Source organism: Mauremys reevesii, linkage group 3 (genome assembly GCF_016161935.1).
Source record: "Mauremys reevesii isolate NIE-2019 linkage group 3, ASM1616193v1, whole genome shotgun sequence".
NCBI lineage: Eukaryota > Metazoa > Chordata > Testudines > Geoemydidae > Mauremys > Mauremys reevesii.
In genome coordinates, this window is record NC_052625.1 from 109,368,964 (window position 1) to 109,441,052 (window position 72,089).

Genomic DNA, 72,089 nt, shown 5'->3' on the forward strand with positions numbered 1-72,089 from the left:
ATAAAATAGGAAGAGGATTTATTGTAATAAAAAGGTTGCTATGGAGCACAATGGCAAATAAATATGTGAAACTAACTTAAGGTAAAGTAAGTGGAGAGGAATCTAGCTGTGGGAGGATAAAAAATGAGTTCACAGCATCAAACTGAGAAGAACATTTTCAGGCATGAATTGTACTTGTTTACATACTCTAACTGGTCATGTAGTTACTTGTTATTATTAATCATGTTTATTCAGTGAAGTGCCTAGGGACTAAGGGCGTGCTCTGGAATTTAAATTTGACCGTTAGAGCAGCGGTCAGGGGCTGGGTCCAGGGCCAGAGCAGTGGCTGGGGGCTGGAGCAGCAGCTGGGGCTCAGGCAGGAAACAGCCGTCAGTCGCTGGGGTTGGGGCAGCAGCTGGGGCTGGAGCAGCAGCTGGAGCCTGGGTCCAGGGCTGGCGCAGCAGCTGGGGCTAGGTCTGGGGCTGGTCCTGCCAGGGACTAACCAAGAATGGGCTCCATTGTGCTAGACACTGCACAAGCACAGAATAGTAGCTGGTTCCTGCCCCTGAAGAGCTTACAATCTAAATAGACAAGACAGAAGAAAGGTAAGGAAAAGCGATGTAACAGAGTGATCGACATGATGGCAGAAAATTTCATGTTAGTTCCACAGTTAAATTGTTTGGGCTGGATTTAGCAGAGGGTGGGATAAATTAAACAGAAAGATGAAGGGAGGGGATCGGGGGCGGAGGGGGGGACAAAGCAGGGGTAAGAGGGAGGGGAAGGAGAGGGGAAGGAATTTCGGAGCGGTAGTGATGCTGAGATGAAGGGACTGTGAGCAAAGTGATGGGAGGCGGTTGTAGCAAACAGCCAATCAGCACAGACAAGTCGAAACTGTAGAAAATATTATCAGTATCCATGGGTCCCTGCTGAAATTGTTTTGCAGCTGCTATGCCAGGTTCAGTGTCTGTCTGGCTCCTCCCTGTAATTTCTTTCCAAAGGTCACATTTCTGGCAGGAGGGGCACCACCACCTGGTCCTAGTGCTCTCGATAGCTGAGTGTGGGGAGCGCTGGGCAGAATCAGAGGCCACTGAGATTCTCAGGTGACTGGAGGAACAGTGTGGAAGGTTTGCAGTTTTGTTAAGCACAGGGATCAGAGTTTACACTATGTGATACCCCCATGTATTTACTGTACTTTATTTAATTTATTTGTTTGTTTGTTTTCTTTTGTAGCACGATCTAAACACCGGTACAACAAATATAAACATACATTCCAAAAATTACAGATTTGATCCATATAACCATTAAATCCTCTCCTCTCATCCAACCCAACATAACAGTAACTTTACTTACCTCAGCCCACTTCCACCCTCCTCAGCCACCTGCACACCCTTCCTCAATAGCCTGGGGAAACAGAGAATGACACAAAGGTCAACAAATTCAAGCTCTGTGAAACCAAGGGGAGAAGTGTGCTCCAGTTGAGGGTCTCACTGAGAGCTCCTTCCTAGAAATACTCTTTCCATATAAAACCGAGGGCTCCTAGCTACAAGTAGCTCAATTGACCTCTACAGCTGTAGTACCACATAAAGAGATGGGCAGGCTCTAAACCATTCATGTGCAGCCTTTGGGATTTAAAGGTCAAAAGCAACACCTTGAATTGCGCCCAGGAATGAAGTGGAAGCCAATGCAGCTCATGGAGCACTGCAGTAATATATGCCCTGGGAATAGCCCCAGTCAACAAGCCAAAAACTATGCTTTGCTCCAGTTATAGCTTCCAAAGAGTCTTAGAGTGTAGCCAAATTTTACAGTGTTCAAATTGTGCAAGGCACTTGGCAGAATAAATGAAGAGACAAATTTCCTGTCCTGAATAATTTACAATCTAAATTTAGACATGACATTACAAATGAGGTGACACAGCAGAAGTGATTAGAAGCTATGAGGAGAGGATATCTTTCCTTCCATATAGGACAGTGTGAGAAGATGCATGAAGTCAGGTATGGGAGAAGTGAATGAAGAGCTCATCAAAGCTTGTGTTATTGATGGGGTGGAGAAGCAGAATGGGGAACCAAATAGGAAAGAAGCTCAAAGATGCAGACCAGGCAGAGTCACATGAAGCCAGGAAAGCCAGAATAAGTAGCTTGAACTTGTTGTGCTGGGCAATGACAAGCCAGTGGAGGGAGGAAGATGATTTTAGCAGCACCATTTTTGGACAGTCTGAAGAGGAATAACGTATCAGGATGGCAAGAGAGGAGAATGTTGCAATATTAGCCATGCCTTGCACATGGCCATTTCAAATACAAGACCTCCCCAGAGATCATTGCTGCCAAGTGGCCTTCTACAAGCATGGAGTGGGGACCAAGGTTTGCTGTTTCCATGGATTTATTGATGGGCAGCAACAGCACCCAGAACAGGAAAGCAATTATGCTATACAATGAGGCTTTTGACAGGAAACACATAGGGACTGATGTTTTACAGAAACATATCCACATTAATAGCAGAGCCTTATAAAGTGGCTAAAAGCATGAGAAGATCTGATGCCAGACAGCAGAGATCCAGGTTAGACACACATACATTCACACACCTACTCAGAGATTGTGGATTTTCTTGTAAATTAAGTGAGGAATGTTTACATCTTTCTCATATATATATATATATATATATATAAATATATATATATATTTTCATGCTTCTCCCATAATCACCATCAAAATACAGGTATGCAAATCAGTGCAAAAGTGGGTGAAGCATGATATATAGATATCTATCTATCTATATATAGATATATATAGATAGATAGATATATATATATTTCATGCTTCAGCCACTTTTGCACTGATTTGCATACCTGTATTTTGATGGTGATTATGGGAGAAGCATGAATATATATATATGCAGTATATATATTCATGCTTCTCCCATAATCACCATCAAAATACAGGTATGCAAATCAGTGCAAAAGTGGGTGAGGAGGGTGGAGAACATGAATAAATCAAGCCTGGGAAAACACATATTGCCTAATTTTGAACCCGCTCACACTGTGGGTTTAAAAATTCAGCCTGAATTCAAATGCAGTTGGGTTTGTGCTCCACTAGAAGAGACTGTAAAAAAGGCAGCAGAGAGTGGAGTGATAAACATTCTCCTGGGAAAAATAGATACAGTATGCAGCCCATACACCCCCCACCCATTTGTGGCGGCCTAACTTCTTGGGGATTTTCTTCTGTCCTAATACATAACATAGGCTTCCCTCCAGATAACAAACATGGGCCAGATCCTCAGCTAGTGTAAATTGGTCTGGCACCACTGATTTCTGGCGTGATATATTTTTAAAAGGTGAATCATCCCTGGTGAAAATGGGTTTAAATTACAGATGGGAAGTTTTGGAGACTAGAAACTAGATAAATTCATGGAGGTTAAGTCCATTAATGGCTATTAGCCAGGATGGGTAAGGAATGGTGTCCCTAGCCTCTGTTTGCCGGAGGGTGGAGATGGATGGCAGGAGAGAGATCACTTGATCATTACCTGTTAGATTCACTCCCTCTGGGGCATTGGCAACTGTCGACAGACAGGATACTGGGCTGGATGGACCTTTGGTCTGACCCAGTACGGCAATTCTTATGTTTAAACAGTTTTACAAACCCAAAATATTTTGTGAGGTTCTCAAAAGCTCAGAGTCTATAAGGCTCACCCACCACTAGTAAGCAATAGAAACAAATGAGCAAAACCATTGTATTCTTCCCTCTTGCTTGATAACCTAAGAAACAGTCACTGCAAGTTAAACCTGCCAAAGTTGCAGTTTTACTTCATGTAAGTCCACCTCTTTTCCTTGTTTCCAGTTCTACAGACTGTCCTCTTGACTATTATGGATGGACTAGTATGCTCTTCACAATCAAGGGCTAGTCACAACTGTAGCCTTTGAGCACAAGGACTGTGTGGGGCTAACAAGGATGCGAAAAGTCCAGATGGAATAGATGTTCAACCAGAGAGAAGACCATGTAGGGATGCATGCTTTGAACCCTGTAGCAAGGACTGTGATCCCCCCTCAACTCCAGAGAGTTCCTCAATGAGTCACACAAGGTCTCCCATAGCTTTCAGTGAGTTAGGGCTTGCAATAACCCTAGTGTGATTCAGTGTCTTAAAGGCAAGATAGTGTCTAGAGCTGGTTGAAGGAAAACGATGACCAGATCTACTAGAGACTTTTAAAGGATGGGGGTGGGGAGGTATAAACCATTGATGAAAAAATTCTTCCTTTTTCAAAATGGAAATGTTGTGTCCCTGATATTTGATTGCTATCCTCCTTACTTTTGTATGCCCATAATCTCAAAAGTCAGATCCTTTCCCTCTTCTCAAGGAGACCACCTTTGCCTCCCGCAGTGTTTCATGTGGGAGCGGAACAGATGACATCAGTTCTGAGCAAATCCATGGAAAACAGGTGTTTCCCAACATAGCGCTGGCCTGAAGAGAAGAGCACCTCCTCTAAAGCACGCTGAATGACAACTGAGTCCACATCTGGAGCATTTACATTTGTGTATCTGCTAGGTACAGAAAGAAAAACACAACTGAGGCAAAACCCAACTCCCATTAAAATTGAAGGATTCTTTTTCATTTACTTCAGTGGAAATTGGATGAGGTTTATTAGAACAGCATCTAGTTACTGGGAGAAACTCAATGCAAGTGTACATACAGCTAATAACAGTAGAGCCTTATGCCTCTCATTCCTCAGTCTTCTTTCCAGCTTCAGGATCCCAATACCAATTCTATAAATATAACAACAACAATTTCCCTATCATGTTCCTATTGTGCTACAATAAATGCCAAAAGATACATACAGTCCGGTGAGCACAGAATAGCCCTTCTATTTACTAATTAAGAATCAGATCAGAAATGACTTTCAGCATATGTATGTATGTACTTTGTGCGTGTTGATCAACCATCTTAATGCATTTATTAAATGCAAGGTCCTTGTGGTATTTAAAAATGTGATGCACTATGAGGCCACTCTGAACAATACCCCTGGCATGTGGAGAACAGGAAATAATCTCCTTGTTATCAGAGCTGGGATTCTTGCCCTGGCAGATAGAGACAGAAAAGTAAACTCCTGCCATCTTTTCTCAAATGCATTCCAACATGGAGGCCTATTGCCCTGTGACTAACAGCTTTTACTTTGAAAAATACCCACCTGCATTCAAATAAGCCCTGGTGTGTCATCATGGCAATATGTATTTTAATCAGACTCCCTGAATGCAGCTTTCAGTGAAGGGTTGTTCTGGAGGCATTCCAATAATATATGGAAATAAAGAGGAAACATATAGGAGCACAATGACTCACAACACTTGGGGTGTAACTGTGGGGGCAGAGGGTGTCTCCTAGCAGGAAATGGAAGAGCAGATGAGCTTTTGAAATGAGTTTGGAGGAGTGATGTGGGAACATACAGTAACTCTACAAAATAAACATTCTTGGTCATTATATTGCTCTTCATTTACTCTCTCCAATTATAATATTGTGGTCAATCCACAATGATGTATTTAAACACCCCATCTAGCGAGTGCATATGATATGTTAGGCAATAGAACTGCTGATTCAATACACATTTCTTTTCAAATAATGCCCACTCTAGTCATGTTCATGGCAGGCTGACCCCAATGCATTGGGGGGAAAACTCACTGTCAGAAAGCTGCCACCTCCTCCTCTTTTAAATCCTTCTTTGAAAACTTCCTTTGGACTGGCAGTCACCTACTGCTACTATGACCACCGAGACAATTAATTTATGCAAATGTACCCAATCTTTATGTTACCTTGTCTCCCTCTCCCCACTTCACCACTTTTTGTTCTGTTTATTCGCCTGTTTCATCTTGTCATAATTTTAGCTCTCTGGAAGGGGAAATATCTTTGTTTCATTCACATGTACAACACCTTCCTAATCCCTGACTGAGACCTCCAGGCACCATCACAATAACAATAATCATCATCACCATCACCACCACAAAGGAATTTTCAGGTGTCAAGGTGAGTTTGTTTCCTTCCTCCTGACAATATCCATTTAGGACCATCATTTTTGGACTCTAAGGCAAATGATCTTCAAAATCTCTAGAACTGTATAAGCAGTGAGGGTACAATCTCTGGATGTGTGAGGTGTTGCCTAGTAATCTGAGGGTCTGTATTATTAGCCTGTAGTTTTCTGAGAGTGCAGTATATCAGTTTTTTTGTTTTGTTTTGGCAAAGGTAGAGCTTACTGAAGAGGGATAACATCTAGTTTCATGACCTTAGAAGACATATAGTTCCATTCTATACTTTCAAACTTCTCTGGAAAAACATCTGCTTCCAGTTACTCAGAGGCAGCTCCCACTTTTCTGGCTGAGTAATACGTATGGATGTGGATATACCAAAGAAGTGGGGTTCAGATCGGGATCCTGATCAAAATTACTTTTAGGATAGACTTTGAGGCTTGGGTTTTAGACCCAATTGGGGCTTCTTTTGCCTTTGGACTCAATGGCTCCAAAATCTCAATGATTTTTGGCCTCAGCTGATCTTGAAAGATTTCTGTCATTTGCATGGTGGGAAAAGCATCTTACAAAATCAGCTGTTCTTTTCAGATTCTTACCACCATGGGTTGAAACCTTGCTAAAACAGCTATTCCTGTGAAATTTTTGCTGCAACTGGAAAACAAACCTGTTTGGACAGGTTTTTAGTGTTTTATAATGCCACCCCTCATTGTAGCTGCCAAAAATTCAAAGGATTTTGGTTTTGAGGGTCCTTAAAAATTCATTGAAAAGAAAAAGTCACTGAGAAGGTTTTTCTCTTTCTCTCTTTCTCACCATCTCAATGACTGAATGTTAAGGACTCTCAAAACCAAAGCCCTTTGAAAGTATATATATATATATATATATATATATATATATATATATATATGCACATGCATGCACTGTTTTTTACAAAACACAAGCTAACCAGGAAGGGGAGAGAGGCCATCGGGCCTTTTTGCCCAGGATATGAATCACCTTATTAACCAGTCTTTATCTGCTCTATTTTTCTAAACAGTTTATATCTGGAGCACAGCTGTTTTGAAGATGAAATCAAAGGGAGGATCTGGGTCTGAGTGTTTATCCTTACTGGTGTTCTCAGCAGAAAGGCAAAAGACTAAATGATCATGGAGAATGAACTACTCTTCCATCCCCAGAAGTTATCGCTCCAGCTCATAGTTGAGCCACATTGATGGGAAAGCTTGTACTGCTGGAGCTTTTGCTAAAACATTTCTACGGATAAACTGTGGGTTTCACTCCTAACATTGACAGGCTGCCACGTTTCACTAAATTATCTACAGAAAATAACCTTTGGTCTCAGCATGTTCTGCATTTTAGAAGACCAGGGCCTCATTCTTTCAACCAAAATTATCTGTTTGTATTTCTACCCCAGGGTTTCTGATAAATCACAATTACATTTGTTAGTGAGTGAACAGGTAAAACAAGAACATAAAGACACACCTGAGGCACTTGGTCCAGAAACCTCCCTTCCTTCTCTCTACATGGAGAACACAGATGCAGCTGGGAGAGAAGACTTTGCAGCCTCCTGCCATTATCTAATCTATCTATCCAGTTACCTACTTACCTGCCTTCATGGCCCTTATCATAATCTGACCTCCTCCCAAGAATTTTAAAGAAACAAGCAATATTAAGGTCCACATAAAGACATAGGGAGATTGAGAAATAGAGAGTTAGGTAATGGCAGGAGGCAGTCAGATACTATGATAATTAAGAAGGGAGATAATGGGTATTAGCTTCTCCATATTAAAGTTGCAAGCAACCTCCATTATCAAACCTTGTATTTGTCCCATTTGTAACCTTACCCTTGGCAAATCTGTTAGACTTGAAAATTGCAAGGTTTTTCTGAAACGGTTTATTAAATTGACTAAGTAGTTTTAAAGATTTTAAAAAGGCTTCTTTCTGAAAAATGTGCAGCTTTGAATTTTTTCTGCACCTCTTGGTCTGCCCAGCAAAATCAATTACACCACAAAAATTGAAATGCACTTTGTACAGATTTTTATATTGAGGCATGTGTACAGTGGCAGAGTTTTAAACTCTTTCATGCGAAAACTGGGCACGATTCTGTTAATGACACTGACAGGGAAAATAACATAGTCATGGAAAATATTTTCCACCAATGATCTCTAAACCAGCCAGAGCTATTTATTTAAAAATAAAAGGAAATTCAAGTAAGTATTTAGCCTTAAGTCAATAAGCATGTTCTGTTATTCTTTTGAAATCTTCAAAATGTAGACAAAATTACTATACAAATCATTGCAATTCTCTTTTAACAGTGTTGAAGCAGGGGGCAGGGCCACTATCCAGGCACTGGTGCCCCCCACTCCCCATACACACACACTTCTAGGCATAGGAGACAATGTCTCCTGGTGCCGGTGGGTGCTCAACTCCCACAGCCCCAACTCCACTCCACTCCTGGCTCTGCTCCATCCCCATTTCAACCCCTTCCCCAAAGTCCCCGTCCCAACTCCGCCCCCTCTCTGCCCCTATTGGCCCCCTTCCCCAAATCCCCACCTCCTCCCCTGAGCATGCCAGGTTCCCGCTCCTCCCCACTCCCACTCACAGCTTGTTACGCTGCAAAACAGCTGTTTTGCGGCACCAAGCACTTGGAGGAGAAGTGGGGACGCGGCACACTCAGGGGAGGAGGCGGAGGTGGAGGTGAGCTGGGGCAGTCTAGGGAGCATTTTTCCCCGTGGGTGCTCCAGCCCCAGAGCACCCACGGAGTCAGCGCCTATGCTTCTAGGGAGCTTTTGACACTCAGGCCCTGTATCTCTGGATGCTGGAGTCACATGCCACCCATGGGGGAAGGAATTGCCATATGCCCAGACTGTAACCATCTTACTCACTGGTGAGCAGATAATCACAGTGAAGTCAATGGGGCTGCTTGTGTGAGTACCTAGTCACCAGTGGGAGTATGGAGGTCCCCATCTGGCCCAAAGTGAGGAAGATACTTTCCTGAGGAAAAGTTTCAGAGTGGTAGCCGTGTTAGTCTGTATCAGCAAAAACAAGGAGGAGTACTTGTGGCACCTTAGAGACTAACACATTTATTTGGGCATAAGCTTTCATGAAGTGGGTTTTAGCCCACGAAAGCTTATGCCCAAATAAATTTGTTAGTCTCTAAGGTGCCACAAGTACTCCTTGTTGTTTTTTCTGAGGAAAGTTATTCTCATGGTGATTTCAGCACCAACTCACACACTCAAATTCTGGAAGGACACTCAATTGTGATGATATGGCACAAAGCATTTGCAGCATCTTCACCAGCTCCCCCATAATGCAATAAAATGGGAGTCCTGCAGAATTCAATGAATTCACCTAATAAAACCCAACAAAGAAAATAATTAAATAAATTGTCTGAGGTCTTTTCAGAATATCATTCCATGCACCTTCCTCTCAAAAGCTGGATTTTAACTGATTTTTGGTGCTTCAGTCATTGATCAATCTAAGTCACAATTGATGAGCATGCAGGTAGAAAGGAGAGTTCCCCCCAGGAAACTCATACTACTGTAACTGTGAAATCTTGCCACTTATGCTCACATTCCTTTAAGAGTGACAAAGCAGATGAAAATTCTTCTGTGTATCACTGTGCAAATTATATGATTGAGAAAATGGATGCTCCTTGCTGCTTTCTTTTGATTAAATGATCCCAAGCAGGTTGTATTGGGGGCGTTATTGGCACCCTGCTAAATCAGCACAGGAAAACAATGAGAGCCCATTCTTCCTAATGGCTTGTATCTCTCACTTCCTTTTGAAGTGTTGAGAGTTCCGTGAATTGGATTGCTCTCCTCTGATGTACTGTCCGTGAAAGTTAGCAAGGCTGATGTTATGCATTCCAATATAGTCATTTATCACTCATGCTATGAAAACTAAAGGGATGATACAATGCTCATTGCTGCCTTGCTGGACATGCTGATATATCACATGCAGGTAGCAAGAAAGATTTTATATATTTAATATTCTGACATAGCTTCATATCCATATGTATATTTAGGTCCTGTCTCTACTCCAAATAAAGCTGTACAAATAATTTGCAATGAGTGCTTTATTCAGTGAATGTAGGTCTCTTTTTTTGTTCATAGAACATCCATGAACAGATTTTAATTTGCTTTGTTTTATTCATGATTTGAATATAATCAACTTTTTTTTAAAATTCTTTAGTCTAGGGACAAATAGAGACTATTCAACACCTGAGCTGTGCTGCTTAGTTGTGACTGGTCAAAACAAGCTACATGTCCCTCCTCCTTGATTGGATGCAGTCAAGGAGTCAGCCATGAACTCCAGCCAGTAGGAGTAGCCTGCAGAAGCAGCCGAAGCCAGGACCTTCAGACATTCAGAGAACTTAGATAATTTTTTTTTTTACTTCAAGGTTCCCAAGACACAGACAAAGTTTTCATCTCGAGGCCAAAAGACCAAAAACATCAAGACACTTGATCGTGGCCCTGGATAAACCAAGAGACTACTCAGTTTAGACAGGACTTTCTGTACCCTGTGCTGATTGGCTGTTTGCTCCAGGCCTCCCATTCCCTCACAGTCTCTTCACCTTAGCTTCATCCACACCTACCCCTCTTCCTCCCTGCCCTGACCCCCTCACTCTCCCTCCCTTCGATGTCCCCTCTCCCTTCACTTTTACTTCCATGTATCTTATTCTCTCTTAACTAAACGCACCCCACAATAAATAAATAAATACAAATTATGGAACTAACATGACAATTGCTGCCATCAGTAATTCACTCTGTGTGTTCTACCCCTCCCACAACCTGTGTCTGTCTTGTCTATTTAGATTACATGCTATTCGGGGCAGGTACTGTCTACTACTCTGTGATTGTACCGTGCCTAGCACAATGGGGTCCCATTCTTGTTAGTCCTTAGGCACTGCCATAATAAACATGATTATTATTATTATTAATAATAATAATTAATAATTCCAGCATGAATACTTGTATGTGCAAATTAAAAATGTTTGCTCCTTGAGTATTCAAGCAAGGAACTTTTCAATTTCCTTTCTGTGAACAATTTTACTTATAAAACCCAAGTGACAGACTAGTGTTTGTAGAACAAGAATCCAAAAGGTGTGTGAGCAGAACCAAAGTGAATTCATAATAAAATGCTCAAGTAAATATTATTGGGAAAAAAATCACTTCTGTTATTTTCTCAACTCTAACTACAAACATGGCACATACATAAGTGACTCCTAACAGAGTTAGGTCACTACCTTATAGGGTGACCAGCTCACAAGAGTGAAATATCAGGACACATTGGGCCAGCGGGGGTGGGGTGGGAGGATGATGACAAGACACAGGTGCACAGCCCCGACCGGAGCCAGAGGCGCACTGGTCCGCCTGGCCCTGTGCTACCAGCGTGCCCCTTCCTGTTGGGGGTGGGCCATGCTGCGCCACACAGCTCCCCTGCCCAGTGCCGCCTGGATCCATTATGCCCAGAGCCCCCCCTACAACCCTTCCACCACAAATGCACAGTGCTGTGCACACACACCCCGCCCAGTGCCCCCCTGCCCACAGCCCCACCACAGCTGCCCAGCACCCCACACAGAACCCTTCACTCGCTAGTTTCCCAATACAGACACATTTCCCCTCCCTCCCTTTCTTCTTCCCTCCCACTGCCCTTCCCCACAGCCCCACCACCACAACTACACAATGCCCCACACAGACCCGCACTGCCCACTGCCCTGACACACACAGATCTCCCTCACTGTCTAGCACCCCAAAACACACAAACCTCCCTCACAGCCCAGCGCCCCCCACACACCTCCCCGACACTCACTCCATCACATCCTGCATCCTTCCCTGGCCAACTCACCAGCCCTGCTGGGAGGTCTCTGGCTCCTAGGGTGAGAGTAGTGAGGGGAGTCTCCAGACTCTCCAAGTGCTGCACCCGCCACAAGCGCGAGCTCCGTGGCTCCCATTGGCCAGGAAAAGCACCAATGGGAGCTGCTGGAGCTGCAGAGCAGGGCTTGCAGGTGCCAGCAGCACACAGAGCCCCCCCACCCTAAGAGCCAGAGGGACCTGCCAGGGGGTGTGGTGGGGGGTGCTTACCTGGGGCGGCTCCTGTCCCGGGAAGCATCCGGCAGGCTGGTCCCTCTGGTTCCTAGGGTCATGAGTCAGGTGGGGTCAGGTGTGTGTGGGGGGGTGGAGGGCTTTCTGTTCGCTCCCAGCACCTGCAAGCCCTGCCCTTGCAGCACATGGCACTCCTGCCAGCATGCAGGTGCTGGGAGCTGCCCCAGGAAGTGGTGAGTGGTGGCACCGTGGCTGTGGTCTGGACGGTCCACGATATTGGGACAAAGGGCGTCCTGACTGATGTAAGGTCAGGACGCTGGACAAGTCCCCTAAAATCAGGACTGTCCCAATAATATCAGGATGTCTGGTCACCCTACTGCCTTACAGAACCATACTTTGGCTTCTGCCAAGTTCAGAGGCAACTCTCAGGTCCCCCCACAACTCTATTGCGTTTATGAAGCAGAAGGGACCTTAGAAACTGCCTTCCTGTAGGGCTTGCATGATTTATCTGTGATAATTACATAGTCCCCATTATTGTAGTATCTGAGCACCTCACAATATTTAATGTACTTAGCCTCACAACACCCCGGTGAGGTAGGGAGTTACTAGTATCCCCATTTACAGGCAGAGCCCAGAGAATCTAAGTGGCTTGTACAGGATCTCACAAGAAGTCTGTTGCAGAACATGGACTTGAACTCACTCACCTTGAACCCACACCAGGCATAGGCTTGTACCATAACTGTGGCACCTCCCCTAGTAATGAGCAAGCTGATGTTGAGCCAACAAAGTATTTAGAAATGTGCTTAACTTAAAGCACATGAATAATCCCAATGGAGTGGATGGGACTGTTCATGTGCTCTAAATTAAGTGTGTGCCTAAATGTTTTGCTGGATTAAAGCCAGGTGTTGAACATCTTGCAGGTGAAGCTCTTAGTGTCTGAATCTTTATCATGCACTTTTTAAATAGAAGCTGTCCTCCTTTAGAAGCTGGATCTTTACTAGGCCAGCCACAGGGAAAGTAATTACATATGATAGAAGTCATGTCTTCTAAAGAAAGATATAAGGTATTTGATTCACTTTTTAGATGAGTGTTTTAGATCATCTTAATTTTAATTAGATTTTACATTTTTAATTATCTTATGGTCTGTAGATGTGAGTAAATGCAAAACTTGTGAAACTCCATTTAAGGTAAGAAGGGGAAAATGGATCAGCTTAACTAAAGATTTCCAACCCCCACCAGACCACTTCAACCACATAACTTTAATCAGTCAGAAGCAACTCTTAGGCCTGGTCTACACTAGGAGTTTATGTCGAATTTAGCACTGTTAATTCGACTTAACCGTGCACCCGTCCACACCAGGAAGCTAATTAGTTCGACCTAGAGGGCTCTTTAGTTCGAATTCTGTACTCCTCCCCGACGAGGGGAGTAGTGCTAAATTCGACATGGCTATGTCGAATTAGGCTATGTGTGGACGGAAATCGACCTTAGTAGCTCCGGGAGCTATCCCACAGTGCACCACTCTGTTGACGCTCTGGACAGCAGTCCGAGCTTGGATGTTCTGACCAGCCACACAGGAAATGCCCAGGGAAAATTTGACACACTCCGGCACCTTGTGGATGTTCTGCAGAACCACAGGCAGGAGGACAGAGCCCCCCTGCACTGTATCTGCAACCGCCCTCCCCCGCCACAAAGTCCCAAACCCTCCTCACCCAAAGTAACAAGAAGGAGGGGCGACAGGGGCCGTGAAAACTGTCACTGCACCCCTGCAGAGTGCACAAATACAAGAAGGCTCTCATTCCCTAAATGTTGAGAAGTCCTTCCCTTCCGGCTCACCGAAGCCCCAATCCCAGTTTCATCCCCTAACTGTGTAGTTGATTATTAAAAGTAGTTTGCTGTTAATTACTATTTCCGTCAAGTTTTTCTACAGAAGACTGTCTGTGAAGGGGGGGGGGGGGGAAGGGGGTTGTTAATTGCATAGGACAGTCACCTTTACCAGGGTACAGACACGGGGGCAGGATCAACAGCAGGTCACACACACAGTGCAGTCAGTAGGCACCCTGGTCGGTCTGGAAGGTGTTTTCCATGTTCTGTGTGGGTGGGGGGTACGTGACTTTGTGTCATGGGAGAGCGGTTACAGAACTTATGCAGCGGTCCTTGTCCCGGACCACAGAGCCACACAGCAGGGGAATCTGTAACCGTCCTCCCCCGCCACAAGGTCACGTAGCCCCCGCACACAGAGTCCCAAAAAGGAGGGATGGCAGGCTCCGTTGAAACAACCAGTCCGGCACTGCAGACCACTCTAGGAGCAGGAGCCTGTCATTCCTCGAGTGTAGAAGCGGTGTTAACATCACTGCACACCCTACCCAGGGGCGGCTCTAGAGCCCAGCGGGGCAAGCAGCCGCCTGGGGCGGCCCTTTCCCAGGGGGGCGGCAGGCTGGGCCGGTGGACCTGCCGCAGTCATGCCTGCGGGAGGTCCACCAGAGCCCGGGGACGACCGGACCTGCCGCAGGCATGACTGCGGACGGTCCGCTGGTCCCGCGGCTCGGCTGGACCTCCCGCAGGCATGACTGCGGACGGTTCGCTGGTCCCGCGGCTCGGCTGGACCTCCCGCAGGCATGACTGCGGCAGCTCAACCGGAGCCGCCGGACCAGCGTACCGCCCGCAGCTGCGGGAGGTCCAGCTGAGCCGTGCGACCAGCGGACCCTCCGCAGTCATGCCCGCGGCAGGTCCGCTGCTCCCGCGGCTCGGGGGCGCCTCCCGGGCATCATTGCTTGGGGCGGCCAAATTTGTAGAGCCGCCCCTGACCCTACCCACCACAGTTTGCGTCCCTGTTTCAACCCTTTAACGCGAATTCATTAATAAAGAAAACGTTGTTAATTAACAATGTTCCATTAACTTTATTTTTAAACGTGTGTTGGAAGGGGGGAAACGTGGTGAATGGGGTATGTAACCACAGAAGAAAGTCAACAGTAACTGAAGCAGGGGCAGGTTCAGCTTCTCTGTAAAGAAACTGAACAGTCACAGGTTACCCTGCTCCCTGAGGAACCTAGCTTTCAAAGCCTCCCGGATATACAGCGCTTCCCGCTGGGCTCTTCTAATCGCACGGGTGTCTGGCTGAGCGTAATCAGCAGCCAGGCGATTTGCCTCAACCTCCCATCCCACTATAAAGGTCTCCCCCTTGTTCTCACAGAGATTGTGGAGCACACAGCAAGCTGCAATAACAATGGGGATATTGGTTTCGCTGAGATCCGAGCGAGTCAGTAAGCTCCTCCATCTCCCCTTGAGACGTCCGAAAGCACGTTGAATGATGACAGTTACCAAGACCACCCTCGACACATTTTTCCCTCCAGCATGCATTGTAGGGAAATCCCAGAATTCAAATGGGCAGCGGGGACTGCGGGAACTGTGGGATAGCTTCCCACAGTGCACCGCTTCCAAAGTCGACGCTTGCCCCGTTAGTGTGGACTCACAAAGTCGAATTAGTGTCCTTAGTGTGGACACACAAATTCGACTTTGTAAGGTCGAGTCCACAAATTCGAATTAAGTTAAATCGAACTAATCTGGTAGTGTAGACATACCCTTAGTGAATCAAGGAAATATGTTCTGAGAGAGAGATAAATCTCACCTGTAACCCTCATAATGCTTGTATCCTTAAGTTCAGCATCTTCATAATCATGTTTCTTTAATGCTTGTCTGCTTTCCCCACTGAATTTCTCACCTTCTTAATTTAGGGCCCAATCCTGCCATGTGGGGCATGCACATTGACTACTGCATCCACAGGGATTCCACACAGGCACAGAAATTCACTTGCACACTACAATTTGCAGGATCGGGGCCCTAAGGTCTTTGGGATAGTGACTTTGGGTCCAATTGTCTTATCACCCTAGTATGAATTAGGCATAAAGTCAGTGGGCTTACACCAGCGTAAAAGCAGTGTAAGCAAGGTGAAGATCAGACTAAAGACTGGTCTTCACTACAAAATTAGGTTGTCTTAACTACATTACTCAAGGTTGTGAAAAATGTCATGCTCTACAGCAGTGAAAGAACCCCTTTTATCATAACAGTAAGTATCTACACTATAGCACTACAGCCAGTGGCTATATATGCAGTGCATGCATCGCATGTCCCAGAATTCAAAAAAATTTGACCCATCTGGTGACCTGCAGGCTGGATCTGGCCCATGTGACAATTCCATCCAGCCCCCGAATGCACACTGTAGAACAAAGTAGCATCTTCTACACAATGTGACCTCTCACAAATCTCATGTTCCAGGTCATACTAGCTGGAAGACACCATCTTGTGGAATGTCATTAGAAAGTTTGGACCACCTAGAACAGCCAAGAGTAGAACTGAATCTTCTATGATAGAACAGAGCTAGCAGGACAAATAATTCTTTGTCAGGACGCAAAGTTTAGTGCAAAATTTGTTCACTAAAAAGTTGCTCCGTGCCTGACTAAAAATGTCACGGCATGCCACAGGATACAACCGCACAGCTTCAGCACTGTAGCTGTGCTGCTGTAGCATTCTAGCATAGACATACCTTCATTGTCTTTTATTTCTGTGCCATATGCATTTTGTGGAGCTGTATAAACAAACAACAATATAGTAATCATTAATCATAATAACAATGCCACATCAGAAGCCCACCATGGTTGATACTAGAAATAGGATTTCCAAAAGTGTAAAAATTTAGGAGCACTAGTGCCATTAGTTTTCAGTTAGATGTGTCCTCCTAAGTCCCTTAGATGTTATTGAAAATTTTAGCCTACGGTCCTGCCCACACTTCAAAAATAGCTGTTTACTTTTAACAAAAACGTGCCCCCAAATTTTTTTTTAAAGAAAATTTCAGGTGCTCAATATTTCTAAATATTTAGGTTTTTTTTAATTCAATTTTAATTGACTAGATGCCAAATTCAGATGAGATGTGAAAGACCGTGAAGGTCAGTGGAAGTGCGCCAAATTCAGTGGTGACATAAACACTGATGTGAATAGGAAAGAGGTGCAGGGTGTAGAGTAGAAAAGTAGTGTAACTTATACCAAATTAGGTATGCAAGGGAGTGTAAAATTAGTGTAGAATATGTATTAAGGGGCAGGGAAGTGTAAGCAAGATGCCACAGGAAAAGCATCTAGCAGGAGAGTAAAGCAGACTCCTCTACACGCTTTAATTTACCGTGCACCATCCCAAAAACTCCTGGTGGCAAATTCAGTATATTTAACAAAATATAAAGACATTTGATTATGTATTATGTAGAATAATTCCTGGGCAAGGGCCTCCCACACTCTTGCCTAGATTGTATACTGAGTTATAGGTCAAAAGTCTCTAACAATACGCAAAGCCAGGAACTTAAATGAATCTGGCCTATTTTTAGAAGTGCTGACCAGGCACAGCTCATATTGTTGGTGCTCAGCACCTATGAAAATCAGCCCACTTTTATTTGTATGCCTAAATTTGAGTATAGGTGCTTAACTTCAGGCATCTGTGTTAAAAATTCTGCCCCAAAGATGTTCAATGGATATAAATGACTGGGACCCATTCAATAAGTAAATTCAATGGGTGAAATTAATTCATTATATTAATTATGTAAAATAAAAACTGGGAGTCAAAGGCCTCCAGGGAAAGGAGAAAAGAGGAACCTCTGAAGGTGACCTGTGCAGTGCTGAGCCCACCCACTATCATCAGACCCCAATGGGAGGACCTGGAAGGTGGGTAGTGTGACACAGAAGCTCCTAGGCAAATAACTCAGATCTGACAAATTACCCCAAACACATGTCTTACAGGATACTTATCCATAAAGAGTAACACATACGGTATCTACATAAAGATTATAACTTGTCAAGAATCATAATCATTGCTACTTGCAAGATGTATTTATGGGTAATATTTAAGGAACAATGGTGGACTTGGAGTAAAACTTAATCACCAGGGGACACTGTGCTTCAGTGATGGCCCATTCAGGCAAGATAGTGGTGTCATCCTGCCCGGTTTAGCTGGTGATGAAATGCAAGTCTCATTTGCTTAGACTTACTCAATACCAAGACTTTCCATGGAAACCCATCAGAGACAACTGAAAACAACTGAAACCGCTTGAAGGTTAAAAAAAACCCGACATAACAACAAGACATTTGTTTCTATTCCTAAACAGGGCAAACCAACGCCTGTTTCAGTATAACACAGAGGAGGGAGAGGTACCCTGAATCTATTCACAGAGAAGACATCTTGGGAGTGGGGAGATTCTGATGAAAGTTTGGATTCTGGTTCCTGTGAAGTCAACCAGCTCTGCAACAGGCTGAATTTTGGGGGGGAAACCTATTTTATTAGAAAGGAATGCTAACTATTACTAAGTGTAGGATCTGGTTCACGTTTTATGATTTTAAGTATCAGGGGGTAGCCCTGTTAGTCTGTATCCACAAAAACAACAAGGAGTCCAGTGGCAGATTTATTTGGGCATGAGCTTCCATGGGTAAAAAACCTCACTTCTTCACAGGCGTTGCATCTGTAACTTTCACTCCATGCATCTGAAGAAGTGAGGTATTTTACCCACAAAAGCTTATGCCCAAATAAATCTGTTAGTCTTTAAGGTGCCACTGGACTCCTTGTTGTTTTATGATTTTGTTTGCTGTTGTCACCATTTGCTTCCATCACTGTCTGTCATTTCTAGTTAAAACTTTGTTCTTTCTGTGTGTAGCCAGTGATAGTGACTGGATATCACAGGGGAATGAGTCAATGGGACTCGGGGACTGCAAGGTGAAGACAGGGCTGACATAGACCAGAGGAGAGTGCTTGAATGACTGAAAGGCAGTGGTCTTATTGGGTGCTGGGAAGTGGGTGGGCGCAAGCCACTACAAGCAAGACTGCCTGGAGGCAGGGGATAACAGGGTGACTCATAGTCCTGAGTACCAAAGAACCATCACATGTAGTGAATGAGGCAGAGTTCTGCAGGAAGAGAGAGTTGAATGCTTGACATAAGGCCCTGAGTTTGATTTGCAGGACAGCTGAGTACTCACAGCTGTAACTGAAGTCAATAAGAGCAGTGCTTTGGACATATTAAGAGGTATAGAATACTATGCATGCTCAAAACTCAGATTTGAATGGGGGTCTCCTCTGTTTCAGGAGGGTGTTCTAAGCACTGCAGTGTGTGATAGCCTGATACAGCACACCAACCACCTTAATTCTGGTATTTCCTAACTTTTGAATACCTGGCTTTGCAAACTTAATAATGTTACTTTAATGTAGCCTTTTTGTGTGTAATTAGAGTTTAATGACTGTGGAGTATATATATTACATAACATAATGACAGATGTACAATTCAAATGCTGAGGCGGGCATCTGTTTTAAACATAAAATATTTATTGGGCAGTCATTAATTAGTTAATATTGATACATTTTTGTGAAAAAGTGAAGTGTAACCCATGCCTGCTTAATGTGATGCTGTTTCCCCTCTAGTGACATCTAGACCACCTAGCAATTGATGAGTCTGCTACAGCCTTGAGTAACAGGCATGTGGCTTTTAGCTCATGCAGCTGAGGCTCATACAGTAAGCTTCAGAGAGATTTCAGGTTCAATCCCCCTGATCGGCATCTGTCAGCATTATACAATGTGCTGTATAAGTGCTTCCCCTCCTTACCATGAAATGATAATTGGGGAGCTAAAATGTAATATAATGAGTGCAGTATTGTCATTTTGGGGGTCTACTCTAGGTTTCTGTACGAGCCGATAGCAAGTTTTAGAAATGCTTGGATAAATCCCCCATCAGTACAAGCTTTCCCCTGTTAATCACAGCTAATGAATAAACTTAATGAGCACAGAGGATTAATGAACTCAAAGGCCTATATTAAACTTCAGCCTGGCTATTTGGAGGTGAAAAGGAGAGGGGGATAAACCAGCGGGCAAATGATCAACTGACCAAATCCAGAAAATGGAGCCCGGGCTACAATCACTAAGCATAAATCGTCAGGAAGCATAACAAAGTAATCTTTGTATTAGGCTGGGTTTTACCATCAGCAACCCCATCATGCTCACAACAGGCACACCCCAGGCCATGCACTTTGAAAAGGAAAAGCTCCAGCCTTGGGGCATAGTTTTATATTTATTATAGAGTGTTTATTTTTATAGGGGTTTTTTCTTCTCTTTTTCATCCCTGCCTCCTGCTTCTTACCCTTTGTAATCACAGCACCACATGTACTTACACAGGTAACAGCAGCTTGCCCTTTGGACTACCAATATTAATATGCAGCCTCTCAGATTTGGTGAACTCCAGCATTTAAAGGTTGTAACATTATTTGGTTTTATTATCTGAATCTAATAGAGCAGCTTGTGATCAATAAAGGGGATGCTTTTATCATACTTGCCAGGCTTTTATTCATGAATATGCAGATTTTCTGCCTTCTAGCCACACTGCTTGTGATTTTAATATTCATGGACAACATAGAGTGATTCCACCCTACCTTAAAGCTGCCTGTTTATGTCTAGTGTGATAAAATGCATCTTTATTGAAGTGGTACATGGATTATACCGACATCACAAAAACATATTGCTTCTGTGTCTTTGAACATTGTGGAAGTGCTGTATTGTATTAGTCACGTATGGAATGAGGTCACTTCCTTTACACAAGGCCTGATTCTCATTTACAGTAAGGGGCCTTACATTGTTACAGTAGTTTAAATGGGCCTTAATGTGGGAGTAAATGATATTTGCATTTCCTATTAAACATCTCATTGCAAACTGTGATCAGAGATGCTCTAGTGCAACATATTAATCCATGAACAAATACTTAATGGCTTAGATGACATGACACTGAACTGATGTAAGTTATGTAATCACCCTCCAATCATTTTGCTATTAAATTGATAACTTAGAACAGTGGTTCTCAAATTTTTGAATTGGTGACCCCTTTCACATAGCAAGCCTCAAAGTGCGACCCCCCCTTATACATTAAAAATACTTTTTAATATATTTAACACCATTATAAATGCTGGAGGCAAAGCGGGGATTGGGGTGGAGGCTGATGGCTCGCGACCCCCGAGGTAATAACCTCACAACCCCTGAGGGGTCGTGACCCCCAGTTTGAGAACCCCTGGCTTAGAGTAACTTCCTTGGCTAATAGCTGAACTGGAGGCATCACATGACCTACACCATATAGGAGGGACCATATGTAATAGGACTTGCTCAAAAAATAAATTAATATATTGTTATTATTTTGCCTAATACATTTGAAAAGGCACTTGAATCGTCAAAATCTAAAGAGCTTATGACCTTCTGGTACAAAGAGCAAATGTGATTGTTTTAATCTGTCTAGGCAGCCATAATGAATGCGCTGAATGTCAAGATTCTAGTTCAGTAATTGTGTCACTTAGTCATCTGTTGAAAGCTTCTATAATATCCAGACACACAAGATATAATGATGTCTAAATGTGATATTTTATTACATATGCTACTCTCCCATGTCAATCCATGCACTGATCAAGTGATGCTCACTTTCCTGGAACTTCTACTCCATCCACTTTCCTGGAACTACCACCTCCACCCACTCTGCTCAGGAACAACAACTGTGTGCAGTGAGCCCTGCATGGATGTGTTAACAGTCAAAGTGATGACTAGTTACATCAGTTTGGACTTGCTCAAAGTCACAACTGGAAAAACAAACCTCCCTGCATGCTTCAGCCTGCTTTTCTGTTGATGAATCACAGCACCAACTGGAGTATTATAAGCAAGTTTCAACTAGCACGATTCCCTATCCACTATTAGAGCTAGAGGAGCCAGGATATTTCCCCCTCTTTAACAATCATTACTGTTGAGGATACTCTAGGTAGGGCTTGAACCTAGAGGAATTATTTACATTATCTCACTATTATTTCCATACAAGAAGGCAACAGTACAAAGAAATAATTTGATTGAAAGAACTAACCCAGTACTTCTGGTTCTACTGAGAAGCTTTACTTCTATTGCTTACGGAATAACTTCTTTCACAACAAAAGGCTTTGTAAAACCTAGTTAGTAATTATTACAAAGTGCAGCAATGGCCATGTGCTGTATTTGTGCAATGTTAGATTTTTTTTCATGTTTTCCTATGCTCTGTTTCTCTGTCTTCAGAAAACACAGGGCATCTTCTGCCCAAATGATATAAAGTTGAATTTTCAAAAGTGCCTATGTGACTTAGGAACATGAGTCCCATTGAAAGTCAATTGGACATTTAAGTGCTTTTGAAAATGTTACCTGTATAGGTGGCTGAGGAAGGATCTTGCGCTAGACCAGGGGTCGGCAACCTTTCAGCAGTAGTGTGCCGAGTCTTCATGTATACACTCTAATTTAAGGCTTCACGTGCCGGTAATACATTTGAATGTTTTTTAGAAGGTCTCTCTATAAGTCTACAATATATAACGAAACTACTGTTATATGTAAAGTAAATAAGGTTTTCAAAATGTTTCAGAAGCTTTATTTAAAATGAAATTAAAATGCAGATCTTATTAGTTTAGTGTGATCCTTGCCCTTGCTATTCCTTGCTGAGTTTTCCAATGTCTGGTGGCACCTATTTAGATACTTTAAGCTGCACACAGGCTTCTGAGTTATCAGTTGATAACGGGCTGGCAGGAGGTCAGCGGCTGGAACCCCAGATCAGCAGCTGAGGTGAGTGGAGCTGGTGGCTGGTAGGGCTGAGCAGGGCTGGAAGCCTGGACCCTGTCTGGCAGGGGGCCTGTGCTGGAACTCCAACCGGAAGCAAAGTGAGTGGGGCTGCGGCGGGTACCCTGGCTGGCAAGGGGCCAGTAGCCAGAACCCCAGAGCAATGGTGGGCTGACCACCACCTCTCTGGGGTTTCCACCACCGGCTCCTGCCAGCTGGGGTCTCAGCCTGCTGCCAGCCTGGGGTTCCTTTCCCCAGGCCAGCAGCGGGTGCTGAGTGGGGCAAGGGGCCAGCAGCAGGAACCCCAGAGCGGCGGCGGGCTGAGCAGCTCAGCCTGCCCTGCGCGCCATGAAAAATCAGCTTGCATGCCACCTTCGGCACACGTGCTGTAGGTTGCCGACCCCTGCACTAGACTCAGACTCAGGATACAAATGTTCAGTTCCTGGGTCAGTCACAGACTTCCTGTGTGACCTTGGGCAAATAATTTAGTCTCTCTGTGGCTCAGTTCCCCATCTGCAAAACTGGGATAATGATACTTCCTTTCTCCTACACTTTGTCTGTCTTGTCTATTTCAGTTGTAAACTCTTTGCAGCAGTGACAGTTGTTATGTGTTTGTACCATACCTAGCATAATAGAGCCAGATCCTGGCTGGGGCCACAAGGTGTTACTATAATATAAATAAATAATGCTGATGGGATGTGACTTGTAGAATAACACACAGTACATCTGTAATTCTGTTTTCTAGTTATCCTGTGACTCTGGCCTGGTCTACACCTAAAACTTAGGTTAACCTAGCTGTCAAGGCTGTCAAAAATTTCATGCCCTGTGTGACATAGTTAGGTCAACCCTACCCCCCTAATGTAGACACTACAAGGTTGATAGATTCTGTCAACCTAGCTACCACTTCTCCGGGAGGTGGATTACCTACATTGATGGAAAAACCCCTTTCGTCAACTTAGGAAGTGTCTACTACACTACAGCCCGCTAGCGGCATAGCCGTAATGCCGTTATAGCAGTGCTGCTATACGTCGTGGTTCTCAACCACTTTACCATTGTGGGCCGCATATACAGCTCTCTATGTGTTATGTTGGCTGCATCCATACAACATATATACTACCTGTATGGCCCTGAAGATGTCACATGGGCTGTAGCTGTGTGCTGACAGGTTGAGAAACACTGCATAATATAGCATGTGACTACACTGCTACACCTATTTAGCCAAATTCATCCCTATTGTAAGTAACTCTACTGACTCAGATGAATTTGGCCTATTTGTCTGGACAGTAGTTCCACTGGAGGAACAAAACAGAGAAGCAGGTCCTGTAGTTCATTACTGCTAAAGATCTGAGTGTGTTGGAACTGAAGGGGAAAATACCAAATGGGAGGTGCTGAATAGTTTACTGTGAAGTGTGGCAGGGAATTGAACTGATTCTTTTTTTTTGGCGGGGGGGTGTCTTGTAAATGTAAACCTTGCTTGTGCTTCCCATCCCTGCTAATGCATTCAAAAGACTAAGAGCTTTGATGTCCAGATCTTTCAGGTCACTCTCTTTTTTTCCTCTTCACATTAAACCTCTCATTTGTAAATATTATGATTATTACTGTGGTACACAGGAGCCCTAGTCATAGACCAAGACCCCATTATTGTAGGCACCACTTCCTTTTCCATGGATTTCCCACCCTGGGGATCTGTCTTTAATAAATAAATAAATAAATAAACCCTTAAATATCGATAAATAAATAAACCCTTAAAAAATGAAGTCCCTTCATTCAGTCTGTTAGGTAACTAATTTGTGCTATTGAAGAAGCTTTTTGTTTCCACATCTGAGACTGTGCTGCCTTCACATCCCATCAGGGTAACTCCAATGGGACACAACAGCACTTCTCTTTCCAATGACTGTGAGGATTTCTCACACAGCTGCCCCACCCCCACCCCCCAGTCACAGTGTCTGTCTTTATATCTGTATCAGAATTCCTGACACATCAGTTAGGGTGTGGAAGGAATACAAACAGGGCCCTCATTGTGCTAGTTCTCCTTCTCTTCTCACAGTAGTAAGATTCTTACCCCATTTTATGCAAATATTATAATAAAATAATAATTAATATAGATCTGTACATTATAATAGTATATATAATTATACACAACTATAAATCATACTAAAACATAGTGTGGCTGGCTGCCCAAGCGTCTCCAGCAATAGATGCTCCTGAGCTGGTCTGCTCAGAGCAGGACTCTGTCAAGGCAATGGGGGCAGTGTGGGGAGGGTGGCAGGGTCACAGTCCCTTCCCCACACAGCCAGGTATTTGTCCAGCTTCTATGACAGATTTAGATTTTGCAGGCTCCAAGTGTTCTTTCTTTCTTCTCTTTCCTCTCTTTCCCCTCCAATAAGTTTCTAGCCTTTACTGTTGTAAAGAAAGCTCCCAAACACAAACCAAATGTAGCCAATGCAGCGAATCTGCAGACAACTTCAGATAGATGTGAACTGTGCCATTCATCTTAATGGAGTATTAAGACTTAAGCTTATGGCAGAGGCTTTAACAGCCACTTTCAAATAATGTTGGTGTGCCACTGTGCACCTATGCTGCACAATTACCACAGTTGTGTGCAGATGGGTGACTGTATGTGTGAAGGGCCAAAACAAACATTTATGTACTTCACTAAGGCCAAATTCTACACTTGATCTTTGTGTGAACTCTAGTCAACGGCTGTAGTTCGACGGTAATTTATGGCCCTAATTTTGGGCTTCTTGTGCACATACTGTAACTAATATTAAGATTCAGCCTCCTTGACTTTCCTAATTTAAAAATACCTTAGTAGATCCATGAAAATCACCTGATGTGTAGTTTAGACCAGGGCATTTTACTGACCAAGAAAGCAAATGTAACTAATGGCTTGGTATGGCCTCCTTGCACACCTTTGCACATCACTGTGCCATGCACCTGGATTCTGATCCACAGCCTAGTATATATTGCAGGACTGTGTCTCTCCTGCATAGGCAATACCAACTGAGACAGATGAACTAGTTATTTTGTGAAACAGATAAACACCCTGAGGATTAGACTAATAATCCTAACTCACATTTGTGTTAAAGGTGTTTTGGGGAAGGAATTGGTTGTTTGTATTTAAGATCTGAGCCCAGGATTTTAAACATTATGTGTGAAGTTAACCACCACACCTTTCCCTAGATGTTTTATACATATATATTTGGGCATAATTTAGATTAATTTGCCATTATATGCTGTCCGTTGTCTTACATGACAAGGCACGTGAATAATTGGGAGTATAGTTGAAAGACAAACTCCAAACTGGCTTCGTTGTGACCTGCCTGATGAATCACAATTTATTATAATTATTCTGTGGAAAAAAAAAACACACCAGAAGAAATGTGTTCTTATTACAATGGGTCAATTCTCCTGGAGCTACACTGATGTGAATGAGAACTGAGTTTGGCCATATATTTTCAAGGGTTGTTCTTATAATATTTCAGTAGCTCCCTGCCCCATTGACCCCACATCTACTTTGACACCTTGTTTCAAATGTGCTTTGTGAGTAAAGCAGTGAGTAGCTGCAACTTTCCTTTGTTGCTCCTTCAGTCACTCAGCAGCAGGCTCTGTGGTCTCCTTGTACCATTGCTGTAACTCTGAGACATGATTATGCAGTCTGTGTGGGGTGGGGGGCTGGGCAGGGCTTCTTACCCCCAACCTTGCAGCAAGTTTTGTCCAGTCATGTGGTTAGCTTGTAAATAGTGCATAGAAAATGTTTATTTTAGAAAATCATTTTTTGCGGCAACATTTAACAATAATTTAATGGAAACTTTCTGTGAACATTCAGGTTTGTAAAACTTTTTCAGAAATCTCACTGTTGGGTCTAAACTATCTCAGCGATCCTGCCCGTGTGCATACTTCTTAATTTCTTTCTCCCTTTGCTATTATTATTAAGGAGCCTGATCCAGCTCTCATTGAGGTCAATAGGATCTGTACAGTGACATTAAAGAGAGCTGGCTGAGGCCCTAAGTCTGTGTATGTAAACTTTAACTCTGTAAAGTATTTTGGGATAAATTTTGTAATGAAATTCTAGACTCTGGTGCCATAGAATGCTTGATGCTATGGAAGCTATTAAGTAATGTTTTGCTGGAAGATTTTAATGGCTGTCATCAAGCAGGTCTTTGATCTATAGACAATCATAGAGCTCATTAGCCTGAAAGTAGTGTCTTTTTTTTTTTTAATGTCCTCTATTGAAGTAGAATCATAGAAGATCAGGGTTGGAAGGGCCCTCAGGAGGGTCATCTAGTTCAACCCCCCTGCTCAAAGAAGGACTAATCCCCAGACAGATTTTTATCCCAGTTCTTTAAATGGCCCTTTCAAGGATTGAACTCACAACCCTGGCTTTAGCAGGCCAATGCTCAAACCACTTAGCTATCCCTCCCCTTAATAGGAAAGAAAGATTAAATCTCTTTATGGAGCCAGAAAATGAGAGCCAATAGATGCTACTGCCCAAGATAACTGGCCACACACAGCAAAGCATGAGCAAGTCATGTGGTCTGAGAGGTTTTCCTAGGACTTATTGAAAATGTAAGGACTAGGGAGTTGTTTGGAAAGCTGTGTGTGAGAGAGGAAAAAGCCACCAAAAAGTCAGCAGACAGCAAGAGAAACAGCTGTGAGCGGGAGCTCTTTGGGACACAGGACTGGCTGGAAAGACAGGCTTGTAAACTGTGAGTAAGGAAACTGCCTGCTGTTGCTTGTTTCTACTGTGTTCAGGGAAACAGGGCTTTGTGTACATTCTTTGTAAATAAACAAGATTGTACCAAATTAATGCCTGCCTTGTATAATCAATGTCTCCCCACTAATGGAAACAGCCCTTTGAAGCCCGGAATATTGGCTAACTGCCTTGGCCAAAAGGGCAACACTAATCATTAATGTTTTATACTGCCCTGGTTCTCGATCCTTCAAGTACTCCTAGGAGAGGCTGCGCTACCTCAACTTTCAGTGAAGACAATTAAAGTTTAAGGTGCTCAGCACCTCCCAGGATAGAGTCCATAGCTTCTGATCTCTAAAGATCTAAAAGAACATAACAAACTATAATGTTTATATAAAAAAAATGTTTTTACGTCCTCTCAGAAACAGTGCATAAGATGTGAAAGTTAAGGAAAGAATAAGTCAAACTTCCCTCAGGTTGCTGTTCACAAATTGCCCATGCTGGAAAGAAACCTAATCTAAAAATGTTCTGATGACATTAAATCATTACAGACTTATAGTCTTTAGGGCTATAAGTCTAAATAAGCAATGTGTGCCTACACTGCAGTGCTACTAAGAGACCCTTCACATGCTCACCTAGAACCCTAAGGGATAAAAGAGTTACTTTCTCCAGAACATTTTGTACACAATTAATCAGACTTGTTCATTGCATGAGGGATTAGTCGGGCAAATGTTCTTCACCTCACCTTCGGCACAGAATGAATCCATCGGATCAGCCACCCCATTTGATTATCAGACCCAGCTGGGAAGTGATCAGGTAGTTTCTAAAAATGGCAGAGAGAACTAAAGGAGGGAGGTTGGCTTTGGACCAGAAAGAGAGGCACTGTCAGTAAAAGGCCTCCAGGCCCCTATGGCCCACGGTGGTCAGGGAATAGCTATGTTTGGTGTTACTTTGTGAGTTTTTTTGTTTGAATTATTTAATTGTGGCCTCAGGGAAGGGCCTAAAAGTCCTGGGTGTGGCATTATTCTTCCCGAGTAATGGGAAGACAGGCCAGCAGCCCTCCAGGCCTTCACCGAGGAGTATGGGAAAGTTGTTCATTTAATTACATCTGTGCTTAGCAGAGGTGCTGTAGGGAACAAGGTACACATAGCTGCTACCATTGAAATGCTGTAACTGCTTTAATCCAGTGACTGCAAGTTACTGAACTGTTGATTTCTGCAGATTTGGGGCAGAAGTCTCACCAGTCAACAGCTTCTGTAGATTTGTGTTACCATACAACATGTTTGAAGGAAAAAGTACAAACTCCTTACCTGAGAAATCAATTCTATGATAATTATATTAGTAATTGCCTCTGTTATATGAATGTTGGCTTCAAAGGCTTCAGTTGTAATGATAAATGCCAATACAACAATTTCACCATACACACAAACCCATGGAATAATATTTCCATACAACAATAATTGAAATGTACAGAGAAGCAAGTAAAGAAAATGCTGCTTGAGAACTTAATAGAGTTTGATTTAAGGCTACCTACTTTGTATATCTTAACACATGATGTTGACAATTTGTGTTTTACAAGTTATAAAGCTTTAACTTTTTGAATCTCAGCATCTGCCATTAAATAATTATCTGATCCCCCCCAGTGTGATACCTCATAATTTTTTGCAACTGTGACAATTTAAATCAAAACTGAACACTACTTAAAAATAAAGCATCAATATTATGTCAAAATTAAAATAAATCAAATGTTGCCAAGCCAAATTATATGGATAAGACAGCAGAATTCCTTGCAATTTTCTTCCCTAAATAATACAATTTATTGTAATTTTCACCCTTCCTTCCCCCCTCCCTCACTCCATTTTCTTTTGCCTTGGTTATGACTGATGCAGCAGCCTAGACTTATAGGGCTAAATTGTGGCTTTGCTACAAGCCCTGTCTATGAGCAGCCTAGAAAGCAAATTGTGACACAGAGTCACAATCTGCCTCCTGATTTCTCTCTGCTCTGGGGTTTGGGAGAGGAACATACCCAGTGCCAACCCTATATTTTCCACTACTTATGTTATCTAGCATGCTGGATCAGATGCAGGGCCCCTGATGTGAAGTGAGGATGGAGCCAAGACTCTGTCCACTCCCCATTTCCACCCACCCTCTCACCCAGCAACTCCATGGATGCTGCTTTCTTTTATCCCTCTCCCCGTGTTGCTACCTGCAATGTGGGTAGTGAGTGCAGGGGAGATAAGGGTCTCCTTGGGCCCTCTTCTTTCCCACTTGGACATACAGGACAGGCCATGGTCTGGCCAATAATTTCTTCTCTTTGTGCAGTCCTATATGTGACTTTAATTTTTTCTAACTCTTATGTTGTGGACTCATCATTAGTTAACAACATGTTCTGGTAGTTAGGTGAATATGCTCACGTTATGTTAAATACAAAATGCTAGGTCTGGATTGCCAGAAATCTATGGTTGAGGTGGAACATCTCTTTGGCTTTGGGTCTGTAGACTCACCTCCATACACAGTAGATCTGTCTAGTATCTTATTGCATTGCCACTCAATGCTTCCATCATAGTAGGTTGTAGAGTCTTTGCCATTGTCATCTGAACAGCCTGTTACACTTGTGAAAAAGTGGGCAGTGTTGCTACCTGTCAATTGCTTTGTGTATTATTGATCAAAGATTATAGTGCCCACTTTTTCCACAACTTCCGTCCACTGCTCTCACAACTCATTCAGTAGAATTATCAAGAGTCATGTTGTGTCACACACCAATATGCCTTGAATTCCTCACCTCCTGACATATCTGGAGCTTTGCTTTTTAATAGCAAGCCCATCATTGCCTGCTGACCAGAAAATGCATGTCAGTATTAATATTAGCAATAGTACTTTGCACTTACCTATAGAGTGTTTGTCTTGAAACACTTGAGGAGCTAAAAATAAAAGCTAATTATTTTAGTGTCATGCATGGAAAATCTTATTTAAGAGATAAATTGTGCCTTTAAGCATAGTAGCTGCAGGGTATGAATGAGTGAGATGGGAATATGCAAAGTAGTAGCTGACTAGGGGTAGCCTGAGGCATTCTGCTTATGTAGGACAGAGAGAGATGAGGTGAGCGAAGTAATCTCTTTTATTGAACCAACTTCTATTGGTGGAAGCTTTCAACCTACACAGAGCTCTTCTTCAGGTCTAGGAAAGGTATCCAGAGTGTCACAGCTAAATACAAGGTGGGACAGATTGTTGCAGGAGACCATTTAAAATGAAGTGGGCAAGTAACACCTTTACAGTCATAGGACAAAGGAGAGTTTAGAGGCAGGCAGAATGTCTCTGAGTTCTGGAAGTAGCATACTAACCATCTGTAAAAGGATGCAGGATGTGCTTCCCATCCATTTACCTGAAAGGAAGAAGGTTTGACCATGCCCACTCTCACCCAACTACCCCCACTTTGGTGTGTAAAGTTAGCAGCGACATCAGTAACCTGACTGCCCTGCACTATGTGAGGGTAAAAGGTGCCATCTACACTCTTCAACTCAGTTCTTGAGCAGGGGAACAGTTGCAATCTGACCTAATTGGATAAAGACTTGGGGGTGAAATCCTGGTCCCATTGAAGTCAATGAAAAAACTCCTAATGACTTCAAGGAGACCTTTGTTTCTCTATGTGGAAAAAAAATGTGTGTTGCAACAGAAGATTGCTGCAAATGTCTGATGCCATGTGCTCTGATGCCAAACAAACCCTTCAGCTTATATAGTAACAAGAACCATTTGCACTATGTTCATTACAAAACCATTTTGAGCATTATAAAGAGATTTTACTCAAATGAAGATGATTATAAAGTATTTGGATTGTGGGCGGGGGCTGTGAAGTGTTAAAGTACATAAAAACATTAGAACAGAGAGATTTCAATGGTTCATAAGCAGTAATGTATTTGACTAATTTGTTTTTTTTCGGCTTGCAGAACATCCTCAGCAATTTGCATTTCCCTGAAATGTACTTGTTATTTGTACTTATTAGGATTGATTTAGTTGATTAAATTTTGTATACTAGGGATCGATCATGCATAATTGTAACTCAAGCTGTACTGCTTAGTTGTGAGTGGTCAGATTAGTCACAGATTTTCTTCCCTGACTGGGGGATAGAAGCATTTCAAGGGCAAAGTGTGCATTTTTAAAACTTGGTATCCATGATTATGTGTGCATGTAAATTGCTTTTGCACAAACATTTGGGCCTATACAATTCAATTGCTAGAATGTTCATGGAAAACAAACACAAAAGTAAATCTCCATGGCAAAGCACTGTATGTGCGCACATCTCCTTTACATAGGCTGCACCAGTTCTGAGAACAAAATGGCTGTTATCCACACACAATCAAGAATCAAAGGGGTAGCTGTGTTAGTCTGTATCCACAAAAATAACGAGGAGTCCGGCGGAACCTTAAAGACTAACATATTTATTTGGGCATAAGCTTTCGTGGGTAAAAAACCCACTTCTTCAGATGCATGGAGTGAAAATTACAGATGCAGGCATAACTATACTGACACACTTACAAGTGGAGAACTAGTGCTGATAGGGCCAATTCAATCAGGGTGGATGTGGTCCATTCCCAATAATTGATGAGGAGGTGTCAATACCGAGAGAGGGGAAATTGCTTTTGTAGTGAGCCAGCCACTCCCAGTCCCTATTCAAGCCCAAATTAATGGTATTAAATTTGCAAATGAATTGTAATTTATGTGACCATCACTTATTTAATAAACACCACCCTGTACCGGAAACCTACTGACCGCTATATTTACCTACATGCCCCATTGCCTACTTTGTCCCCATATCTACTCTAGCGACACCATCAGAGGACCCAACCCAATGAGCCACTCCATCAGGGACTCATTTACCTGCACATCTACTAATGTGATATATGCCATCATGTGCCAGCAATGCCCCTCTGCCATGTACATTGGCCAAAGTGGACAGTCTACATAAAAGAATAAATGGACACAAATCAGACATTGGGAATGGTAACATACAAAAGCCAGTAGGAGAACACTTCAATCTCCCTGGACATTCTATAACAGATTTAAAGGTAGCCATTCTTCAACAACAACAACAAAAACTTCAAAAACAGACTTCAAAGAGAAACTGCAGAGCTACAATTCATTTGCAAATTTAACACCATTAATTTGGGCTTGAACAGGGACTGGGAGTGGCTGGCTCACTACAAAAGCAATGTTCCCTCTCTTGGTATGTATTGATAACCCCATATCAATTATTGGGAGTGGACCACATCCACCCTGATTGAATTGACCCTGTCAACACTGGTTCTCTACTTGTAAAGTAACTCCCTTCTCTTCATGTGCCAGTATATATATATATATATGCTTGCATCTGTAATTTTCATGCATCTGAAGAAGTGGGGTTTTTACCCATGAAAGCCTATGCCCAAATAAATCTGTTAGTCTTTAGGGTGCCACTGGACTCCACAGAGTCAAGTTCTTCTAAAAGTAAAGGTGAAACACAGAAAACAAAAGCATCACAGTTTCATAGCTACCTGCACCACACTGAAAAAGTGTGATAAGGAAGAAAGTGAAGTACAGCCCAAACCTAACTTCCAATCAAGAATATTAAGATACCCTATAGGATGTTAGAAATGATAAGGCCCTATTAAAGATTTTAACTTCAAAGAAATGTTGCCTACATAAGCTCATCCCTCTTTTTGTCTCATTAGTAGGCAGAAAGGCTATGAACATAATTGACAATCCTTGAGCATAGGAAAGCAAAGAACTCAATCTCCAGTATCATGTAAACACCACATGAACATGCATGTTTGAAAGTGAATGAGCAGAACAAAGTGGTAAGATGTTTAAAGGAAACATATGAGTGCCTAATGAGCACATACCTGTGAGTGTCCTTTCCAGCTCAGTGCTGAAGTGCCTGTATGGTTACTTGTGAACGTCCCTGCTGCAAAAAGCCTGAAGATGAGAATGAATTGTAAGACGTGGAATTAATTATTGGTGCCAGTGTCCTGTTTCCTCATTGATTGGTTTTTTGTATCTGTAATTTAATTGCCAAAACTTTTAGCACTGCTAGCTGTAAAAAGGCAACCTGCTGTTATTTGAAGAGTAGATGTATCTTGGAGGTGTTTGCAGTGGAGTCATGCACCCAGTCATGCATCAAATGTGAGCAGACATCTGCTGAACTTGCCTAGAGCTTTGTACCATCTGTATTTTGCAGGTACACAATGAGCTAACTCTCATGGCTGCCTCATCCCACCAGTGTGATATGAGTTAAATCTGTAGGGCACACTCACTGCCTAGAGGGGGAAAATATTAATAATACTTAAAAAGAAATAAGAAAAGGTTTTGTACGTTGATGTTCTTATTAATTTTATGAAATAATCTCAGCATTTGTCACCTCAGCAAAATTTACCAATCATTTATTTCAATAAAGATTAAATGAACCTGCATTGCATGAATAAGATTATGCCCAGTGATTTTAATTATCTCAGCTATTTAGGCAAAAATCTAACTAAGAATTTAACTTTGTTCAATACACCATGGCTCAATGAATTTCAATAGCATTTTGAGTCTTATCTAGCAGATTCCACTGGTCAAAACTCATTAATTTCTCTGATTACACTTGGTGTTTTCCTTTCAGTATATTGCACAAATGGACTGCTTCATAGCTTTCTTTTCAGTACCACAGCACTGTGTTATTTTTTATACCCTCCTAGCTTTCATCAGCTCTAGTCCCAGATTATACAGAGGGCAAAAATAACTACCTTGCGACATCAAATAAAGGCTTAGGGAAGCAAGCCATAAAACAAAATTAAAAAAAAGTTCTTTCTTGTAATAGCTTTCCAGAACACATCTAAAGGAGTGCTCAGATAGCACAAAGAGGATGTGCAGATCCATTCATTGCTATAGCAAGGATCATCGTTGGACATTGATGATGACAAAATATATATCTGCAGCACATCCTGTTATGAAATTATACCTGATCTGGAGAGTATATTTCAGGGGTGGGAGGAATATAATGTATTATTTAGCAGACAATCTCAGTCCTTGATTTATCACCTTGTGTAAAATGCTTCCAGATCAATTGTAGGACATCAGACCAAAAGGCTTTAGATGTGTGACAATCTCAGGAGAGACAAAGATGCGTTTCCCATTTAGAACAGTTGTGACTTCAGCCAATTTCGTCACCAGGGCTGGCAAAACATATCCCAATTATAGAAGTGTAGTTGACTGCAATTAAGAAAGATGGAATGACTCACTTCCTGTATTAGATTGTTCCTCAAATAGATCAGATGCTAATGAACCAAATTAGGTGCATTTATAAATAGAATAGCTGACAATTTTTACAAAGTGTGTGTATACCTGTTGTAATTCATAACCTATACTGTCTGAACTTCACTGCATTCCTTTACTTTTTTTGTATTTCTCAATCTGTCTTTTAATAATTAAGCAACATGCCATAAGGTAGACTGTCAGTCATTCTGTTTATCTTCAATAAAAAGTTAGGCCATGTCTACACTACCACTTATATTGGCAAAACGTATGTTGCTCAGGGATGTGGAAAAAAAACCACCCTTGAGCAACATATGTTTCAGCAGCAAAAGTGATAGTGTGCACCATGCTATGTTAGTGGGAGAGCTTCTCCTACCGACATAGCTACCACCACTCGTTGGGGGCTGTTTAATTATGCCGATGGGAGAGCTCTCTCCCGTTGCCATAGAGCGACCTTACAGCAACGCAGCTGCATTGGTACAGCTGTTCTGCTCTAAGCTCTCTAGTGTAGACATAGTCTCAGCAACAGCAAGTTTAAGTTCACTTTAAGTTCACTTTGCAAGGGCATAAGCAACTAGACAAGGTGTTTGGAAACTGAGTCAGGTCCACAGAATGTTATTTAATTAGGTCTTTTTTGTGAATATGGACATAATTAAATAAGGTCCATTTGCAACAAATCCATGGCCACCTAGAATTTCCACAGTCACTGAGAACTTCCCAGTGTGAGTGAGAATAGAACTCAGACTCTCCTACTCTAAAAGCACCAGTGAGCCTATGGTGATCACCATTAACTTGATAGGGCCTACGATACACAAATGAGTGTTTCTGATTGAATCTGAAAGAGGATAGTGATACCTGTATCTGCTATCCAGTTCATTATAGTCTATTTGGAAGCAAACCACACTCATAAAATGCTGATGAGAATGAAAATAACAAAGCTATTGATCATCTTAATTTTTCTACATTTGGATAAAAAATATATTAAACAATGCATCTTTTTCAATCCAAGTTTATAGTTCAACCAGACTGTTTGGTGACTGAGGCATCCTTTCCCAACTAGGGCAACTACTGCATGTAGACAAGGGATGTTATTTGAAAATGCCCATGTGATTTAAAAGCTTGCGGTCTATTTTCAGATGTGATTTAGGCACTGAAAAGCTTAAGGCTCATTGAAAATCAATGAGATTTACACACCTCAACTTGAACATTTACTTAAGAGCTACATTAGAACTGTGTGCATCTCCAATAGAGGTCATCAACAAATGGAAATTATGATGGAAAAAAATGAAATTTCAAAGATGTTTCCTTTTCTGCAAAGTTCAAATCCTGGCAGAGTTACGATGTTTCACTTTTTCCTTTTGCCTCACTGTAACAGTTCCTAAACTGAGGAAGTTTTGATCAATTACAAAATAGTAAACCACAGGGTCAAAATTAACAAGTGGAAGGGGGAGAAGAAGAGGGTCAATGCTCTCCCAAAGAAAGTAGACATAGGACTTTCAATTGCATTCTGTGGCACAAAAAGGAAAAGAAAAAAGGGAGATAAAGAGGCTAAATGCCCCCAAATATAACATTTCAAAATTCAATATGTTATAAAATTTTAAATTTTAAAATGATCCATTTCAGTGATAAAACAAAACTTTCAAAAAGCTAAAAGCTTTCAAGGATGGAGAGAGAGTGCCCAACACTAGTGTTCTGTGACAGTGTAAGAATCTGTGTAAGATGGGAGCACGTTCATTTCAAAAGGAGATTAACAAACTTTCCTACATTAATGTGGCTGTTCCCCGACTGACTAACCTCTCTAGTAGCAGCAGTATAATATACAACTCTTTAGCAACATTCCCTACAGAGTGGCATGTAGAAAAGATACTGGAGTTCAGATCATATGCCACTAGTGCAGAAAGCACAATGCAGGCAGCAGCCAAGTGAGCATATTTACATTTTGTTTTGTTTGTGCTGTTCACTGAACAGTCACTCTCAATAAACTCCCCTATTTGTTCTGGCTTATAAATGCAACTTTGTCAAGGTTCAGCTCATAATTGCTCACACTGAATTTCCATAAAGCTGGGTGATGATCAAGCCTTCGTTTTTGATGTAGTTCCAGAGATAATATCTAAAACTGACATTGAAACTAAATATATTAGCTTAAAAGAAACAGCATTATATAATAAGTCCCAAGTTACAGTGCTGGAACATCAGAAGAACATTCTGAAACCAAGAAATCTCTTGAACTCTGGTTTATGGTTCAGTATTTATCAGTGCTAAGTTGCATAATAACAGAGTTCAGCTAAGCTATAGCATATTTCACCCAACCAGGTACAGAGATTTGATTTTATCAGTAACTATAACATTAGAAAATGTCAAAAGGACCATTCTTTATGACCATTCTTTATGACCATTCTTTATGAGTAGTTCATGTTATCTGATGTTGGTCTACTTATCTCTTTGGTATTTATTGTGTCAATCGTGTCACACTTTCACTTTGAATCTCTCCCTACCCACAGACATAAGGAACATTGCTGTTCTCTTTAAACCAAACATTAATATTTGACAGCAAAAAGGAGGGAAATTGGGTTTTTTATATCTGATTGCAAAGCCACAGAAAAGAGCTTGGTGCACCCTTGAGAAAATTCCCAGACCTTTCTGTTTATTTCCACACCTTGGATCTCAACACTGGAGATGGAACTGAATCACAAGGTTCTGATCAGAGGCCAGATCCAAATATTTCAAAGTTCTGGTGTATTTGGATGTGGGGTTCAGACTAGCCCAGGACACTCTTCCAAAATTTGGTTGAGGGAGTGGGGGAGAGGGTGGAAGTAAGTTTTTAGTCAGGCCCATCTCTGTTGAGAACATCTGTGAGCCAGAAATTAGTTATGAATACTGACATGCAGTGAGCATACCAAGACATTTATAATTCCTATGATACCACAAGTAGCTTTTAGAACTACTTTTTCTAGAGCACATTTAACAGTGTAGACACAATTTCATTCCAATAGGACTCATCATCAGCCTATCACAGCAATCTGGATATAACAAATGATGAAACTGCACAAAACTAAAGACACACAGCTTTGTATTCAGTGGTTAACAATACAATCTGCAGTAATGTGTTAAACTATTGTATATCTTCTGTAACTCTGCCACATAGATGCCCCCTTATCCATATATCCCCTCTGTGCTTCACTCCATTCATTGCTTTATCTCAATGAAACTTTCCCAGACAGCCAGAAATTGTACTCAGCTCCCAAGTAATCCTGTTTGTGTTATACAAGAGCCTCTTGATACCACAGGGTAGGTGCTGATGATGCAGTTTGTTCTGGATTTGTAGCCAATGGGACAGGCAATATTTAATATGCCATTCATTGAGATGTTGGAGGCAATGGGGTGCTTTTGGCCACTACTTGTGAGCTGGATGTATGTTACCCTTGGCCAGTGAAGGTCAGTGGGGAAGTACTGGGCTCATTGGTGGATAATATTGTCAATTCCTCCCTTGAGAGTGCCATTTGGTCTTAAGGAAGCTATTTCCAGGCCTTTTCCTCAAGAAATCATCTATTGACATTGACAATCTTGTTAGCTATAGACCTATATTCCTTTCTGGGAAAGATAATTAAGAAGATTTAGCTGGGCGACTCTTGTATTCAGGGTGATTTAGTTTTCCTAGATCCCACTCAGTCAGGTTTGAGAAATGAACAGAAATTGAATGGTGACTTTGATCATTTACTTCCTCCTAATGATGGATGACAAATGCTTGATTCCCCTCTCACTGACACTAGTCTAGCTCCGTTGACTTCAGTGGAGTTACTCCTGATTTGTAAGTGAAGGGAGAATCAGCCCCAAAGCGTTCACGATGATTGTGTTACAAAGTATCAGGTGATACTGTTGACAATGTCTGAATAGGTTTGGGGTTTACTCCTTGAGAAATATCTGGATGGAGCCTCAGTCAGCTAGAATTAAGGTAGCATTGGTGGGCTGCAGAAAGCAACCAAAAGTCTTAGAAAAGATTCTCCCTGACCAAAGGACTGCATCTGCCATTCATAACATGAATTCACCATTTAGATTCTGCTCTGCTCTTGGATACTTAGGTTATGTCTACACTTAAAATGCTACAGTGTCACAGCTGGAGTTGCACTCCTGTAGTGCTTCAGTGTAGACACAACAGGAGGGGTTCTCCCATCACTGTAGTTAATCCACCTCCCTGTGGCAGCTAGGTTGATGGAAGAATTCTTCCACTGACCTAGTGCTTTCTACACTGGGGGTATGGCTACACTTACGGTTTGCAGCGCTGGTCGTCCAGCTGTGCAGGGCCAGCGCTGGAGTGTGGCCACACTCACAGCTACCAGCGCTGCAGTGTGGCCACATTTGCAGCGCTGTTGGGAGTGATACATTATGGGCAGCTATCCCAGCATTCAAGTGGCAGCAACGTGCTTTTCAAAAGAGGGGGGTGGGGTGTCGTGTGTAGTGTGACAGGGAGCGGGGGGAGAGAGAGAGAGTGGATTTTTGGAGCCAACACTGTGAGTTAGCTTCCTGCATTGAAAAATCATAAAATCTTCCCAACCCCTTAGTCTTAACTCTTAAATTGCAAATAGCCTGCATCCCAACGGACTGCCTTTCTCTGTCAAGCAAACACTCACTTCCTGCCTGCCTCATCCACAGGGGGTTATCTCATTTGATTGTTCACAGCCAGATACAGATTGATCACAGCAAACAGGAGCTGTGTTTGATCACAGCAAACAGGAGCTGTCAGTTTGTTTTTATAAGCAGCTCCGGTATCAACGGAGCTCAGAGTTCACAACAAAACAAAGAGAGGCTGCATAACAAAACAAAGGTAATAATTTAGTTACAAGCATTCTGGGATATCTCCTTATACCCTGGAGGCCAATAACAGCGCTGGTGAGTGTCCACATTTGATGACCAGCGCTGCAGAACCAGCACTGCAATCGTTATACCTGAGGCTGTGGCTACACTTAGCACTTCAAAGCGCTGCCGTGGTAGCGCTGCCGAGGCAGCGCTTTGAAGCGCTAAGTGTAGTCAAAGCGCCAGCGCTGGGAGAGAGCTCTCCCAGCGCTGTCCGTACTCCACCTCCCTGTCGGGAATAATGTACAGCGCTGGAAGCCGCGCTCCCAGCGCTGGGGCTTTGACCACACTGGCGCTTTGCAGCGCCGCAATTTGCAGCGCTGGAGAGGGTGTATTTTCACACCCTGCTGCAGCGCTGCAAATTTGTAAGTGTAGCCAAGCCCCCAGTCAGAGCCAGGTGTACGGCCAGCGCTGCAGCCAGGGAGTTGCAGCGCTGGATGTGCCCTGCAGGTGTGGCCACTTACTTAATTGCAGCGCTGGAAAGCCTCCACCAGCGCTGCAACTCGCAAGTGTAGCCATACCCTGGGATTAGATCAGTTTAACTATGTAGCTCAGGGGAGTGGATTTTCACACCTCCTGAGTAAAGTAGCTTTTTTCATCTACACCTGGTGAAAAGAATGTGGTATTTACTGTCACATGCAGATCTTGCCTCAGTTATCTATGCCTTTGTCACCTTAACAATAGTCTGCTGCAATGCTCACTACATAGAGCTACAAAATAAATCCATCTGGAAATCAAAGTTAGTGCCAGAGATAGCTGCCTGGTTGCTCAATGGTGAAACATTCAGTGCTTCATACAGAGCTTTGTAATGCCATTGGCTGTTGATACATTTCCAAGTGACCTTAAAGGTGTTGCCTTTGATCAACATGTCCTTCATGATTCAGGTCCTGGTTACCAGAGAGCCAATGAAACCTCACGTATAACAATTAAAGGCACATAAACTAGCAGTCCATGGTTCCAAATGAAGATGCTTACCCACAGGGTGTGTTCTATGAGGGAAAACTACAGCCCCCTGTGGCCCACCAGAGCCTAGATTTGCTATCCTTCTGAGCAAGCTGTGAATCTCATCATTGTTCTTGGGCATTTGGGAGGGGACAGGTTGAGGAACTGTCTAATGAGGGCTTCTTAAAGGGCCTTTCATTTAGTAACTTGTGATTTTAAATATGATATTGTACACATTAATTATTGTAAGATGAAGACAGTCAAAACAGTTAAATAAATACATCCACATAGTTAGCTATATTAGTGTACAACAAAACCAAAATTATTTAAATTTAAAAATTTACATTGATGAGTCAGAAACCTAACTCGAGGCACTAGACAAGACCCAACATCCTAATACAATAATTACTTTAATAGTGGTTGAAAAATGTCAAAACATTTCTCAAAATTACAATTCTTTTAAAATTTAGAGCTGGTTGACAAAAATAGGATGAATTTTTAGTGAACATTTTTGTAAAAAATGTGCCCCTTTTTGTCTAAAAATTTCAGAATTTGATATTTTTTGGGTAGCTCTATAAAAATAGACTTGGTTATGAGGGGTAAAAGAGAATCTATCTCTTGCAACATGTTGGAATAGTCAAGCCTTGATACCTTGGTGGTCTGTCTCCAATCCTCAGTTCTCAAGACTTTCCCTGGCTTATGACATTCTGATACCCCTAATTATAAGATTAATTCTCTCTGAATTCCTAAGATATTGGTTGAAGGAGACAATCCATTTTCTCCATATGCTAATTTGGACAATGGGTGATTATGGCCAAATTTGCCAATTATGTTTTCCCCCCCCCCCCCAATATATAAAATCTTCAGGAGGTCCTGAAGCATTTCATGAAGAATATAGATGTACCATAATTAGTTATAGAATGTGCTTTTACATGAACATTAATTATTTAATATGCAGTCCACTTTTAATATTCTCTGAATCCCAGACATTTATTGTAGTAGGCCAGAAAACTCTTTTGATCAATCTGAAACTTCATGATGTGTGACTAGCTACTGTGATTCCATTAATATTTCACAGATGTATCTGATTCATTCTCTGTGGCCCAGATGTTATTACAACTTCAAAAATCAAAATACTTTGTGAGAACCAGTTAAGGTTGCTAAGGGACAATAACACAAAAGTGAAAACCACAAAATCCAGGAAGTACAGTGAAAAGCTACATATCTACTTATATCACCATCTCAAACATACACAGATACAAATATTTACAAACTCTTAGTGTCTGTTCCCATAGCAAGTCAAACCTATTCAACCACAGTCACAAAGGTCATAACCAGACAACCTTAAGTCTAAAAGGTAAATAAAAAAAAAAAATGCTCCTTGTCTGAAAATTGGAAACAAGTTGTTTTCTGAAACAGTATAATCTAAAAACTACATACCTTTATAAACCCATCAAGTGATTGCACTGACATATGTTGGTGTGGTTTAAATCTGTAAGACTTGAGGGAATCTTGGAAGTGAGGTGCGTATTTCATGAGGCTACCCAAGACCAAAACATTTATAAAGGAAAAGTTTCAATTTCATCATGCTAAAATAGTTCCACTTCTTTGTGTTTACATGATATCTTTGCTATCTGGATGCATATCAAACATTACATTGATTAATAATGCTAGCTAAAAGCTAAATCTTATTCCTGCTGACTACAATAACCATAATTCAGAATTATGTAAATCCTGTCAAGGAACATTGACTAATGGCACTAAGAAAAGACTCCAATCACCCTGAAACCCAGAGCTTTAGTTTCAGGTGTTACTTTCCTTATATCTTGGACAAATCTCTGCCTTACTTTTGCAAAGGAAGATGGAGAAAGATTGACATTCCCCACATTCTCAGATTGCAGAGTGCTGGTTTTCTGGAAGAAATCAGATTTCTTTCCCACCCCACTCATTTGAATGAACGTAAAGGCTTGCAATACAATATTGATAACAATTACACTTAAAACCTCTCTCACTCTCAACAGCTAGGCTTCCTGCTATGGACTAAAGTTATATGGATTCTAGTTAGGGTGACCAGATGTCCCGATTTTATAGGCACAGTCCCAATTTTTGGGTCTTTTTCTTATATAAGCTCCTATTATCCCCTACCCCCCGTCCCGATTTTTCACATTTACTGTCTGGTCACCCTAATTCTAGTTTTTATCCCGAATCTGTTGACACATTAGAAATATTCCTCTTTATCCTGTCAGCTTTGGGCTAACCACTGCCTCACTTCCTCCACCCTTGGGCTCCCCAAAAACTGTCAGAGGTTTTTATACATCAGGTAACACTCCCTCTTGGGGTCTGGGTTTATTAACAAAGTTCAAAAGGAAACACAAAAGCTCCCACATCATCTTCCTAGCTAGCTCAAAAACCCTTGGTGGAGGGCTCTTAGTCCTGTCCCTGCTTAAGTTTTTCTCTACCAGACTTGCTTTCCACACTCCAGCCTTCTTAGCTGGCTCCTGTTCCAGGCAGGCTTCCACTCCCCAGGCTCTCCGCCTGTGAGCTTGGGACTGTCTCTCTGTGTAGGGCACCTCATGCAGCCCTCCTTTTCCACTGAGTCTCTCCCTGCTCTTTATCAATCAGCAACACCCAAAGTTTTCAACCTGGAGTCTTTCCTTCTATCTTCTTTAGCTCTCTACAGGCATCTGTCCTATTATACCCCCAGAAGACCTGCATTAGCCATATGACCTGCTCATCATGTGACATTGTTAATTTTCTCCATCTGGAGAGGGGAGCTAAATGGGTCTCAGGTGGGGCTGGACACATCTCAATTTGAAGGTCCAGTCATGCTGTTGCACATACACTTAACTATAATGAGGTTTCCAGGGCTTAGGAACAGTTTTAAAGAGATGTTGCCTTTTTATGTCACTCCATAGCTATAGTATTTCCCAGGGTAGAGGAAGTGCTGAGGAAGCTGGTAAAAGACACATGCCTAATCAGCTTTTTATGATTATTTAATACACCCCATGAGTGTGGTAATAATTGGAGATATACCAATCTCCTAGAACTGGAAGGGACCTTGAAAGGTCATTGAGTCCAGCTCCCTGCCTTCACTAGCAGGACCAATGTTTTGCCCCAGATCCCTAAGTGGCCTCCCTTCTCAAGGATTGAACTCACAACCCTGGGTTTAGCAGGCTAATGCTCAAACCACTGAGCTAACACTACATGTGAAACACATGGAAGATGGGTTCCCTGCAACAAAGAGTTTGCAGTCCTAGACCTGGATCCTGCCGACTATTATGCACATGAGAAATCCCGGTGAGCTCAATGGCACAACTCACGTGCATGAAGATACTCTCACACTTCTTTGAAGGATGATGTGCCTGCAGTATGCAGGATCATGACTTGATCATATTTATAATGTGCAAACAGAATAAAGTTCACACCAGTGATACATATTCTTGATGCTTTAAAAGGGCCAATTGTAAAAAGCTGAAAACAATTATGAGCCAAATCAGCTGGGATGAAAAATTTAATCAGAAAGATGTGACTGATAATTGGGACTTTTTAAAGAACACTTTATTAGGTGCCCCAAAAGCCGCAATCGAGGAAGAAAGCAGCATTGGTGTGTGAAGTTCTGGGGTTCAACCCAAACCAGTTGAGGGGTTGTGAGGTTGTGTGTGCTGCCTATTAATTTAATTTGGTGACCCCTAGTTTTTGTGTTATGAGAAGGATTAAATAACACTTCCTTATTTACTTTCTCCACACCAGTCATGATTTTATAGACCATTATCATATCCTCCCTTAGTTGTCTCTTTTCCAAGCTGAAAAGTCCCAGTCTTAATCTCTATTACACTAGTATGTGAGGTGTAGTGACTATGTATATCTAATAAATGGAAGAAAAGGGAATTTGATATTAATGAATATAAATCAGAAACTAGAAATTGTAGAAACTGATAAGGGAAGCAAAGGGACATAAGACAAACTCTATAGCCACAGGGGCGGCTCTAGGTATTTTGCCGCCCCAAGCATGCCTTCGGCGGCTTGGCTGCGGGAGGTCCCGGGTCCCGTGGATTCGGTGGCACGCCTGCGGGAGGTCCGCCGAAGCTGTGGGACCAGTGGACCCTCCGCAGGCATGCTGCCAAAGGCAACCTGCCTGCCGCCCTCTCGGCGACCAGCAGAGCGTCCCCCATGGCTTGCTGCCCCAGACATGCGCTTGGCGTGCTGGTGCCTGGAGCCGCCCCTGTATAGCCAGCAGAGTTAAGGACAAAAAGAAATATTTTTTTTAGTATAGTAGGGAAAAAAAAGAATCCTAACAATGGTATTGATCCATTATTAAATGGAAATGGTAGAACTATCAATAATAATGCAGAAATGGTAGAAGTGTTCAATAAATATTTCTGTTCTTTATTCGGGGGGAAAACAGATAACGTAGTCATATATGATAACACTTTTTCTTTTCCATTAAAGAATCCTGTGGCACCTTATAGACTAACAGACGTTTTGCAGCATGAGCTTTCGTGGGTGAATACCCACTTCTTCGGATGCAAGGAAGAATACCCACTTCTTCTTGCATCCGAAGAAGTGGGTATTCACCCACGAAAGCTCATGCTGCAAAACGTCTGTTAGTCTATAAGGTGCCACAGGATTCTTTGCTGCCTTTACAGAACCAGACTAACACGGCTACCCCTCTTTTCCATTAGTATCTCTGGAGGATGTTAACCAGCAGCTACTAAAATTAGACATTTTAAAATCAGCAGGTCTGGATAAATTGCATCCAAGAGTTTTAAAGATGCTGGCTAAATGGCTCACTGGACCATCAATGTTGATTTTCAGACAGTCTTGGAACACAGGGAAGTTCCAGATGACTGGAAGAAAGCTAATGTTGTGCCAATATTTTAAGAGAGTAAACAGGATGACCTGGATAATTATAGGCCTGTCAGTCTGATATCGATCCCAGACAAGATAATGTAGTGGTTGGATCTAGATTGCTTGGTAAGTGTTTTAATATCGTTAAATGTAAATATACACATCTAGGAACCAAGAATGTAGGCCATACTTACAGAATGGGGGACTCTATCCTGGGAAGCAGTGACAACAAAAAAGTTTTGGGAGTCCTGGTGGATAATAAAATGAACATAAGCTTCTAGGGTGATGCTGTGGCCAAAAGAGCTAATGCAATCCTGGGATGCATAAACGGGGGAATCTCAAGTGGAAGTGGTGAGGTTATTTACCTCTGTATTTGGCACTGATGTGACCACTGCTGGAATAGTGTTTCCCCTTCGGGTGTCCACAATTCAAGAACTATGTTGATAAATTGGACAGAGTGGAGAGAAAATCCACAAAAATGATAAAAATATTGGAAAAGATGCCTTATAATGAAAGACTCAAGGAGCTCAGTCTAGTTAGTTTAACAAAAAGTTTAAGGAATGACTTGATCACTATCTATAAGTACCTACAAGGGGAACAAATATTTAATAATGGCCTCTTCAGTCTAGCGGAGAAAGATATAATATCATCCAATCGCTGGAAGTTGAATCTAGATAAATTCAGACGAGAAATAAGATTTATATTTTTCACAGTTGAGGTAATTAACCATTGGAACAATTTACCAAGGGTCATGATAGATTTTCCATCACTGATCATTTTAAAATCAAGATTGGATCTTTTTCTGAAAGATCTGCTCTAGGAATTATTTTGGGGAAGTTTGATGACCTGTGTTGTACAGGAGGAAGGACTCGATGATCACACCGGACCCTTCTGGCCTCAGAATCTATGAACCTATGAATAGTGAATGTAACACATGAGTGTAGAATAAAACATACCTCAGGAAGGTGTGGACCAATGAAAGACATGGATGACAAGAATATGAGTATGCATTTATTTAGCTTAGACACAAATACATATAGTAGGATCTAATTTTATTTTATTATTGTAAATGTGAAATGCCCACCCACACATACTTTTCATGAACAATTTTCTAGATTGGCCCTGGAAGAAAGTGTCGGCAGTACCCTCTAGGAAGGAATGGTCTAGTCACAGAAGGAAACAGCAAATATAAGGACATTAAAAACAGTACATTCTATTCCTGTTTTTCTCTTCTATCTTAAAAAAAATGGATTGCCACAGAGTTCTTGATCTGAGGAAACATACAGTATGTATCAGAGTTTTTAAAGGTCTGAAGAGACTGTTGTGCAATAGTAGTTGATGAAAATAGAAAGATACATCATTTCAAGGATGTGTGCTGTATAAAACCACAGCAGAAGCCTCTGCAAGAGGAGTCATATTTTTCCCCAAAACAAAAATGCTGTAATCAAAGTTTTACTAAAAATGAAACTGCAATTCCCGCAAATGCTAATTTGAAACAATTTCTAACCTAAAGCAACATCTTAGCTTCAGTAGGCCACATGGCCAGGATCCAACCTTCATGAATGCAAAAGCACTGCCCTTTTTGCTTCCTCAGTGAAGATGACAAAATGTCTTTTTGCTTCTCTTGATATTTCCCCAAACTCATTGTTTTCTCCCACCCTCACCCCGCCCCCCCCCAAGACAGAAGGACTCCTATGGTCCCTTCCCTGTGATGCTGGCTCCAAGGTGTCTTCCTATATTCCTATTTGTTTCACATCCCCCTGTCCACCTGTTTTTCCTGTTGACTTGCACATGTTAATGGTGCTTCCATTGTGTTGGCTTTACAATGATTAATTTACATACAATCCGAGGTAGGCATCTGAAAATACACCCCTTTGCCTGGCAAAACAAGTTTTTACCTCTGCTGGGGAGTAACACCTTAATACAAACTATAAGGACATGTTCTCAGTAGAACAGACACAACTTTTTAAATATAATCATTGCATATATTGAATAGTGATATTATTGACAAGCATGATCCTGGCTTCCATTTAAGATCTCACACAACATTCTTTATAGATAAATACCATGACAGCAAAGTGTTAGGTGTAGTAAAAGTTTGTCAGGCCTGATAGGAGTTCCTGTTACAGAACCGTGAACCCTTTGCCAGTTGGCATCAAGAGGTTCTTAGTGTCACACCAAGCTTGCAAAATCTCTGTAACAAACTTAAAATGGAATCTAGTCAAAATGAGAGGCTGAGTGTTCATCTCACAATCTATGGATATGATTTCCTAAGTCTCCTAAAGCCATTAACTCTTTCATACTGGTGATCATATGGCTAACAACTAGTCAAAGGTGATTATTAATTATTTCAGTCATATTTTGTTGCAAGCCTGGGCAGCTGCTATAACCCTATAAACTTCATGTATTTTGTTTTGATCCATCAAAATTCAAGTCATTTACTATATCCACAGAGTCAGCTAATATAAGGACCAAAAGTTTTCCATAGAAGGACCATGCATTAATAATGTCATTATTTTTCTCTAGCATCTTTAGCAATGTTATTACATTGACCTATCCAAATGAATGTGCTGGGGGAGGGAGTGGCAGAAGTGGAAGTGTGCATGCCTGCATGTGTGTTTGAAAAATATATTCATCATAAGACCTTAATTTGAACATCAGTGCTTTTTCATCTGGAATCACTACTGGTTTATACTGTTTTTATACAAGGTTGATTATATTTTATCATTTATATATTTACCTTCACACCCTATTAATGAGATTTTCATCTATCTATCTCTACCTCTATCTCTATATAGATAGATGATAGAGGATCGATGGATCGATAGATAGATAGATAAACATGTGGGGTATTTCCCCTTGGTTTTAATTTGGCTTCCTCCTCCTTAGTTAGCTCCATCTGTTAGTCTGTGCTTACACATCCAGCAGCACTTTGTTAACAACTGTGACATTCCCATTTATGCTGGAATGTCACACATATACACCATACACACACACAATATGAATGAATGGAGCAGAGCTGCAGAGTTTGCACTGAGAATTCATTCAGTGTCAGTGTTGACTGTGACTGTGTAATAAAGGATACGGAATGCTGGGACTGCTGCCGAATGAAGGTTTCTCTCTGTGAATGGATTTTATAAATGAAAGAGAAGCTCAGGAGAAATATGGGTCTGATAAGATTTCCATAAAATGCTATCTTTTTTCTGACATTGGTTTCATGCTCTTTGAAGCCTAAGACCTTACCAATTAATCTAGATACAGCAGGAAAATCTAATTAACTGTGATAATAATGATGACTTTGCTCTACCTTGTTTCTGTAGATTAAATGCTTTAGGACAAATTCAGCGCTGGTATAAGTAAATACATCTCCATCAATTTCAGTAAAAGTATGCCTACTTAACACCTGGGCTGAATTTAGCCTTTTTTGTCTTTTTTTATGTGAAGATCTACTTTATTTTATTTATTAATGCTAAATCCTTGCAAACAGGACCATAGGAAAAGAGATGCCTAAGGTAATTAAATAACAAGAAACCAAATACACAAAAATTAAACACCAGCTATAAATACAATGAGGAGGACTCTTTGGCTTAGCTGATTGATGCTGGGATGTGGAGATTTTCACCATTTGAATTCTGTTCAGGTCAGCAGCAACCAAAGCTCATTACCATCTGGAGATTGCTTGGTGGCCTGTAGTACAGATGGATGTTTTCCTTCAGCAGAATATGTTATATATTTATATTTCATGGTAGGCTGGAAACATGAACTACATACTACTGAAAAAAAAAGAGATTTCCAGTGAGACACAGAACAATTGCTTCTAGTCCTAGAAGGTCCTGCAATATCAGACCTTCAAATTGCAACAGTTATAATGTATGCAAAAGCTACTGCAGGTGATTTTAAGACTTTTATTTTAGTGGTAAATCTCCTTCGCTAGTTAGCCAGTGTAGGTTGCTAAAGACTGGAATAGCCAGTAGATCATCACCACCTAAAGAACAGGAAGGACAAGAGTCCCTTGAGGCTGTTCCTCAACCCAACACTGCTCTAGTTGTTCCTCTTCTGAGTTCTCCCCATGATGTTATTTCTCCCTCTCACAACTGTGGAAATTCCCTTTTCTCTGCTCCTTCCTCCTTAGCACAATGTGTCATTAGCTGGCCTACAGCTGAGAAGATGAGACTATAATCAGACTGAACTCCAAGGAGACAGAACAATGACTTACAGGAACAAATGTTTGGTCTTTTCAGTCTGAGTTTCAGTCTTGCACAGTTTCAGAGGAGCTCTGAGTGGGATCCGTGTCTTTTCTGACTGGTGAAGACCAGTGGGGAAGTACAGGGTCAACTGTTGATGGAAATTATCAACATTTCCCTACTAGGAATGGGAAAGCTAGAGTGATTGTTGACCGTAAGCAGCTACTGTATGGCTCCTGTTTAAGAATCCAGTGTCTGACATTGACAGGATATTTGCATTACCGTATAAAGCATATTTTCTGTAGTTATCATAGGTTTGGGCAACACTGAGTACACAACAGAGAGAATGAATCAAACCCAGGCCTGCTAGACCAAACACCTAAGATTTCCTCTCGAAAAAGAAGAAGAAGAATGTTAGGCTGCTGTTGTACTGAGACCTCTGCCCAGGGCCGGCTCCAGGGTTTTTGCCGCCCCAAGCAGCAAAAAGGAAAAAGAAAAAGAAAAAAAAAGCCGTGATTGCGATCTGCAGCTCTACTCCCGCCGATTCAGTCTTCAGCGGCTGGTCCTTCGCTCCGAGACCCGGACGTGCCGCCCCTCACCGTTGGCCGCCCCAAGCAGCTGCTTGCTGGGCTGGTGCCTGGAGCTGGCCCTGCCTCTGCCCATCATGCTGACCGATATAATCTCATTGTTTCCAAGTGTTCCCTTATCCCATATTGTATCTACTGTTGTCTCTTGTCTTATACACAGATTGTCAGCAGTCTGGTGCAGGGACTGTCTTGCTGTTCTGTGTCTATCCAGTGCCTAGCAAAATGGGGTCCTGGTCTGTGACTAAGGCCTCTTGAGTTCTGTGGTAATACAAATAATAAATAATGACTAATTGAAGAAGATTTAAGAGATCAGGATCTCCACCTATTGGACTGTCCTCCAGGGTTTTAGGAATTACCTTACACTTTCTCACTAACTGAAATCTTGTAATCAGAGTATTTGTATGATTTCTTTCCTAACAGCCATAATAAAAACTCTCTTATTAGCTGGTGAGCATGTGACTGTACAGCTTAATATTTGAAGTACTACAATACTTGCTGTTATGCTTGTTGTACATCGGGCATGCCACCAAGTATATGAAAGGTTTTGGTGTTCTATGACACTGACAATGAAACTCTGCAGAGGGGGTCAACTATACTTGTTCAAACTCCTTTTGAGTTTCCTACTCAATTTTTACACCTTTCGTTTGAAGGTAAATGCAGTGAACAAGGGGTTGTATGGTTATTTCAGGTTTAATTATGGAGTTGTACTTCGACTCCATAACAAAATTGAATAGATTTTCTTAGGAAAACTCTTGGCCTTAAGTCATTATGACTACTAGATTCTGGTATAAAAAGAGCTGTGAACTGCATCTTTTCCATAGCCATTTGTGACTTTCACACTCCAATGATAGCTTTAAGTCTTCCAATCACCAATGAAACCTGGGACATACTTGGCAAAACATTAGGAAATATGATCTTATGAGCCCATGTACATAACATAATTTCTGCCAAAAAGAATTCTTGTCAAAATCTGGACATCTCTGTGCCAGGCTACATAGCTGAGAGCAGCTCACCTGGCTCAAAAGAACAACTCCTAAGACATTTTAAAACTATGAAGCTATTTTGAAAGCAGCTGCTTCTCTAATGGGAACATTCTTGGCCTAGCTGATAATAAGTCCAGTTGAAAGTATGCCAAAATCCAGGGGGAAATAAACAGCAAAAAAAGACCTGTCAGGTATGTCTCCGATCAGACTTTGAAGGCAGGAGCCCTGGCACCAGGAATGGTAAAATAAAATACTACTACTACTAATTATTATTAATAATAATAATAATGGAGATCACCACCAATCCCACTCGTGTGGTAGGTGCCAGGTTTAAAAGACTAGAAGGAGAACAGATGCAATTTAACATTTTCCTCAATGATCTGGCGGTAAATATAAAATCACTGCAGATAAAATTTGCAGATGACATAAAGACTGGTGGAATGGTAAATAATGATGAAGACAGGACAGTCATACAGGGTGTTCTGGATCACTTGGTAAGCTAGGCAAATTCAAACAAAGTTCATTTTAATACAGCCAAATTCAAAGCTACATATCAAGGAACAAGGAATGCAGGCCACACCTACACAATGGAGGACAGTATCCTGGAAAGCAGTGACTCTGAAAAGGATTCAGGGGTCATAGTGGGCAAACAATTGAACATGAGCTCACAGAGTGATGCTATGCCAAAAAGGCTAATGCAATCCATGGCTATAGATAAGTAGGGGAGTAATAAGTAGGGGTACGGACGCGATTTTATCTCTGTGTACAACATTGGTGAGACCAATACTGGAATACTGCATAAAGCTCCAGTGTCCAAATTCTTCTTTAAAAAATGGAGATGGAGCAGAAGAGACACAAAAATGATTTGAGGATTGGAGAGAATGCCTTACAATGAGAGATTTATAGAGCTCTATCTGTTTAATTTATCAAAAAGAAGACTGAGCGGTGACTTGATGACAATGTCTAAGTACCTTCACAGTGAAATAATTCTGGGTACTACAGGGGTCTTTAATGCAGGGGAGAAAAGACACAACAAGAACCAATGGCTGGAAGCTGAAGCCAGACAAATTCAAATTAGAAATAAGGCACACATTTTTCACAGTGAGGGTGATTAGCCACTGGAAAAAATTGCCAAAGGAAGGGGTGGATTCTCCATCTCTTGATGTTGTCAAGTCCATTCCAGAATGCCTCTCTGGAAGGTATGCTTTAGCCAAACACAAGTTATGGGCCTCAATATAGGCATAACTGAGTGTCATTTAATGGCCTATGAGCTACAGGAGAACAGACTCAAAGATCTAATGTCCCTTCTGGCCTTAAGCTCTGTGAATCTATGCATCTAGAAAGGGAACACAAACCTGATTGGATTTGTATGTACCTATTTACTGTATTTCTACAGCAAATGTGGCATTTCACAGGAATCACTGCTTCCTTTATACTCAAACTTCCCATGCAGCTTTAAGGCTTTTCTTCCTGCATTGTGTCCTGTCACAAAAAAATCTATTTAAAAAAACCCTGCAATGGCATATGTCATCCAAAGGCTTTTTTCCAGAATAATATAATCTAACCTGGTGCTTTGATAACAAAACAGGAACAGCATTTTTTAATTGACTCGGGTCCCCCCTTCTTTTTGTACCGAGGTGGCCCAAATGTAAAACAAGAGCGATCAGCATCATCCTATTGCCTTTTGGTACTTTGTGCCTGGAGCCTTCCTCCCATCCCTGATAGGATTGTTTGTGCACTGCTGCTCCTTCCTATGCATCTCTCTCTCTCTCTCTTTCTCTCTCTCTCTCTCTCTCTCTGCTGTTGCTGAACTGCAGCTCCCACTGGAACTTGCACAATCAAAAACAGCTCTCGTCTCATACACCAGTGAATCACATCACCTGAAGAAGAGGAGCAAAAAGAATGCACCAGCCTGATTGCTTATAAAACATGAGGAGCACATCCAGAGGAAAGGCAAGGATTTACGTGAGACCCACTTAGCCCGAGCTCTGGTGCCTGTGGTTTGTGGGCTGTCACTGGATTTTATCGGAGTTTACGTTTATGCATTTAAGGAATGTTTAAGCACAGCTGATCGCCTATTGCACCCGAAAGCTGGAAGAGGCTGCTGCTGCTGCAGAAGCTGTTGCAGCAGAATGAATGTGTGAAAGATAGTCGCCTGGGCACTGCTTGTGATTCTCCAGTCCTACTCTGTCTTCATTAACTGTCTGGAGAAGAGATACTGAGGATAACAGATGCACTAACTAAGCAAGTGCCACACTGGATCTATCACAGTGTACTCCTTATTGTGGAAAATGGTCAACAAAGACATGAATGGATTCCCAGTCAAGAAGTGCTCAGCCTTTCAATTTTTTAAAAAGAGGGTAAGGCTTTTCTTTCAATCGTTCTTTCTTTTACATGCCATTGTAAGGGGGAGTCATTGGAGGAGGAAGGTGTTTTAGTAACAATGTCCTACTGGAAGTGAAAGCATGAACTGCTAGTTTTACTATACACCAAGAGCCATGAAATTGTATACAAAGGGGGGAATGGAATGATGTAAGCAATGTTGGTTGTGGAATGTATATCTCAGCCGCAGCTATACCACAGAGCTTGATGTAATACAACTGGATATTGAGAACAGAACAAAACACTCTGAGTCAGAGTCCAGGGATGTTGCAGCATCTCTCTCTCTGCCTTCCCCACCCCCCCACTTATGGGTTTGACTTGCTCTACACCTTTCATTCACTAGTCTGAAGTGCTGCATTACCCTCTTCATTCATCACCATGCAAAAAGATGCTCATGTGCTCAGCAGAATCTGTCAGTCTATAATTTGCCACATAGCCACAACCTGTATTTACCTCTAAGGCAATAGGAAAGTATCAGACAGTTTGCAGAGCTACGGGACACCTGCCACTTAAATCTCTTGATTTTTATCCTCTTCTCTTTTGGTTAGTATGGCAGAATGATTGCAGCTCATTTTTTAGATGGAAAGCTGCAGGGTGCTGTATTTGACTGTTACTGTCCTCTTGAAAATGTATGTCTTAAGCTCTGCATCACTACTTTAACAGCATTCATTGTGTTTCCCTGACTCTCTAGGGACACAGTAATGCTCACTCTCCATTCATCTCTGCTTATGGCAACAAAGTCATTTCCATGGGCAACAGGAATAGAGTTTCTGACTAGATCTGGGCAGAATGGGAGCAAAGATACTAAGCATCAGAGAGACTGACAGCAGGAACTGGAGAGGAGTTACTGAATTTCAGCTCTCACTTTAAAGAAACTGGAGTAGAACTAGATAAACTGCTCCATTCATTCATTCATTGATTCATTCATTCATTCATTCATTCAGGAAGCCTTTTCCAGGCACTGAATTATGAGCAGAGACCAACAAATTCAAAGAGCTTCAAATGGCAACATTTAAAGGGCAGAACTGGAAAAAATACAAGCAGTTTGTCATGAAAAGGCTCACTTGGAGAAAACGTATCTTTGTTGACATTTGTTATTATTATTTGTACCGTATCGAGAAATTGTAGATATGGTGCTAGGCACTGTACAAACACAGTCTACAAAAAAAACCTCTCTGTCCTAAAGAGTTTAAACTCTAAGTAAATCGTTTTTGATACATTTACATTTCATACTTTTCTCATCAGTAAGGCTTTCCTCAGATCCAAAGCTTCCAAAAGGTCTATAGATAAAAACAAGTATATTATTAAAGAGTGGGGGAAACTCACTTTCAGTTCATATTTGAGGTTAAACACTGCCAGGTTGTCTCCTATTTCCCTGTACAGTAATAAGACTATTTAATGTGGGAAGCTTCTGCATCTATCATCTATGAGGTGGGAGAATTGTCTTTGCAGGATGAACTTACTGCTCCCTGATCTTCAATAAAATTCCCTTATGAGGAGGTGTTTTTTTTATGACTGTTATATCCGGAGAAAATATCCTAGTGAGAGTCTCAGAAAAATGGAACGACAGAAAATTTTCATTGTCAGTAACTGAGGGTTTCAATTTATCAGGTTTTATATTTTATACTCCTGGTACAAAGACAGATGAGGTCTTTTTAAAAATCAGTAAAACTAATTTAAAATCACAAAGGTAGAAAACTCCAACATTTAAATCGATATGTAAATGTGCTCATTGAGCTATCTGTTAACCACATCATTCCCCATTCATAAAAAGCCCAACACACAAATATCACTTACAAAATGCCTGCGTCAGTCCTCGAATGACATGCAGTACAAGGGGAGAAAGCTGCCTGTTCTTAATGTGAATGTGTCGTTGAGAATGATGCAGGCTTAAAGCAAATTACCTGCTGCTGTAATGCTGAACTGGCTATGCATACTGTATTTGACTAGCTGGGAGATTGTTAGAGCCTTAATTCTGTGCCAAACTGGTGTTCTGGACCCATCCTCGGAAGTCTACCAAAAAATTACAAGGGAAAAATACATGAGACATCTGGGGAAGCCTATGGGTTCAGTTCATTGAATCAAACATGATGTCCTGTTTTTTTCTTATTTATTATTATTGGGATTTCAGTAGCATCTAGACTGGAGGTCCCAACCAAAATCAGGGACCTTAGTCCTCTCAAAGGAGCAGTGGATTCGGGATGCTCTAACCCAGCCAGAACAAGAAAATTGTGGCAGTTTAAACATTGCTAAACTACCATTGATTTAAAAAAAAATCACGCCATTTAGAAATATATACACATCCTTTAGAAAGGGTTAGTCTAGGATTTGGGATAAAACTAGAGGTAAGATAAATTCTTTTCCCTTGCCAATGATGCTCATTGCAAATAATCTAGATCTTTACCCAGAACACAAACCAGAAAGCTTTAAAGATTAGGAGAGCCCTGGAATACATGTGATTGGTCAGCTATTCAACACTGAAAATGTTCTATCTTATTTAGAGATCAAAACTAACTTTAACTGACCCACTCTCCCATGATACCAGTACTTTCAAATTAGGCACTATATTTCTCAACTTTCTAGAAAACCTGTTGTGTATAGAAAGAGAAGTTTAATATCAGCAATGGCTTCTGGTCAAGTAGGAAAAAAAACAACCCTTATTTGTATCAATCTTTGCAGACAACTTTCATGCGTGCTATGAAAAGGACCCAGATAGACAAATTACCCCAGAGAAATGGGATTTGATCTGGAAAAGATGACCAGCAACTTCATAAAGCATGATAAAAGAAACTTTCTTTAAGATACTTTTTCAATAGTACCTTGCACCTGTCAGGTTAAGAATATATAGAGACTGAGTGGGGGTAAATGTTGGAAAAATTGTGGTGAAAGAGGAGATTTTATGCATATATGGTGGATATGTCCAGTCATTAGAGAGTATTTGCAATCTGTAACCAAATAGCACCTTTAGTAATCCTCCTAGGACTTCCCTGAGGACCTGGTCACACAAAAGAAAACGAATAATTAAAATCTCATCTGCTATGGCTATCAATAGCCTCTCATTGGAAAAAGAAAAATAGCCCAACCATAGAGGAATGGTTCAAAAAAAAAAGGGAGATTGTTATGGAAAAATCAACACCTCCATTCCATACCAAGCAAAATAGACAGAGGCCAGATAGATACTTAGATGTTTGATTACCTTTTATTCAATACTCAGATAAAGTATGTCCACCTGCAAAAAAAAAAAAAAGCACACCTGTCCATTTTTTTATGTTAATATTTAACATGATAAATATGTGCACTCAGAGATTTCACTCAGTTTAATAAAATGAGTAGAAACAACATATCACCGGTGTTGTAATTATGTCCACTCTGTACGGTAACATCCTATTAAATAGAGAGGTCTGATTATTATATTACTGCACAATGCCCTTTTAGCAAAAGATCATTGTTATGATCATTGTTTTGTTTCTGACATTTGTATGACAAGGATTTGTAAACCTGTTAATACTTCCCAAATAGAAAAGAAAAGAAAAGAAAAGAAAAGGGGAGGGGAGGATCACTCACTGTGCCTAGTACTGTACATCCAGTTATTAAGAGATTGTCCCTGTTCTGCAGAGTTTACAACCTAACTAGACAAGATAGGCAGGAGAGAGGAAGCATTATTACCCCCATTTTACAGATAGGCAACTGAACCACAGAGACACACACTCCCATTGACTTCTATGGGCATTGGATCAGATCCTACGTGACTTTCAATTAATCACACAGGGAGTCTGTGGCAGAACCAGGAGCTGAAACCAGATCTCCTGATTTCCAGTTCAGTGCCTTAAAACCAAAACCCCATCACTGTGTCACAAAGACTTTCATGTCCTATTCTAAAAGTTTGTTTCTATCCAGATTATGTCTGCCAAGATTGCAGGGAATAATTCATTTATTTTGTGTTTTATATTATATTGTTTTGTATTATATTGTATTGTGTTGTATTAGAAGTGTTTTCATTTTCAATACAGCATTTTGTTTTCATCAAATGCATTGTTCTGTGGTCCCCTGCCACATGTTCTGAAATAATTCTGGACAAAGGACTGGCGGTGCTCATTGGATTTTGACAAGGCTGAAAGTGTACTCAAACATTATAGTTTTAATTATTGTCTTTAATTTCAAATATGTGTTTCATTCTGTCACTTTTCCCCAACCTACTTTATAAAACATAAGTCTAGACTAGTCTCTGATGACAAAACACTAACCCCTCTGGGATTCTGAAACCACAGCTCATAATTCAGAACATAGAATGATCATCTCTGAAGATCAGGAGAAAAAGGGAGTCTTTGTAATCAAATGTAAAAGAAACTAGAATACTATGCAATGCATAGAAATAACCTGTGGAACTCATCAACTTAAAACCTTGTCAATTTTTTTTTAAATGACTTAAAAGGAGTTTGAATTACTACACCTGTGTTTTTTCCTTTACAATAATCTTAACTGTTAGTTATAACCAGAGTAGTTGCAAAATGTTCAGACATTAGCATGAGTTTTAAGTTAACAGTACTCCTGCAGTTCCAAAAAAAATAAAAATGGATCTGACATTTATGTGAATAAAAAAAGCATCTGCAGTTACACTGGGATACACTTACAAAAGCTACTATGAACATTCTCATCCTTCATGGTATAAGAGGACCATGAGCAGGTGAGGTTGGGAGTTCAGGAAGCGATTATCTTCATAGTGTATATAATTGTACAATTAGATACTTTACGAAGTCTGACATATCCTTGCACTGGCTGTTTCTGTCAGAGACATGATATGCAGTTAGGTGGGCCACTAGTTTGGTTTGGTTTGGCAATTCCTACACCACTAAAGAACATCTGTTCTTCTCAATACTGACAACATCTTAACTTTTATAAACATAAGGACTTAACAACATTCAGTTCCTTGTGGAAGGTGTGATCCCTTTTATTCTTCAGAACCTAGCAGAATAACAAATAGAATTTGATTCTATCATTGCGTGTTGTAAAACTAGAAATAAATTATTGAAATTCACCTGGCAGGCCTCCCAGAAGAGCTACCTTAACCTTCTTATTTACATCTGCTTAAATTGCTACCAGATGGTTTCAATAAGGGCTGGTTTGGGGTATTTGCATTGCTTTCCTCCTCTGCCCTTGCCACCTTATCTGCAAAAAGACTCTGGACAGTATCTTATGACATGTGATATAACGTGACATGACATGTAACAAACCAAACCAACCAACCAAAAAAAAAAGAAGAAGTTTACAGTTGTGCAAATACTCAGCTGTCCGTGCCATGTAAATACAGGCTGATGATACTGTAAGGTCAGTTAACCCGTTGCTTTAGAAACAAGAGCAAACACAAATTTATTCAGGATGTGAAGAAGATAAATGAATGATAAATGAAACAGGAAAGTAGCTATCCCAAAGAGAGAGATATCTAGGGAATGTTTTATAATGGAAGTTTATAGCATGAATTCAGGATTTGTGGGTCTGAAACCTGATAAGGGAAACCATATCTATAATCCTTTTTTCACTGAGAAAATTTACATTAATTAATAATTTAGGTCAAGCCAAAGAGACTTCTCAGAGGAAAGAAAAATCCCAGCTTCATGTTTATATGCACTTTTCAAAACATGGTGTTTATGCAGACTGGGCATTTCTCATTTCTAGGCAGATATTTTGCCTCAGTACACACCAATGACTTTCTCCACACACAAGCCAGAAGGGCTTAACCACAAGCAGCAGCACACATGAAGCTGACAGCTGAGCCTAAGATATATCTCAGGGGAACAGGCTGCTGATGAGGCTGCAGAATTACCTACATGCCTCTTTGCTAACTAGAGCCAATATTTGGGATTACAGTAATTGGGCAGCACCAAAGGCTGTAGAATAAATATTTACAACAGATTTCATGTGAACGAGTGTTTCTTCTGCCTAGAGGACCCTGTTTCTTATACTATCACATTCACAGATCTAGGAATCTGTTCCAAGATTAGGCTCCTTAGGATGATTGTGCTTCTACTACTGAAAAAATAAATATGATCTAAAGCTGAATGTGTCTTAGAAAATGCCAACTCTACAGGACAGCTGCCCATTTTCTTAATTGCTTGGGCCAGTGTAATAAAAGTAAGTAAAGTTTTAAGCAACTTTCCAGAGAAGATGATCTGGCTGACTGCAAGCCAGGTAAGATGTCACTGAAAACCTCTTTCCAGTCTCACTATTTCTGCCTTGACCCCTCAGAGGTGCTGGGCAGCTGGAACTAGAACTGACATCAGCTGGAGTTGCAAGTGCTCAGCCCCTCCCAGGATCAAGCCCAAATATCTAAGCCTTGCACACAGCAACTACTGCAGGCACTGTATGTACTAAACACATGGGACTAGATAAATCAGAACCAAAACATGTTTGGGACATGCTATTAACTAACCTTTCCTTCAAACAAACAACCCTGTTTATTAGACACAATGGACCAAATCCTGAAGTCAGTGAGAGATTTGTCTGAATAAGAAGTGGATAGCAAGAAGGACAACATTTCATGAGGCAGAACAGGTCAGGTTAGGGCAAGGATGGGTATTTAAGTCTGCTGTTTAATGTAATGAATGGAGGTTTTCAAGAGGTAGGGGAAAGGATTTTAAGAGGTTTGAGAGATAACAACTCAAGAAAGAGCAGAGCAGAAAAGAAAAAAAGAGAATTTCAGAATGAAAGGGAGAGTGAGAGAAGAAAGAATACAAGAGGGGGAAGCTTCATTCTCCTTTTTCCCTTCCTTCTCCTCTTTCTTCCTTGTTCAGAGCTCTCCATAGTTATGCTACCATTTCTAGACCTCATTGTACATGAATACCAATGAAATAATGATGAGGTATGGATTTCCTTGATTTCTTCAAGAACCTGCCTTGGTTCATTCCTTTGAAGACCAGATTAGATATTTCTTGGATCTTAATAGCACCTTGGTCTCCTTCTCTTTTGTGTTGTGGGACTTACTGAGGATGATATGTAACTGGGGAGGTGGTGGTCATGAGATGTCTATGTCTTCTACCAATAGATATAACTATTTAAAAGATCATAGAGCCTGGGACAAAATTCTTGGAGTAGCTCTTCCCTTAACATAATGATATCACTGCTATTACAACTCATCTCAACAGGATTGGCACTGGTTGCAAACCCTCTCCGAACAAGCTCTGGATGGGGAGAACAATGTGAGAGAGCTTTAATCTCTAGCAGCTTGTGTCAGAAGGGTGGTGCAAACCATGGCACTGCTTCAGCTGGGGAGCAGGCAGGAACATATGATCCCCCTGAAAAAATCAATGGGATTCCCCTGCCACATTGTGAAAGTGATAAGTGATCTGCAGGAGCTGGTGAGAGCTAAGGGTTTGTAGTGTCTTCATGCGTATACTCCTCCACATGTTGGTATTAAATTTAGCTTTATTGGAGGTTAGAAGACAAGCCATTCAATCAGATTGGTCAGAGGTTGCATCTTTGGGGACAAGAGTCAGGGAACTGATATAAAGGGGGAAACTTTCATCCTTCCAACCAGCAGGATCAGACACACTCTGACGCCAGGGAGAAAGGCCTTGCCAGCACACATGGAAGGAAAGCTAACACATAAGCAGAAAGCTTCTGCAAATGGGAAAACTGTGTTGATTAAAAACAAAGCTACAGCAAATTAAAACCAAACAAAAATCTCCCCAAAGGACTAATATTAAAATGTGCCAAACAGGAGCGAAAATCCAAATGAATAATAGAAAGGCTTTTATTAAAAAATTATGTTTTTATTTTTACTATATGTGTGTACAGTTCACTCAGCATACAGTGACAGGTGCATGTAAAGGGTCTATGTACCGCAACAGTGAGTGAAAATGTCTGCGGCTTTAGTTTTAAAGTGAGTCCATGGAGGCTTTTCATTTTTGAATATAACATGCTAAATAATAGAAGACCAGTGATAGCCCACACATGGGCTGTTATAGTGTCTGAGATTGAAACTGCTGACCATCAGAAGATATGACCATGAAGGGAAGGGAAAGACCTTTGCATTCAGGGTCTGTGATGTTGGAAGTGTCTCTTTCTTGCCTATTCATTGTAGCGCATTTCTAGTTCCCTTCAGGACAGGGCTAAGGACATTTTTAAATCTCATTTTTAAATTGATTCCTACAATGGGTCTCAGGCAATCTGTGTTCTCTTCCTGGTTCTGCCACTGATCTGTTCTGTCATCCTGGGCAAGCCATTTAACATAAGAACGGCCATACTGGGTCAGACCAAAGGTCCATCTAGCCCAGTATCCTGTCTTCTGACAGTGGCCAATGCCAGGTGCCACAGAGGGAATGAACAGAACAGGTAATCATCAAGTGATCCATCCCCTATTGCTCATACCCAGGCTAGGAACACCATCCCTGCTCATCCTGCCTAATAGCCATCAATGGACCTGTCCTCCATAAACTTATCCAGTTCTTTTTTGAACCCTGTTATAGGCTTCACAACATCTTCTGGCAAAGAGTTCCACAGGTTGACTGTGCGTTGTGTGAAGAAATATTTCCTTTTGTTTGTTTTAAACCTGCTGCCTATTAATTTCATTTAGTGACCCCTAGTTCTTGTGTTATGAGAAGGAGTAAATAATACTTCCTTATTTACTTTCTCTACAGCAGTCATGATTTTATAGACTGTTATCATATCTGCCCTTAGTCGTCTCTTTTCCAAGCTGATTAGTCGCAGTCTTAATCTCTCCTTATACAGAAGCCGTTCCATACCCCTAAACATTTTTGTTGCCCTTTTCTGAACCTTTTCCAATTCCACTATATCTTTTTTGAGATGGGGAGACCACATCTGCATGCAGTATTCAAGATGTGGGCGTACCATGGATTCATATAGAGGCAATATGATATTTTATGTCTTATTATCTATCCCTTTCTTAATGATTCCTAACATTCAAATTGTGGCAGAGAGAAAAACAAATTATTATTATTAAGCCAAATTCCAAAGTTGAGGAGCAGCAAGGAGATTCCTACACAGGGTGGAAAGGGCTTTTCTTTAAGGGGCAGATATTTTAAAAGGTCTCAGCACATTGAAAATCTGGCCTAAAAATCTGTTAAACCTTATGAGCAGTCACGGAACTAGAGAAAGAAAAGATGGCTCTTTTTGTATCCTTCTGGTTCTACTATGGCCTCACATTTGTCTATTGAAAGAATGTAAAGCTTTAACAAGCTTAATGGTAACTAATAGTTTAAAATGGGAATTTGATTAATGATAAGTAATTGGTAGGTTTTATACCGACAATGTAAATGGCTTTTCGTGAAGCATAATGGGAAGCCATTACGCTTGGCTGACACACTTGGCTGAATCGCCCAAATCTTTGGGTCCATATTTCCTGTACAATTAATGATTAGTTAAAAAAAAGTCACCAAAGGAAAGAAAATGAATAGTTCACCCTAGATTTGGTTAAAATGGGCTGGCCTGGTTGGAGCTTTGGACTGAATCTCTGTGTTGTGAGATAGTCACAGCAGGAGTGTTGCTACACATTAGAACAAAATCACTATTGGATTTCTCTGTATGTAAGTTTTTTGACTAGTACCTAGACTGCAAGACAGTGAGCAGTGCAAAGAAAAGGAGGCTGAACAGAAAGATAATAGGAAAGTAAAGTGGAGGGAGGACACACTGTGATATAAAAAAAACTTTAATAAAGTTAAAGACACTGCTGCAGCTGAAGATACATAGTTGGTAGAATGCCCAGTGTTAGGAACTTTAGGACCTGCAGCTAATAATTATGAACCGTGGTGCATTTCTTGTTTAAACTTTCATAAAATTACCTTCACCTATAAGAATAGTTGAAATTAAAGGTTGTGTAGAATATTTAAATAATAAAAATGATTATGATAATAATCATTCAGTATTTGGTGCTCAAAAAAATCACCTCTCCCCTTTAAATAAAGGTAAGATTTCCATTAAATAAGGTAAATTCACCCACAAAAGGCCTGATCCAATAACCAATGACATCACAAGCAGCTTATCCACTGACTTCAATGTGCTTTGGATCAGATACTCCAGATTATCACCCCTATGCCATTGTCAGAATGTACCTCTAAATCATTTTTCCAAATGTGTTTCAATCTCACTCCTCCATTCTGTTGACACTGCCATAACCAAACTGGCTGACTATGTAATCCATGATCTGATGTAATTGCATGGAGCTTTGGAATTGTGTCGATAGATGGATTTTAAATACATTTCTTTTGCCTGAAACCTGCATTAATAAGTACTCACACAAAGTCAGAATTTGCTTTGACGAATGAGCTCGAAGGAAATGCAGAAAAAGCACCTATAAAATGCTAACTAGTACTGAGCAAGCAAGTAGAGATGGGGTTAAATGGGAGGTTATCCTACCTGTATGTGAAGAGCACCCCAGTAAATCTTTTCAGGTAATTTAGCACATATGTAACTCCTGTGCATAAAATCAAATCAATCTGAATGCCAGTAATCAACTGTTTTCAGAATCAGCTCCCTTTGCTATACATGCTAACCAGCCTGAGGTGAGATAAGGAACAAGCCTTTAAAGAGCTCTAGTTCTGGGTTATTTCATATGGGAGTTGGATATATTTTATAATCTCTGCCACTCCACGGGCAGATGTTCCCCTCCATAATGATACATGCTGAATTAATTTACTCAGGTGCTAACTTACATCTCAACCAAATCCTTTTAAATGAATCCAGGCTGATTTACAAGCTGAGCAAATGGAACGGAAGGTGTAAAACTAGCTCCTTTTCTTAGGTAGGTTGTTTCAGATTTCACTTTTAGGCCTGCTCAAAATTCTCTCTATCTCTCTCTCGTTAAGCAGCACTTGGGCTTTGTTTTCAAAAGATTTATTTTTTAACCAGAGAAGGGCACTAATCAGCAGGTTCACATGCTTATTCAGTAACCTTGTCCCCAGAGGGATGTGAAGCAAATGAATTGGTTTCCCTAAGGATTGAGGCCAGGGTAACTGTACTCCCTTGCTGCTCATCATCAGGCAAGTGCTCTGACTTTATTGCTGAAAAGGTATTTAGTTTCACGGTAATTTCAAAGAACCGAACAATGCTGATGCTTCCATTGTCTCCCTGAAAGTAGGGCTTTTCATCCATCCACTATTTATATTTCTGCAGTAGCTTCTCTACCAAGTTCATAATCCCTGGTGTTGCTGCTCTTTTACAGCTATAATATCAGCCTCCCCAAGCAAAGGAGTTCTGCACAAGGACCTACATGTGGTCGGGGGGGAAAGAATCTTACCCTTGACCTGGAGCCAGGGCATAGCACAGCTGCGTCACCCGATGTAGCTGCTGCTGCCAGCTCCTTGGCTTCATTGGAGTGATGTTGAGTTACACCAGCTGAGGCTCTGGACAACATTGTACCTAACTTGCACCTACAAACTAAAGTATGTGCATGGCATGAGACGCAAGTGCTCCTGTCCCCCCCTCCATGGCCATGAAGTTCCCGCACTGCAGCAGAACCAGCGTGGTTCCACTGCGCAGGAGTGGAGTGAGATTTGTGAAGTCTGCAAAGGGACTGCACCTTCTTATAAGTAACAGAGCCCAGCTCCATGGGGATTCCTCATACGCTGTCACCTGGTGGTGTTTGGGTATGGGAGAAGAGCAGGAACAGGGCGGTGGATTTGCCACCAACCCAGCCATTGACTCCTACAGTATGGGAGTAGAAGCTGCAGTGCAGTGCTGCTGATGTTCCATGGTGGGGGTTGGGGAGTTCCTTCCACTGAGAATTTCATTGCACAGCTTGGCTAGCTGAACTGCACAGGATCTGGGCCAAAATAGGTAGCTGTTCTCTTTCAAACCACCTTTCACTTCTCTTCCTGCCCCAAACAATCGGATGATTTTTCATACTCTATGGTATGTGCAGCAATTCCTAAGCACAATGGAGTGAGTTCAATATGGGGCTTATATCAGACCACAAGCTTTGTTTGAACACTGCACATGTTCACATGTAATGTGCTGTGTGAGGATAATTTACACACTGGTCTCATTCCCTCTGGGCTCTAGGATGCTAGGTGGAAAGGAGCCTCATAAACATTTGTGAAAAGTCTTTTTTGTGGTTGTTTTCAAAGTAATATTTCATGTAGTGTGTCACTTAAATGCCTCCCCCAGAGCAGGGTGTCTATCATTACCAAGCCTCTCTGTGAAGTAGGAAGTCAGTGCAAGCCTCAAGAGGGAGATTATCAATTCATTACCCTGGACCTATCATTTATCTTTTAGCTGGTACATTTCAGTATGACAGTGGTTCCTCAGTGCATAATAGCCGGGGTTACAATGCACTTGGGGGAGATGGGGTATGACTACAGTTGTGATAACCAGATTGTAAGAGTTGATTTATGTTGTTATATGTTTCCTTTAACACACTTAATGCTGGTTCTTTCTTGAGCCCATGGCCTATACAATACACTCTTCTCTAGTCCTCTCAAACAGGAAATATTTCTCTTTTTAGATCCATATGCTTCTTTATTCTATATGCTTTTGTTTCATCTATTCCACTTCAAAATTTATGAATGGATTATTGAGGGAGCAAAGGTGATTCCTGTGGGATCTCTTAGCTTAAATGAATCTATTTAAGATTCATTAAGAAACTTGGAGGGGAAAAATATATCTGAATCCTTTTTAGACTGGATGTTCCATTCTCTGGCCATCCAGGATATTTTGTGTCTGAACTGTATTATCTGTCCATTTTGGATTGTAAACTTCCTGGGATAAGAACCAGGCCTGCCTCTCTTCTTGGACAGCTCTGAACACCCCGACAGTGCTCCAAAAATAAAATATGTAAATAAATCATTTTCTGCCCACTCATGTTTCTTCTGTTCTTCTTGATTTTTCCCCTTTAATGTTTAACTCCTGGTCCCACCCAGTTAAACAGGTTGTGCACTGAGTAGGGCCATGGAGGTCCAGGGAACAGACTGTTCCTTCCCAGGCTGTGGAGTCCCAGGTTGGTTGGTGGATCCACATAGCTCTTGATACCAAGTTCTCTGAGGTGAATGGCAGGACTCACATTAACTTCAGCAAGGCCCCTAGCGTAAAGTTAATGGGACATAGGCCCCTAAGTCCCATAGTCACTTCTGAAAATTGGATTGGACTTAGGCTCCTAAGTCACTTGTGTGCTTTTGAAAATGGTACCGTTAGTTACTAACTCACTTCCCAAATCAACAACAATAAGTTTAAGTCTGAGGTTTGATTTCCTTTGTTTCATTGACTTTGCTTGCATAACTGAAAGCTATCCAGTCCTTTTAACAACCTGGGTAACTGTCTGTCTCAGTCATTTCCTCCACCTCTTTCCCTCTTTGCTGTTTTGTTTGTTTCAGCTAAAGTAACTCTTTTGGCAAAGGGGGCCACTGCTTTTCTAATTTCCTTCACACATTGACATGGAGTAAAATACTAGTTGAAGAGCATGAGGATTGTGAAATCGTTCAGCTGCCAAATTGAAATCACATATGTCTGCCTACCAGCAGGGTTTTCAACTAGAGGATATTCTTCCCTGATGTAATACACATTGTTTAACTTAATCAACCTTGAACATGCTAAAATGTTGGCTTGCTGAGAAGAAAAATAATTGTTAGCACCAATGACATTTACCGAAATGACTTTGGAAATTTTGTTTGCACAGATTAAAAAAAGCTGAGTATGTGGAATAAGAGAGTCAAAACAAGCTGCCTCAGAGCTGGTCTACATTACACAGTTAGGTCAATCTAAGGCAGTTTATGTCAACCTAATTATGTCAGTGTCTACACTACAGCCTTCCTCCTGCCGGTGTAAGTGCCCTACTACACCGACATAATAACTCCACCTCCATGAAAGGCATAAGGCTTATGTCAGTGTAATTAGGGCAACGCAATGTCCGTGTAGAGGTTGCGTTACTTACGTCGGCTGTCTTGTCAATTTCATGGCAGGAGTCATAAAATTGACAAGGGGCAGCTGGACCCTACTCCCGTCTGGGAGCTGGAGAGAGGGCCCAGTGGGGAGATAAAGCCTGGGTGGCATCAGAAGCCGTTCCCAGCTGGGAGCTTGGGTGAGACGCCTGAGCAGTCCCCTCACCCACTCGCTGCCTGGAGCCTTGTCAATTTCGTGGCAGGCAAGAAGCCCCGGGCAGCTTCCTCCGGCTCCCAGTGAGGAACAGGGACGTGAGAAGCCATGGGTGGTTTCTCCCTGCTCCCGGTGGGGAACAGGGAGGGGGGAGAGCAGTCTGCCAGGAGCCCGGGAGCCTGTGGGGCAGCCAGGCTCCCAGCAGGGAGCTTTCAGCAGAGCTGAGAGATTAGGCTCTCAGCTCCCCACTCTGCCCTCTTTGGTCAGTGGAAGTGCTCCTGGTGAGGACATGCATCACCGACCCAAGGAAGGTAGTGTGGACATGCACTACTGCAGTTATTATTGCTCTGGCTGTAATCTGACCTATTATAAATCAACGTACGTTTGTAGTGTAGACATTGGCGCCGACTCCACGGATGCTCCAGGGCTGCAGCAACCACAGAAAAAAATTAGTGGGTGCTTAGCACCTACTGGCAACCAGCTCCCCACCTTGCCCCCCACCTCGGCCTCCTGTCTGCCAGCAGCCCCATTGGTCAACTCCTCTCCCTCCCTCCCAGCTCCTCCAGCCCACTGCACACAGCTGTTCCACGGCATACAGGAGGTGCTGGAGCAGAGGGGGGAGGAGCAGGAATGGGGTGCACTCAGGGGAGGGGGCAGGACTGGGTGGGAAGAGGCGGGGTGGGGTGCAGCCGGGACAGGAAGAATCGGGGCAGGGTGGGAGCTTGGGGTGTGATGGCAGGGGTGAAGTGGAGGAGTGAACACTCCTGGGGCCCAGAGGAAGCCAGTGCCTGTGAGTGTAGACATACCCTAAGTCACAGGAATCCCAAAACTAACAGACTAAACATATGGGAGACTCCAGCCCTGAAGCTGATGAGTCACTGTTGGTGGCTTACACTTCAGCTTGTGTTTCCAAAACAAAGATTTGTATTTTAATGGTCCTGAAACCATATGCAGGCCCATTAAGATTAAAAATGCTAGGCAATATGCGTATTATGGTTTGTGACTATGCCTTGAAAAAATACCAGGCTAAGAAGAAGGGATATTATGTAAGAAGTCTTTGTTGTTATCATATTTTATACGCAAGTGTGTATATGTGTGTTGCATCTGTTACTACATTCTTGCTGAAGACTTTTTTTTTAAAAGGAAGGACTGTTAATGAGTGATAGCATGTAATGTGGCTTTTCTCTTATTAACTCGTTTTTTGTCCACAGCACTTAGATTTGTTTAATGAGCAGATCTCTCAAAGGGATATAGTTAAAGTGTGAAGCAAAACAACTTGTGGAACAGTTTAATGATATACCAGGCAGCTTAGACAGGTGCGAAAGAAAGTCTTTAGGTTTCACTAACTGAAACATCTGTAGTTTTACAGGTTATGTTATTTTGGAGGGACAGGGGGCAGAGAGGATTCTTGGTTTTTGTTGAGTCCTTGGTATACCAAAAGTCAGCGTTTTGGTGGGAGTCAAAACAGAATTAAAATTCAGGGCAGGCAAAAATTTGATTAGGAAATATTATTAGATATTCCATTGTTATGGGACTGCACATATAAGGTCACATCAAGCTCTGTATCAAGACATACCACAAACACTACCTCTCCCTTTCATATTTACCAACCTCCAGGCAGATAGATTTCTTTACAAATGTGAAAAGAATGTCATGCTCATGATTCAGGACCATTAAACAAATTCAAACCTAATAAAATTAACTGTATTTAATAGTTTAACCTCTCTGCATGCAAGTGTTGGGGGAAGAGTGTGCTGTGGAAGTGTCTTTACAAATTGTTCAGACTCAGAAATACTTTTCTGAAGTGATGGGTAAATCTCCAATGGTCCCTGCACCCAGGAGTTCACACCTGTCAGCCCACATGTTGGAAACAGTTAAGAAAAAGACAGTGACTGATCTTCAGAAAATTAATCTTCTTTGGTTTTATATGACATTGCCAAGCAAATCAATTGAATTTTTCCTAAACAAAATACTGAAAGGCACAGTAGAAGAAGTCTTATGGTCAATATATCTCAGAACATTCTTATCAGCTCAGCAGCGAGGGTGATTAACAATTGGAACAAAGGTACCAAGGTTGGTGATGAATACTCCATCTCTTGCTGTCTTCAGAGCAAGGCTGGATGCCTTTTCAGGAGATATTCTTTAGCCAAACAAAGTTTATTTGGCTAAACACAGGAGTAAACAAATGAAATTTTATTGCCTATGATATACAGAAGATCATCAGGAGTCTGCAACCTTTCAGAAGTGGTGTGCCAAGTCTTCATTTATTCAATCTAATTTAAGATTTCTCGTGCCAGTAATACATTTTCATGTTTTAAGAAGGTCTCTTTCTATAAGTCTATAATATATAACTAAACTATTGTTGTATGTAAAGTAAATAAGGTTTTTTAAATGTTTAAGAAGCTTCATTTAAAATTAAATTAAAATGCAGAGCCCCCTGGACCAGTGGCCAGGACCCGGGCAGTGTGAGTTCCACTGAAAATCAGCTCGTGTGCCGCCTTCGGCACGCGTGCCAGAGGTTGCCTACCCCTGGATTAGATGATCTAATGGTCCCTTCTGGCTTTAAAGTCTATGAAACATTATGATGATATAAATGCCTGATCTTGTATAACAAATCTATCCTTTACAGTTTTGGGAGAGCAAGGGAATCAGCATTAGATTCAAACTAGGAGAAAGAAAATTATTAACTTTAGATCACCCAAAATGTCCTTTATGAGTCTCATTATGATGACGCTTTTAATCTAACAGAGAACGATTGGAGTTAAATGATGTTTGATACTGTATCTCACAATTCATCATGTTCTGCATGCATTATTACATAATACAGCAGCAAGTATTATTATATTGCAATTATATTTTATATTGAAGTGCTATTTCAGCCAAAACTATTGAAGAATGCAAAAAATGATTGTTGCAAGTGATAATCTGAAGAAAGAATTTCAAGAGGAAAAAATACAGTGATAAATGTATATTGAAAAATATTAATCAACCACCTTTGCAACTCCTCACATCTGAGCATTCGTTGGCTTCAGCTAGAGCAGAGATAGGCAACCTATGCGGCATGTGAGCTGATTTTCAGCGGCACTCACACTGCCCTGGTCCTGGCCTCTGGTTCGGGGGGCTCTGCATTTTAATTTAATTTTAAATGAAGCTTCTTAAACATTTTAAAAACCTTATTTACTTTGCATACAACAATAGTTTAGTTATATATTATAGACTTAGAGAAAGAGACCTTCTAAAAACGTTAAAATGTATTACTGGCACGCGAAACCTTAAATTAGAGTGAATAAATGAAGACTCGGCACAGCACTTCTGAAAGGTTGCCGACCCCTGAGCTAGAGTATCTGGGCCTATATGTCCACACAATTACATAGTTATTATAGATTGCTGTGGGATCTTTGGATGAAAGATGCTGTATGAGTGGTTGTTATTATTACAGGCAGGACTTAAAGAGTGCCCAGAAGAATAGAGGTTAAAATGAATATTACATAGGTATAATGCTCTGCTCATATAAAACACAGAATCGGAAAGAATATACAAACAACCTAGGATATACAACCTTCTACAAAGGATCTGGGGTTGTATTGTTCATGTTGTCTTTATTAGATCTAGATTTAAAGCTATCTGTAACATTGTGGCCTGGAAAGATTAGGCTAACACATGGATAATACAGACTGTTTTGTTTTGTTTTGCCTTTCGGGTAATACACGTAGCCCTCTCTATCTGCAGCGACAGTGTTATATATCAATATGGACAATGAATCTATTGTATTATCTCTTGAAGAAGCAAGTCCTGTCAGTGCTTTCTATTGATCCAAGAAACTCTTACCTGATTACTATAGTTTAGTTATTTATTTATTCAGTGAGACAAGAACCCACCGAGACAATCACTTATTTTCAAGGAGAATGTGAAAAAAGCCTTAAGCAGGTACTTTGTATGCTTACATTTCAGACAAATTAGCAGTTCAGTAGGAAGATAGATGAAGTTAGTAGAACCAGAAGAGTTAACTATATCTAAATGAACCTAGGGCACTAACGCTTTTTCCCATTGACTTGGCTGGAAGCTGCATCAATCCTAAGACAGCAAAGCACTGAAGTGTGTCACTATTATTTATTGTTAGTTTTATTACTGTAACACCTAAGTTTAAAGTTCTTCATTGTGCCTTAAACTCGTGCTTCTGTGGTCTACTGACTAGGAAATTACTTAAGCCCATGCTTAAAGCTAGACTGGGTTTTAGTGTTTTGCTGAATCAGACCCTAGAATAGTAATACATCTCGCAAATTTCTTATATACATAGCTGACTTCAATGCCTTACATTCAAATAAATTTAGATATAGATATAGATATATAGTAACTTGATATGCTATTTCTTAAACTTTTCAAATATATTTGACTTCTGCCTTGGCTGAGCTACATAAACTCCTTAATGCCAAAACATTGAAAAAAGTCATTTAGAAAGCATTTTGTTCTGAATTAAAAACATGCAATAAATGTCTTCAGGTTTACACTACAACATAGCCTGGGGTTGCCCAGAGTGATTAGACAAAATGGAACAGATCTTCAGCTAGTGTAAATCAGTTTCACTTCACTGACTGCAGTGGAACCATGGTGATTTACACCGGTAGAGGATCTGACCCAATAGCTCTAGGGCAATTTACAACTATTTCAAACTATTTGCT

At 41.4% G+C, this 72,089-nt stretch overlaps 1 long non-coding RNA gene across 1 annotated transcript; it reads left to right on the forward strand.

The window, feature by feature from the left end:
- The first annotated feature begins 396 nt into the window (after positions 1 to 396).
- On the forward strand, positions 397 to 8,013 carry LOC120400869. The gene is made up of 3 exons (XR_005596117.1): positions 397 to 584; positions 5,841 to 5,979; positions 7,012 to 8,013. It is a non-coding gene; the product is annotated as an uncharacterized LOC120400869 (long non-coding RNA).
- Positions 8,014 to 72,089: the final 64,076 nt, after the last annotated feature.